Source organism: Rosa rugosa, chromosome 6, assembly GCF_958449725.1.
Source record: "Rosa rugosa chromosome 6, drRosRugo1.1, whole genome shotgun sequence".
Classification (NCBI taxonomy): domain Eukaryota; kingdom Viridiplantae; phylum Streptophyta; class Magnoliopsida; order Rosales; family Rosaceae; genus Rosa; species Rosa rugosa.
Window position 1 is genome coordinate 38,313,073 of NC_084825.1, and position 71,940 is coordinate 38,385,012.

Consider the following 71,940-nt stretch of genomic DNA (forward strand, 5'->3'; position numbering starts at 1 on the left):
TTCATTGCAGATCAAATGCCGGATTGGATAATTGCCGATTTCGCTACTCATTGGGTGGTCGAAATTGCCAAAGAGTATGGCGTTCCACTTGCCTACTTCTCAGTTTTCAGTGCTGCAACCACCTGTTTTCTTTGGCCCACCTGAATATCTCACTGGTGCAAACAGAAACTATGCTCTCGCATCACCACAAAGCTTGACATCTCCACGAGAATGGGTCACTTTTCCTTCTTTGGTGGCATTGAAGGAGCATGAAGCCATTTATGTGCCTCAAGGGTCTTTCGCAGCAAATAGTACAGGGATAAGCATAAGCTATACGTCACATCTTACCTTGAAGAATAGACTCGATGAATAATGCAATAACGCACATATCTGAAACTCTAATATATCGGGGATATATTACCTGTTATCGGGGATATATCGCAAATATCTAATATATCGGGGATATTTGACGATGTCGGAGAAATTTCGCAGAAACGGTAAAAGATAAGATATTTACCCCCCTAGATATATCGGTTCGTCTAAAAAAGGAGATATCGGAAATATTGCAGATATTTAAAACCTTGGTTCGGAAGAAACAATGAGCACTGGATTAAAAAAGAAGAAAAAGAAAAGTAGAGGATGAGTAATTTAAACATAAAATAAGCAAAAGGCTATTGTGACTGTTTTCATAAGAAAGGAGGCGAAAGGCTGAAAAATACCCATTATACATCTCCAAGCTCTCCCCTGTCATGCTCTTCTCCAAAGAGAAAAAAGGCAAAATCTTTTCGTTTCAGTATGTACATGGAGGACTTTCAGAATTGGAAGGATGTTACTCCCCACCTGTAAATCTGGAAGAAGAATGAATCAGAATAAATTGGACATAAAAAAAAATTCATAAGATTGAATGCAAAATCAAACAGACCATGCAACGAATATGATGCCATAGATAACCACATAAATAAATGACAATGAATTCAAATTCAAATGTTCAACAGCCGCTTCATTTACATAGTATTCACTTAACAACATCAGAGCTCCACAATAACAAACTGAAAACGGTAACAAAAATAAACTTTGTTAACTTCCCCATGAAAGCTAAAGAATTGCTGCTACCGAAACGAAAAGATGCCGAAGAAATGAACAGAATTTAAAAAACCATATCAGAATAGGAATTGCTGTTCGTTTGTAGACATAAGATGCTAACTCAAATCAGATCAATTAAAATTCAGTACACTATAATTTTCTTATCTAAAAATATGTATTCCAATTAATGTCTTGGAAAGAATTTGATATTTATAGTTGAACTGAAGTAAGTTTATTTAGTTGTGTAAGGTAATCCGATGCAATCAAGGGGTGGTAGACTATAGTTATTGCCAATTAGAAATGCACCAAATTCACATTCATTTGTTGTCATTGATTTATGTATTTACAGTACTTAATCATGACTACTCCTTTAACATTTTCCAAATTTGGAGTAAACTCCAGGCTTAAGAATTTGTTCTAGTAAAAACCATTTTGGGAAGTTTGATGCATGGAAATTTTCATAAATTAAGACTCAATTGAATTGAATTAGTAAAAGTTGCCTTATTGTTTTGGGACAGTGCATCAAAGTAAGTAGTACCGAGTGTATCTGCTTGCTGCAACAAAATCCAAGAGTGGTAAAAAAGTAATAGTAGACAATTGGTTCAGAGTTTAGATTTGCTCCATTGTAATTATTAATATACCTTTCTGTTCTCTGCCTCTTCTTCTGATAACTTGGAACCTACTCCAGAATTCAGTGAGAATAAACAGCTACGTCAAATCAATTGCCCTTTAACATAAAAATGCAGAGTATGTGCTTCACTTATTTCACTTCCAATTACTTGGTCATAATGCTCTTTAAAAGCTGTATATAGTGACATTAAGTTTAGTGGTATGCATACAGAAGTGCTAACAGAGTATTTCATTTAGAAAAAGAACATAAAGACAGTCCCTAGATATAAATATGAACAAAATTGTATATGAATTTTCAAAATTTATAACTGCATAGACCCCCTTTCATCAAACTGCCCTTAATCTACAAATTCCACAACAACAATATATTTTACTGTACTAATTGCCTGCAATCAACTTACACCTATAGTAGCTTGGCAGACTATAGATTATAATAGATAGTTCTCAACTCACAGAACATAGGATTATATAATCATGTTTATTATAAGGAAAAATTTCAGCTTACTACCATGTGGTTTGCACTCAACATCATGTCAGTCCCTTCGCTTTTAATTTGATCAGCAACACCCCTGTTCTTTAAATCTCGATCAGCCGTGTCTAAATTTTACTGTGCCGTCCAATTTGAACGTTTACTTTGACGGAGGGGCCCACTTAAAGGGCTAAATTTGTCATTTCACACAATTTTCCCAAAAAAAAAAAAAAATCTAATCGAAGGACCAATACCGAATCCCAATCCCAACCCATCTCCAATTCCACTCTCTCCGACCTCCAAACCCTCTTCGCCGCCAAGTCCCTCTCCCTCTTCAATCTGGTCTGCCCGATCGCCGCTGCCATGAATTCTGGCCCGACCCATTTCACCCTCTCCGCCCCATCGCATCAGTCGCCCTCATTCTCCACTCTTGTCCTCTTCTTCCTTTTCTCCTTCATCGCAATCTCTTCATCCTCCTCCTCATCATCTATAATGGCCACCATTCCTGATTGCTTCACGACGAACATCTCGAGCTCACAGTCTCTTCATCAGGCCGCACTGCTGCCGAGCCCGACCTACCTGCTCCTCTACCTGTACATCGAGCATCGTCACGAGCCCGAACTGCAGCTCGGACCTCCGACTCAGACCTGTCCTTGTCGTTCAATCTCGCCACTTCGCCTTTTCCGTAGGGCTGCGACGGAGACGAAGATCGCTGCGTATATGGCCGGAGGAGCCATGACCGATCCAAATTGAGGTTAGGTCCGGCTACGGTACTCTATACTGGTTCAGAGATCTAAAACCAAGAACAAGAATTTGGTCACTGAGTCCTGTGTTCTGCTCGACGACGGCAAGAAGAAGCTCTATGATTTGGCAAATTGGGTAATTGCCAAATGAATTGGCATTGCTTTTGCTAGTCTTCACTACTGCTTCCCATGAAGCATCTGACGTTTTTGGGGGACAGAAGATTCATGCTCTTGCAATCAAATCAGCGAGCTTTTTCGATGTGTTTGTTGGGAGTTCTTTACTTGATATGTACTGCAAAATGGGTCTTGTGGGGGATGCACGTAAGGTGTTTGATAGAATGCCTCAGAGGAATTCAGTTTCATGGGCTATTATGATTTCTGGGTATGCAATGCAACGCCTGGCTGGAGATGCATTGGAGCTTGTCGGGTTGATGCGTAGAGGTGAGGAGAGTGAGGGAGAGAATGAGTTTATTTTCACTAGTGTTGTGAGTGCTTTGACTGTTCCTGAGTTTGTTGATACGGGGAAGCAAGACTTGAGGCGAGGCCAAGGTGTTGATCTGAGGGTTGAGGGAGAGGAGGTGGGTGGAGATGGAGGAATGGGGTTTTCAATTAGTTTTTTTTTTTTTAGGAAAATTGTGTGAAATGACAAATTTACCCCTTTAAGTGGGCCCCTCCGTCAAAGTAATCGTTCAAATTAGACGGCACAGTAAAATTTGGACACGGCTGATCGAAATTGAAAGCACAGGGGTGTTGCTGATCAAATTGAAAAGGGAGGGACTGACATGATGTTGAGTGCAAACCAGAGGGTAGTAAACTGAAATTTTTCCTTATTATAATGAGAGAAAAATTCAGCTACCGTCCCCAAACTATGCTGCCAAGACCAATTTGATACCCGAACTCTCAAAAGTATCAATGTGATACCCAAACACATATTTTGACGTGTTGTCTGTCCATTTCTGAGCTCCGATTCAAGTTTCAGTTTCTGGGTTTTTGTTCTTTCCTCTGCTTTAATTACCAATCGTGTTTTTAACTTATCCTGGGCTGCACATGACACTACTAGAATTTTTGCCTTTAACATCGGCCAGAAACCGATGTTAAAAAAAAATGTACCGATGTCTTAGTGGGTGATGTTAAAGATCGGAAATCCCAGACATCGGAAATCCCAGACATCGGTTTTTAGCCGATGTTAAAAATGACTGTAGACATCAGTTTCTTATAAGCTCCCGATGTATAAAATGACTCTAGACATCGTTTGATTTATAAAAAACTGATTTTGTTTCCTACTAAGACATCGTTTTACATAAGAAACTAATTTATATGTCAATATTAGACATATGTTCTATAGATAGAACTGATGTCCTGAGTCATTTATAACATCAGTTTGTTATTTCAAATTGTTGTGTCTTCATTCTTTTTGCTTCAATTTATAGTTTAGAAGTGATTACTAAATCAGTTTCTTCACTAGATAAGTATCACAATGAGAATACTAGTGGTAAGCAAAAGAAAATTCTCATTAATATTATTGATAAAAAACAGTACAAAGAGTAGGGAAAATGGGACATATGGCCTAAACTTCTCCATATACAATAGCAAAAGAAAAGAACAAGATTGAAGTCTCCTAAATAAACCATATGAAGACAAATACAGAGGATCTTGTTGCCAAATAAGAGTCAAGAAGAGCAGCAAGCTTGTTGCCAAAGACACCTACAACCTTATTTTGCAGCAGTCCAATGGTGTCAGACACTGACTCCAACAGGTTGGAAGACAAGTTAAGCTCTTGTAGCTTCTCCAATCCAATGAATCATACCTCTATTTAAGAACCAGAAAGAAAAAAGGAACCAAATCTGGAGCATGGGTTAGAAACAAATATCTATAGTATCACAAGCACTTTCCTTAAGGAAACTTGACCAAAATTTCACATATAGAAACTGCACTTTCAAATCTTCCCCTATTAATCAAATTATCATAAACAACAACCAACAATTATCCCATCATATGCTAAACTCCAGCGTGCCCTCTGAGAAATCGATGCTAAAGACCATAAAAAGAAAAGAGTATAAGTCACTTTTTACCATTAACAAAAACAGCAAGAGGTGGATGTTCCATAAGATAAGATGGCGGAGTTACATCATCCAGACTTTCATCATTAACACTATTTGCTGGAAAACCAACTGCTGGTAGTGGGACCCAACGATGTGAATCCAAGACCAACTAGAATAAAGCAAAACGTCAAGTCAAAACTCATTACCAAAAACTCGAAAAAGTTATAAAGGCAACATGTTGGTTGATGCAAACTGAAATTCGCAGACTAATGCAATTCAAATTCATCACTTTTCAGGTGAATGTTTTCAACTGCTGTACTCATATTTTTTGCGAACAAGTTGAGAACTGCCCTGAAAAGCAACCAAGTTCAATATTCAGAATATGTATGTTACTCATTTAAGATAAATAGTCATCAAGAAAAAGGGGTTGAAGATCTTTACTCTTCAAAAAGTGATGGTAGCAGTCCCCGGAAATCTAGCCCAACCCAACCAAGCCCCATAGCACAATACTGTCGACAACAAAAAAAGTAAAAAGGTTAGAATAAATTAGCAGAGCTTCTAGTATTCCTCTTAATTTTGAATGATGCAAGCAAGAGTAGCATTATCTAATTTCAAGAAAATTATATTCCTGGATGAAAAAAATAAAATAAAATAATTGGGATATCTTTTGCAGCATAAACATAAGTTAATCATGCAATTGCAGGCTTTGGTTCAATATACAATATGTAATTTAAGGAAGAAGTTGACTGAGTGACGATATTTTTGCAAATCATGGACCATTAAAAAACCAACTATATCCTAGTATGTATTTCCTTTAATTGCTTTACATTCCCAAATGCAAAAATATAACAAAAGAAACTCACCATGGATTGATCCAAAATGTTCGACAGTGAATGTTATAGTAAATTCTACAATCCATGTAATAGACAAACCACATTACATAGCTGGTTGTGCATTATAATTACACAATACCTGAATGTTTGAGCGAAGTTTCTGAAGAAGCAGAGAAAGAAGAGATTGGGTGGTCTGCCTGACTTTTGCAGCCAGAGCTTGTATAACGGGCAACCTTATAGAATAAAGGGGAAAAACAAAAAGACCAAAAGAACAAAGAAAGCTCAATTCATGGCCTTTCACAAAGTTGACAGTTCAAATTACTATAAGTTGGTAGAAGAATATGGGCGCGGCAAGACTCACTTGGGGTGCATGGTTGAAAGCTTGCAAACAAACGTCTCTAAGTCAAGAGCTTCATTGTAATAACCTAGTTTTTTTTAATCAAACAATTTGGTGGCAAACACCGGTTCCGTGATTTAAGGTTAGTGGACAATTGCATAATTTGAAGGCCGGTGCTTTAACATGATTATGCATGAGTGGAAGAACGAATCAATTAAGCTAAGAAACGAATTCTCTCTCTCTCACGTCCGAAACCACCCAAAACAGAGCAAAACTTCTCCAAACTCTCTCTCACTCCACCGGCCACCAATCAAGACCAGAACACTTCCTATAGCTTCGCCTCGACCTTGCGCAGCTGCAGGTGGCAGCCTTGAACCACGACACGGCCACCAGCGGCGGCGGGAAGCTCCGCCCGGTTTGAGCTCGTTTTGGTTCCAAGCTTGATATCTCAAGCTACCGGCCAACAATCCTCACCAAACTTCACCCACGAGCTCGCCTCAACGTCCTGAAGCTCCCAGAAGTGGCCTTGCACGGCGGCGCTACTCGTGGTGGCGGCTGGAAGCCAGACCCGATCAAATCGAAAAACCGAAGCTTCGATCGGTATATCTCGAGCTGTAGTGCATCGTTTTGATTGATTCTTTTTCCAGTGGGTTCCCCTTGATGTTGTTAACAACTCTCTAGAAGGCATCGAGGCCTGAAATTGAAGTTTTTACGTCGATCGGAGCCCTCGCCGGATTCTGCAAAATTCTGCAAATTTTCCGACCACCGAAGCTTTCGATCGGTATATCTCGAGCTACAGACCATATTTTTCTGTGATTCTTGAACCAATGCGTTCGTCTTGAGTTTCTTAACAACTCTCTAGAAGGAATCGAAGCCTGAAATTGAAGTTTTGACGTCGAAATCAAGCCTTGCCGGATTCTGCAAATTTCGCCGGATTCTGGAAATTTTCCGGCCACCTCGACTGTTCTAGGTAATTTCCGACCACTTCCTTTCGTTTTCAGACTTCATGCTAGTTATGAAAGTGGATCAACTCGTCATTTTGAACAAGTTTGTAGTTGACGACTTTTGCATCGGAGGTGGTTGACAGCCGCGTTGACCGCCGTTGACCGCCCACTGACCGCCGCTTGTGGCGGCGTATTCGACCATATTTTGAGTTTTTATTATCTAGGTGATGATCTACGCATCCTTACGAGCGTTTTGATATATAACATGGTCATGTTAGAAAAAGTTGATAAATAGTGGATTTACGTTTTTACGTTACTATTTACGGTTTTTTTACGTTTTATCTTCGGTTTACGATCTGTGAAGATCAGACCATCGGTTTTACTTCAAATTTTAGTATGTTGATCGTATGACTGTCCCGATGACTTTGTGAGGTCACGGGCGAAGATCCGACCGTTGGATCTTCGTATAATTGAGAAATAGTTATTCGGAAGGCGATTCGTGAGAATCCGACCGTCGGATTTTCATATAATTTTGTGGAGATGTTAGTAAGGGCGATTCAGGAAGATCTGACCGTTGGATCTTCGTGATAATTTTGGAGGATGATCCTAAGGGCGATCCGTGAGGATCCGACCGTTGGATCATCATTAAATTCAGATCCGACCGTTGGATCATCATTATATTCAGATCTGACCGTTGGATCGTCGTTTAATTACATTTATGAGTTGTTGGCTAAGTTAAGATCATTATTGGATTAGGTTATCGACGGATTGATTTGGTGGACGATTCGGATTGATGTATTTGGCTTTTTAGAAGACGCAGCTGGATTAGAGGTGAGTAAACCTCACGTGGTTCATATTACGAACCGAATAAATTTAATTACCTTATTTTGTCGTAATTGCGTGAAAATATTTATGGAATAAATATTTGTTTTAAAATCATATGGACTTGATCAACTACGGTCCATGGGTAAGTAAAATGATTTTTACTATACAAATGAATTTCTCAGTTTTATTGCATGTGAACTATAGTTGGTATTAGTGATTATCCCTGAGCGGATAATTACGTATATATATATTTACGTGATTATATGTGAATGGTGTGACATTGAAGAGTGTGGAATTGGGATGATTAAATTATTATGAATTGACATGTGACTTACCATATTTTTATGTGATGAACATGATTGATGAGTTCTTGTTAATATTCAAGATTTACATTGGAGGATGTATAGAGTTGGAGAAAGTAGGATTCTGAGGACGAGGTGTCCGAAGTTCGACGGTTAAGGATAACCGGAGTGTTTGTGTACTGAGGACGGGGATGTCCAAGGTGCGACGGTTTATTATTAACCGAAGTTGTGTACTGAGGACGGGGATGTCCAAGGTGCGACGGTTTATTATTAACCGAAGTTGTGTACTGAGGACGGGGATGTCCAAGGTGCGACGGTTTATTATTAACCGAAGTATATGGTGCTGAGGACGGGGATGTCCAAAGCGCGACGGTTATAGTGTTAACCGAAGTATTTTTGCCGTTGCTTGACCCTAGGCCAAGGTGTCAGAGGTAACGAGGCAGTTAGAGCTCTAACGTGTTATGGGATGGGACCAAAGTGGTGATAGTGTTGTGAGATAGGACCAAAGTGGTGATATTGAATTGGTTTGACGTTTGCGTCGTGGATGTTGAGATTGTTGGTTGTGTTGTCGAGTTATAAGAATTGTAATTTAAAATCAACAGTTCTTTCTTGTTTACTCATACGAGCTTTAAAGATTTCTTTAAAGCTTACCGGGTTTTGTGTTGTTGCCAATTCCCGGTGCACTATTAAATTCAAATGGTGTAGCGGGAAATCCTACAGGTCAGGAAGATCAAGGCGGAGATCGTGCGGGTTAGAGTTTTTGTTTCAGTTTACAGCTTTGTAAATTGTGAGATGTATTATTAAGAGGTGTGAAGTGTGGTTGTTGTGAGAAAAAAATTCAGGACGTTTATTCTATTAAGTTGTATAATTCATGTTTCGGATTTTAATTGTATTTAAAATTCGGGGCGTGACATTCATCATAATTTCCATTCCTCACACATCTGCATAAACAGGGGAATGAATGAGGCTGGTCCTATACATTAATCAGTTGCCGTTAAAAAAATACAACATTTGAACTTAATAACCACGCTCCTATCACAATCGAAACCCTTCAGTTCGGCTCTAAACAATTCACCACTAGTGATTATGAATTTTGAAGTCAGGGAAACCAAAAACCAACTCACTAGAATGAGCAAAGGAGATTCTAAGCCATAACAGGAACTCTATCCAAGTTCACTAAGATTATGAATGCATCAACAACTTTTCAGTTGGGCAAAGTAAATCCAAATCATGCAAATTGATAATGCCTAGCAAGGATTTCTACTATCTAGAGTAGTGAAACAAAATTCGTAAATTTCATTTGAAGCACATACGTATCCATAAGCTGCGGAATTTCAAGTAAGTCGAGCAATGTACTGTGATTCGCTAGCAACGTCTGGTTCATCTTCCTCTTAAAATCTCTTCCGCCGATTCAACAAACTCAGTGCATCCACTCATCAACTTTGGGATCTCCCATATCTACAAAACTCAAATCCACACCAAAATCCATCAAAAAACTCAAAAATCCAATCAAAAAACCTAAACAAACCAGAAAGATAGTGAGAATCATTACCAGAGATTCAAGATGCTTGTCAATGGAGGACACTTCGTCTCGAATCACCAGCAACGCGTCCGAAGCGGCGATGAACGCTCGGTAATTCCCCACCGCCACCTCTTGCATTGGGCCCGGGCTACCCGCGTCGGCTGGACTGTGTGGCTGGGCCTACTTTAGAATATTCTGTCGCCAAGAAGAAGAAGCGATTCAGAGAATGAATAAGAATTTGGTGCCGAATGGCCCCCTTTATAAACCTAGGAAGAGAGAAAAGCACATACGAAAGAGAGAGGGAGGAGACAGAAAGTGGATCTAGAGGACTCTCTCCTCCGTCACCGATCTCCGACCACCGGGGTGGGCTCACCGTGGCCACCATATTCTTCGCCTTCCTCTGATGAGTCAACGCCAGGTTGCACCTCGGAGATGAGCCACAAAGTGATCTCTGGGAATTCGTTTTCTGGGGCTTTGAGGTTTTCGTTCGATTAGGACGGGGGAGAGAGAGCGATAGGGTTTGGGGGAAAAGCCGGAGAAGGGTCGGGTTCTGGTCGGAGGCGGAGAAGGAAGAAGAGGACGGTTCGGTTCGGAGATGGAGGAGGAGAGGAGGTTGGGTGCTGAACAGAAAGGAAAGTGGGAGGAGAGGGATAGGGCTTCGGGGAAGGGCGAGAGAGTGAGTGAAGTAAAGTGGGAAAATTTTGTTCCCCGCGTGTACCAAAGTTTTTAGACATCGGTCAACAGTAAAAATCGATGTCAGTAATATGCATAGAAATCGGTATTTGAGGAATCAATGTTAATGACATTTTTTTACATCGCGTGAATTCCTCACCGATGTAATTTTCGTGATGTCTAAGGCCAAAATTCTAGTAGTGTGAACGTGAAGAAGAAGACCACCACACACCAACTACAATATTCTTCAGACTTGGTCTTTTGACAGCAAGACCACAATAATGCAATTAAACAATGCATACTTAAAAAGCATGTCTACCACAATTGCATTTAACAATTGTTTATGCTTTAAACAATTCTTCAACTCTTCTTTTCGAATTCATGCTTAGAAAGCAACAACACCATACATGCATTAAACAATTCTGAACATGTAGTTAAATAATTTCTCTTGGTCTTCACATGGGTAGTTTTGTGGTTTGGAATGACAACAATTTTTATACTAACAATTATTTGCTCATTAAAGCCTTGAAATTTGAGTCAAAGATTCATGCTTCCTGGGTTTCATGTAGGAATATCTTCCCCATGAATCAAAGATTCAACCCTGTTCTTGCCACTGGTGTCTACATCCGATATACTCAATTTCAAAATATTTTAAACCACATCAAGCTCAACCTTTGCTACAGAACTATGTGAATACCCAGAAAAATCAATGTCATCATCATCAATCAATTTGTCAAAGGAATCCTCGTCGGTCTGAACAAAATTTTCCGCAGGTGCAGTAAAAGCATAAATTTACATGAATAAAATATTTTTGCAATTAAAAAGAAAAAGAAAGGGAAAAACTTGCATCGTAATGGTGGAGGTCTCTGTCTGCAACCTGCACCAGGAAGTGATTGGCTCTGACATGAATTTTCTTAACGACCGTCCCGAACCCCGGCCTCTGCGGAAACCTCACCGCCTTCGACGACGCCGGCAGCACAACAGCCACGGCCGATTGGAGGACTCCAGATTGGATGAGGCTGGGGCAGAAGACGACGAGCTTGTGGAGGGAGGACCACCTCTTCATGGGCATAAGAGGAGCTGGGGAGGCTTAAGCATCATCGACTCTCTTGATGATGATGATTCCAAGTTTTCTGGGAAAGTCCCAGATCATCTGAGAAGAAGAAGAATAAGAAGATGAAGAAGAAGGAAAAAGAAAAGGAAGAAAAAAAAAACAATTAACAAAAGAAAAGGGCAAATTGGTCTTTTTCTTTGTTTTTGGTCTTCACATGCTTGCTACGTCAGCAAAGAAACGGCGCCGTCAGAAATTTTGGACGGAAGTATCACATTGGTGTCAAAATATGTGTTTGGGTATCACATTGATACTTTGGAGAGTTCGGGTATCAAATTGGCCTTGACAGCATAGTTTGGGGACGGTAGCTGAATTTTTCTCTTATAATGATGAAGGGTTGGATCACAAACATGATTAAAATAGATAGTTCTTAACTCACAGAGCAATAAAAAAAGGGAGAACAGTAGAAAAAGACTACCTTTATTTGAATTTTGTAATAAAATTTCAACTTGCAATGCAAAAATCATCACACTAACCAACAAAGATGTATGAAAGTGACGGTGAAACAAACCTATTTTCGGCACTATGTATCATTAATTCATTATTTCAAGGGATGATTAGGGAATGAGTGAAGCTTTGGTCACCGTATAATATTGTACTTCTATGTCTATGAAAATAATTCAGATCTTGTGCTTTCCTCCCCTCCCTTGAATCAAATACAATTTTTTCTCACTATTGCAGTTAATGGAATTTTGGTAGAGTTAATTCTTCTTGGTAGAGTTTGATTCTTTGTTCTCATACGTAAATTTAACCAAAATCAAATGTCATTTTCACAAATAATCTTGCCTGCATATAAGTTGTAGGGACATGCAATATTATTTTTCCCCTTTGATATTCAATCCATCACATCTTTCCTTAAAGAACAGTTTCAATCAATAATGCAATAACGCACAGCTAAAGTAGTTACGTTCCATCCTATATATACACATTATCTTATTGCATGAGAAAACTAATTCCATCTAGACATATCAAAAATGGGAAAAGAGCTTCAAGTTGTGATGCTTCCATGGTCAGGCTTTGGCCATTTGATGCCCTTCTTTCAACTCTCCATAGCCTTGGCCAAAGCCAAAGTTCATGTCTCCTACATATCCACCCCAAGAAATATTCAAAGGCTCCCCAAAATCTCACCTGATTTACAACCTTTCATACACTTGGTCCCCATTCCATTTCCTCGTTTGGATCCTGACTTCTTGCCGGAAGGAGCTGAGGCCGGTATCGAGGTGCCCTCCGAAAAATCTGAAAACTTACACATCGCATATGATCTTCTTCAAACTCCCATCAAGCATTTCATTGCAGATCAGATGCCAGATTGGATAATTGCCGATTTTGCTGCCCATTGGGCGGTTGAAATTGCCAAAGAGTATGGTATTCTACTTGCCTACTTCATAATTTCCAGTGCTGCAGCCAGTGTTTTTTTTGGCCCACCTGAATATCTCACTAGTGCAAACAGAAACTATGCTCTCCCATCACCACAAAGCTTGACATCTCCACGAGAATGGATCACTTTTCCTTCTTTGGTGGCATTCAAGGAGCATGAAGCCACTAATGTCCTTCAATGGGCATTCGCAGCAAATAGTATAGGGATAAGTTTTACGTCAAGGATTGCCAAGATCATATCAACAAGTCAAGTTTTGGCGATTCGTACTTGCAATGAGATTGAAGGAGACTACTTGGAAGTGTACAAGAAAATTACTGGAAAGCCAGTGATTCCCACTGGTGTGCTCCCTCCGGATCAACCTGGGAAAAGGGAAAAAGGGGAAATAAACTCCGATGGGGCTATGTTTGATTGGCTTGATAAGCAAAAACCCAGGTCAATTGTGTTTGTGGGGTTTGGGAGTGAGTGTAAGCTGAGCAAAGAACAAGTTCATGAGATAGCTCATGGGCTGGAGCTATCAGAATTGCCATTTATTTGGGGACTCAGAAAACCCATTTCAGCTAACACTGATGAAGTAGATGATTTTCTGCCTTCAGGTTTTGTTGACAGATCATCAGAGAAAGGGCTTGTTTGCTTTGGATGGGTGCCCCAAATGGAAATTTTGGGGCACCCATCAATTGGGGGCTCTTTGTTTCACTCTGGATGGGGTTCTGTGATTGAGACTCTGCAATTTGGGCATTGCCTTGTTGTGTTACCCTTCATGTATGGTCAGCCTTTGGAAGCAAGGCTTTTGGTAGAGAAGGGTCTGGCTGTCGAGGTGAAGCGCAACGAAGATGGGTCGCTTAGTAGAGATGAAATAGCAAAAGCACTGAGGCTAGCAATGGTGGAAGAGGAAGGAGAGCACTTGAGAAGCAATGCGAGGAAAGCTGCTGCAGTTTTTGGAGATCATAAGCTGCACCAAGACCACTACATCGGTGCATTTGTTGATTATCTTAAAAATAATGTTGCAAATTAAGAGGTGATCTATCGATCATCCCAGAATCATGGCATATGGATCGCCATTGAGTTAGGTAGTATCTCTTCTGTTTGCAACTTGGACACTGTTGTCTGAGTCATTTCCTGGTTAATTGTCTAGCTTTATCCTTTTGTGTTCATGTGAATCATGTCTTGTTTCAGTTTTCTACTTGTTGTTAATCAATCAAATAAGGGTTTGTTGCCAAATATCTCTACAATTAAAACATAAGTTACCATTCATTTGTCAGAGTGCAGAAGTCATAGCGCGTGAATTTAGTTTTAGTAATGTACCTGCACCGACAGATTTTGTGGTGGCTAATTAGTACCGATTCCATAATTTCATGTAAATCTAGCGTAATATGTTTTTTGTGCCTTTAGGCCAATAGTTACATCTGTAACGTCCCGAACCCAAATTCACCGGTTTACTAGTCATTTGGACAGTAAACGGTAATTTATTTTACTTTTACTCTTTTTCAGCAACTTTAGTGGCCCTAAAAGTTGACTTTTTGTTCGGGTCAAAATTTGGGAAAATGTTCTTCATGGAAGTCGTAGAGGACGTTAAACCGAGCGCGTGCATATGTGGTGCGTAAAAATCAGAGTTCGTATGCGAAAGTTACAAGCGAAATAGTAAAGTTACTGTTCATTGGTAGAAAGTATAAATTTGAAAATTTACTGTTGCTGGGTAATTTCTTTTCTCTCTCCCTTTCCCCGCGTTTTCTCTCTTCTCCCCGAACTGTCGCTCTTTCTCCCTCTCGCCTGCAACTCCGGCCTTCTTCCTCCTCCGGCCACCTGACGACGAAAAGCAAGTATCTTTGGACTCGTCTCCGCTCCCTCTAGGTGCCTGTGGTGGTGTTTTGCGGTGGCTCGGCCCAATGAGCTCGGATTTGAGCTGTGAAGTTCACTGTAGCAATCCGGAAGTTTCGTCGATTTCCGGCGATTCCGGCGATCTCCGGCCACCAAACCGGCGTCAAAGGAGTGGTTTTTCCCAAGGATCATGTTGCCCCTAGCCTTGAGCCACGATTTGCAGTGTGGAGGTCGAATCGAAGGTTTGAAATTCCGAGTTACTATTCACAATTCGGGTTCAAACTTCTCTTTAATTGTTGAGGTACTTCCGCTCATTTTCTAACTTGGTCACAGTTGAAAGAATTAATGGGTGTGTTGAGAAGGTGCTACTGCCAAATTTTGGTGGCCATCGGAGATGGTGGCGGTGGCGGCGGCGCCGCCACTGTGGGCGGCGGTAGCGGTGGCTAGGGTAGCTTTTTAATTTAAATTTTTGGCTAGTTAAATTCTATAATTATCATAGAGCTTGTATGTGAAGTTTGGTGAATTTTGGAGAAGCTTGGAATTAATTATGAATTTTTGAAGTTTAGGATTTCGATTATCGAATTACGAGAATCTGACCGTCGGATATCTCTCGGTTCTGCTTTGGAACCTTTAAATTAACGAATTGGTATTAGTGGTATAATTTGGGCTGAATCCGAGGAGAATGGGAGATGTAATTTATGAGGAATTGAGTTTAGGAATTATATTAAATTGTTGAATAATTATTCACGGAATATAATCGTGTACAGGATGTCGTACCGAGCCCTGGCTCGATGAAGGAACTCGTATAAGTGATAGTCGGAATAGTACTGTGAGTGGACTTTTGTTTTTAAGTAAATGATGCATGCACTTATTCTTTGATTATGCTCTAATTATTTATCATTTTACATTTCGAGCATGTGATTTGATTTCGGAGATGGATTTTGTTTTATCTCATATAATTACTTTCGATAATGATTCGTTTTCGAAGTTGCTTATGATTTATAATTTTATTTGTTGAATTATTTATTTTCGAGGTGATTTCCGGAATTTTACTTTTTAGTTATATTCCTATTCATGGATTTGTGATTTTTGGAAAGGTTTTCGAAATGGGATTTCGATGGAATTATTTTCTTGTTTATTTATTTGATCCTTGGTTTTGGCATTGGGAATGCCTTAGCAATAATGTCGGTTTGAGAAATTTGATTATTTGAAGATTTTATGGCGTGCGGGGTCACGTCATTGGAAATTCTTTTACGAGAGATGGGGAAGCTTTATGTACTTATGGATTTACTGGATTTTCGGTTATGTTTCCCTGTGCCATACTGAGGGGTGATTTTATCATGCTAGCATTGATTTTCCGCCTTTGTGGCGCGGTGATGGGATCACCGTAGCCCTTCCGCCTTTGTGGCGCAGGTTACTGTCTCTGTGACAGTAATTCTGTAGCCCAGTATCCTATCGCTACACTTAGTGGCGTAAAGGTATATTACGGGAGTTATGGGAGTATTTTAGCCTGGGAGGCTATCACCCGAGCCTGGGAGGCTCACTGGTATGGCTATTGCCTTCCCCTACTCACTTTACTACTTAAGCTAGCGGGGCTAGCTCGATTTTCGTTTAACCAGCGGGGCTGGTCTTATTTTCCTTGAGTATCAGAGTTCCAACTTTTTCTTTTAAATCGTATGTGACTAGCGGGGCTAGTCGGTTTTTATGAGTGGAACTCCTCTTGTTTTACTTTCGTTAATCCTTGCATGCATCGGGATTTTTAAAGAAATAAATGTGGGAAAGTATAAAATACATTTGGTTTTAAATTGTTTATTTTTGTCCACTCACGCTAACGTTTTTATGTACTTTCCCCTGGGCCCTTCGGTTTCAAATGCCCAGTGTGCAGGAGAAATTAGTTGAGGTCGGACGTACATGGAGTCGAGGCATAGTCAACAGTATGGCTTCCGCGATTGCCTTGAATTAGGTTTTCCTCATTTACCTTTCTATTAGAATTGCTCTGATTACCTGCGGAATTAAGGTTATTAAGTCGAGATTTGTGTGTTGTGAATTTGGTTGATGTTGTTTGGGGGAGCAGGGTGGCTCCAGGAGAATAAGGATGGGTGATTTAGAAGTGTAAATTCTCTTTCTACAGGTTTTGGGTTGTCCACTTTAGGGGAAGTTCTGCCTAATTTTTAGCAAAATTTCTTCTAAGGTGGGCCCCGCAGGTCCACTTCGGATTTCAGGGTGAAATTTGGGGCGGGTCCTGTCAACATCTATATGTCTTTAATAGACTCAATAGACACAAAAAAAGTGGTTGTGGCCATAGGCCTGATTTCTAATAGTGACTAGAGCCACAACCACACATATCTAATTTGATTTAGTGATTAATTCGAGAAAATTAAGTCAACCATCTAAGGTACATACGTGTATTTAAGAAAGCGAGTTATCTTGGTAACACTAGAAAAAGAACCCGCGCGATGCTGCGGGGTAAGAAGTTGCAGTACTTTTTGTTATTTTTTAAGAACTTTGTAGTTGAGTGTGGTTTGAATAATAAAAACAAATTTCCATCGATATAGGAAGAGGCCGGGGCGGCTAAATAAATTTGCATCATATTGGATAGAATGGGCTCTGTCATCCTTGATCATTTTAAAATGAAAGTAACTATATTCTGTCGCTGACTCTTAGCAATGACTTTCTTCTCATTATTTCAAGTGATGATTAGGGAATGAGTGAAGTTTTGGTTGCCGTATAGTATTGTATTTCTATGTCTATGAAAATAATTCAGATCTTGTGCCTTCCTCCCCTCCCTTGAATCAAATACAATTTTTCTCACTATTGCAGTTAATGGAATTTTGGTAGAGTTAATTCTTCTTGGTAGAGTTCGATTCTTTGTTCTCGTACGTAAATTTAACCAAAATCAAATGTCATTCTCACAAATAATCTCGATCGCCTGCATATAAGTTGTAGGGACATGCAACATTCTTTGTCGCCTTTGATATTCAATCCTTCACATCTTACCTTGAAGAACAGATTCGATAAATAATGCAATATAACGCACAGCAAAAACAGTTACCTTCCATCCTATACACATTATCTTATTGCATGAGAAAACTAATTCCATCCAGACATGTCAAAAATGGGAAACAAGCTTCGAGTTGGTTGATGCTTCCATGGTATGCAGTCTGCCTTTGGCCATTTGATGCCCTTCTTTCAACTCTCCATAGCCTTGGCCAAAGCAAAAGTACATGTCTCCTTCATATCAACCCTAAGAAACATTCACAGGCTCCCCAAAATCTCACTTGATTTACAACCTTTCATACACTTGGTCCCCATTCCATTTCCTCATTTGGATCCTGACTTCTTGCCGGAAGGAGCTGAGGGCCCGAGGTCAGTATCGACGTGCCCTTAGAAAAAACTGAAAACTTACAGATCGCATACGATCTTCTTCAAACACCCATCAAGCATTTCATTGCAGATCAAATGCCGGATTGGATAATTGCCGATTTCGCTGCTCATTGGGTGGTCGAAATTGCCAAAGAGTATGGCGTTCCACTTGCCTACTTCTCAGTTTTCAGTGCTGCAACCACTGTTTTCTTTGGCCCACCTGAATATCTCACTGGTGCAAACAGAAACTATGCTCTCGCATCACCACAAAGCTTGACATCTCCACGAGAATGGGTCACTTTTCCTTCTTTGGTGGCATTGAAGGACCATGAAGCCATTTATGTGCCTCAAGGGTCTTTCGCAGCAAATAGTACAGGGATAAGCATAAGCTATACTTCACATCTTACCTTGAAGAACAGACTCGATGAATAATGCAATAACGCACAACAAAAACAATTACCTTCCATCCTATACACATTGTCTTATTGCATATGAGAAACCAGTTTCGTCATGTTGTTAAGAGACCCGAAAACACGGGTTTCCACTTTCTGAGCTAAGGGCCCAAGGTGGTTTGGATTGCATGGTGTTTTCAAATCAATGCTAATCTTATATACTCAAAGGCCAAGCAAATTTGTATAAACCCTACCATTTTCTGCAAGTAGTCGACAGTTTGATCCGCATGAGAGTAGACTTGCGTGATATACATGAAAGTTACCTATAATAGAAGTGAAAAGATTGAAATACCATGATTAACTATCAATTACCAATAAAATGAGAAAAATGATTCGCTTATCATTACTCAAGCTTAATCATATACGCAAAAGTTTGTGTGACAGATACACTAGCTAAATAATCTAACGAAAGCTTATCTTGGAGAACTAAACTTATAAGAATCACCCAGTAACAGAATATTGATGCTTGGTTATTATGAAATCGAAATGTATGTCAGTTAAGCAATTTGTGAAATTGCATTAAATTGAGGCCTTTGTAGTTTGGGAGCTGAGAATAAGGAGGAGTTGAACATTTGCAATTTGGGAATCGAAATGTTGCTAATAATGTATTTAGCTAGTTATTCAATAACCTGTTTAGTTGAGGCTCAAGTCTAATTAGAGATTTCAACATTAGTATTCTAGTGCTTGAAGTTGGATTGACTATGAAATTCGGTCTCGCTGCAAGTGATTTCATTCTCTCGACAAATCTTTAGTTTGGAAGTTATTGGTTTAAGCTATACATGTATGTAGATATGCTATGAATGGCTATCAACCCCTATGGCTGAGGAAATTGGTCGGAGCTGACTATACCTTAATTACTGTATTCTTAGGGCTTGGCTACAATATGGTTTTCCAATATATTAGGGATGTTGATGATGTAGAATGTAGATTTTTTTTTAGAAATAGATAATTTCATTACTTATACATGGCCAGAAGGCACGTACATCATAGGTTGTCTCATACCAACAGAATTCGAATGGCACAAGCCGCCAAACATATGACAGGTGACCCTCATTGTAAACAGATGCGCACACTTATTAAAGTGCCTAGCTAAATGCTCAAAACCCAAACTATCCAAGTTCTTGCTATATCAATTGGTGTACGACTAGAGAAGCTAACTTACATAGCACCAGACTCTAAAACAAATGCTAGGCAACCAGAGAAAGATATAGGCAAAAGCCCCTTGGTTCACTAGAAAAAGCGAGACAAGAAAAGAAGGTCCAGCCCACATGACCACATGACTTAGCCCAAGGACAAAGCCCAAACACCAAACCCAGCCACCATGATCAGCCCAGAACCCTAACGACGAGCCAAGCACCAGCACCACGAGCCAAAACGCCGTCGAAGCCGCCCCTGATATCCACCGAAGTCATTGTCTCCATAGCACACCGAAAGACCGCTCGACCAGCACACCTCGACCCAGCCGAACCAGACGCATCCCGTCGCCATAACCAGTCCACACAGCCATCCCCTGCAGTTGAACCTATCCTCATCCAAATCAAGATCACACCAGATTGCATCCCTCAAGCTTCCTGCCATCGCCAAAAGCTTCAGATCCCCTCACCAGCCCGGTAACCAAATCGAAACGATTTGATCACCAATCCGGATTCAGGGCTCGATCACTCCTCCAGAGACATTCTAGAAGAAAAAACTAGTCCCGTCCGACCACACAGCACATACCTGCAAACCAGAGGCTCGCTCGGCATGGCGGCGCAGTCGGACGAGCTACAAGGCTGAGTGAAGAAGAGGGTAGCTTGCGGAGGCGCACTAGAGTTTGCGGCTAGAGTTTCGTATCGTCTATGATGTAGAATGTAGATTGAAACAAGAGTGTGTGATGTTAGGTGATGACCGTTTGCTAGAAATTGTTGTGCATGTGCTTGAGAGAGCCAGGACTTATTGATGGTTTGCTAATCATTAGGGTGGCCTATATGAGTAAATTATTCAGCAAGAATGTGGTGTTCAATTTCCTTTTACTTTGTTGATTTGAGTCACGTCAGATATATTGTCAAGGTTCCCATCACAGCTTCTTTGTACAGTACCAAATCTATCCTCACACAGATTTGCATTTAGACTTTTAGAGAATTACTTCTCACCCAAAATCGCCTTGAGAGTATTTCTCCTCACCTAGATTCACCTTGAGATGATTTTTTTTCCTCACCTAGATTCGCCTTGAGGGGATTTTCTACTCACCTAGATTCACCTTGAGGGGATTTCTCCTCACTCAGATTTGCCTGCACTCAGATTTCTCCTCACTCGATTAATTTTTTTTTTATAGGAAAATTGTGTGAAATGACAAATTTACCCCTTTAAGTGGGCCCCTCCGTCAAAGTAAGCGTTCAAATTAGACGGCACAGTAGATTGAAACAAGAGTGTGTGATGTTAGGTAATGACCGTTTGCTAGAAATTGTTGTGCATGTGCTTGAGAGAGCCAGGACTTATTGATGGTTTGCTAATCATTAGGGTGGCCTATGTGAGTAAATTATTCAGCAAGAATGTGGTGTTCAATTTCCTTTTACTTTGTTGATTTGAGTCACGTCAGATATATTGTCAAGGTTCTCATCAGAGCTTCTTTGTATTACATGTGATTCCGTTGATATATGCTAATACGTCCTTTTTGTTATGTATAGGGACGATAATCACATTCATATATCATTAATTCATTATTTCAAGGGATGATTAGGGAATGAGTGAAGCTTTGGTCGCCGTATAGTATTGTACTTCTATGTCTATGAAAATAATTCAGATCTTGTGCTTTCCTCCCCTCCCTTGAATAATTGAACCTTTATAACTTTATCTTCTTTCTATTATTCAACTACAGAGTTACAGACATAGTCACAGACTACACAGTACCAAATCTCTCCTCACACAGATTTGCATTTAGACTTTTAGAGAATTACTTCTCACCTAAAATCGCCTTGAGGGTATTTCTCCTCACCTAGATTCGCCTTGAGGGGATTTTCTACTCACCTAGATTCACCTTAAGGAGATTTCTCCTCACTCAGATTTACCTTCGCTCAGATTTCTCCTCACCCGATTATTATTATTTTTTTTAAGGAAAATTGTGTGAAATGACAAATTTACCTCTTTAAGTGGGCCCCTCCGTCAAAGTAAATGTTCAAATTAGACGGCACAGTAAAATTTGGACACTGCTGATCGAAATTGAAAGCACAGGAGTGTTGCTGATCAAATTGCAAAGGGAGGGGCTGACATGATGTTGAGTGCAAACCACAGGGTAGTAAACTGAAATTTGTCATTATTATAATGATGAAGGGTTGGATCACAAACATGATTAAAATAGATAGTTCTTAACTCACAGAGAAATAAAAAAGGGAGAACAGTAGAAACAGACTGCATTTATTTGAATTTTGTGCTAAAATTTCAACTTGCAATGCAAAAATCATCACACTAACCAACAAAGATGTATGAAAGTGACGGTGAAACAAACCTATTTGGGAGAAATCTAACTAACCAATAACTTTTTCAAGAGAAAAGACCAAAATAGCTGGTTGCTAGGACATAGAATCCAGCAATAAGAGAAAGCTGCCCAAGTTCATATTTTCTATATGCTAATATCTAATACTGGAGTATATGAACATTTAATTCTTTAAAACTATTTTGATCCTTCATGAGATCAGAAATTTAGAATACATAGTACTATATATTATGCCTACAGTTCATCTGGGTTTCTAAATTCAGAATGCATGTATGTAAATGTAATAGAAACCTTGGCCCCAACATCCCCCAGGAATAATATCACTCCTTGATTTTGTTTGGTTGGCAGGGAAAGTATTTCCAAAAAAAATATAATCAGTTAGGGTTCAGCTTTAATGAAAATCTGCTAACTCCATTGCAACAGAGAAGTTAAGAAATTCATTGCTAACTCTCCCAGTGATCTTTAGGCTGTCAAGCACTCAGTCTTGCATGGCTTGCGGAGACTATGTAGATCATGAAGCCTTATCTCAAAATTAAACCTCCAAACATCCCAAACAGATAAAACCCATATGCAAGTAATGACCATTTGACTGTTTTTGAATCCCACAGTTTATCTTGGTTATTACTTGTAACTTTAATGAAATTCTTATGAACAACTCACTTTATGGTTGAATGACATGACCTAAAAACTTTGACAAATAGATTTCACCATTTTCCTAAAGTCGTAGTGCCTTGAGATCTCTTTCCAAAGTCTCTCTTCACCTCCCTATTATTTCAAACCACTATAATTTCTCCAGAACTACCCAAAACCATAACACTATCTTTTTGTCCTCGCTAAACACCTCTTTCCATTACTAAAGTTGCTACCATCTAAGGCTTAGCACAATTATGGGGCAGTAACCCACCTTGTGCGGTCCTGCATCATGCTTGTTATCTCAAAAGTCACAGAAAACTCACCATTATTACTCTCATACATTGCAACCTAGTGCTGTTCCCAGATGGACTTAAACCATCCATAACATTGTTCTACGAACCAGTACAACCTTTAAGTAGAAAACCAGAATATGATTGCAACCTCCCCCTCTTGCTTTTGAAAATGTACAGTAAGAGTAAACTCCAATACACTCAAAATATTATAAGATCTGAAAACAGAAAGTAAATAACAGCTTCAAAACAGCATATATCATGAACTTTTCAGTCCCTTCTATCGGATTAACAAACACTGGGAGCCTCAACAGCATCATCATGAAAAAAAAACAAACACATGGAGGCCTATTCTGTTTGATAAAGTTTGCCATGACTCATTAATTAACGAATATGAACATGAAGAAGGAAAATGCATTTAACATGAAGTGGAGCAGCTAACACTCAAAAAAGGCTTCATCAATCTATTTACCCTAAACAACAATAAACAAAAGGTTCTTCTGACTTCATCAAATAAAATAGATGTCTTACATACAACATTGTCAAAAGGTAAGCCACCAAATTAAAGAGCACTAATAGAACTAAACTACAACATGATTATCAGAATAATCTTGCCTACACTAACCAATTCACTTATCATCCAGTTATGCTTTATTTGTTTGCAATTGTCAAACTAAACTACAACATAATTATAAACATGCAAACACGGGGCCATCAGGAAGAAGCAAGGAGCATACCAGAGGCAGCAGCTCCGCAAACTCCCCATACCAATGGAGGCTAAGTAACAGGCTTGGTCAGCTGAAGACAAATACAGGAACCTGAATTAACTACACATAAGAAATCCCAGAAAGAAGTTCAATCAGAAAAATTGAGACAAAAACCACATCAGATTCCCACAAATACCAACCGATCAAAGAAAACCCAGAGAGCTTTTCGTCTCCTTCTTCTTCTTCTTCTTCTTCTTCTTCTTCTTCTTTCTCTTATTTCCTGTTCTCTTCTCTCTCTCTCTCTTTTTACTCTCGCCTCCTCTTTGTCGGGGGAACAAGAAAACCCATAAGAACAACCAAAATCCAACAAAACCCATCATCCAAATTCATAATAAAAACTAAGGACGAAGAACAGAAATTTGGCGAAGAATAAATCCTAGCATAAAAGGAATTACCCGTAAATCGGTTGCACTGGAGGAGCTGATGTTGCCAAGAGTCCTCAGATGCGGGTAAAACAGCGATTGTGCAATTCTCAGCCAGCGGCTAATCAGAGGAACACAGCTGAGAACATGGAGGACAAAAGGAACGGCGTAGCAGGGAAGGTGGAATCGGAGTTGTAGATGCTAACGAACAACACCACTCACTCTCTTCGCTCTCAAGAGACAGGAGCAGTGGCAAAATCGTCTTTTCACAATGTCGGGCTCGGCTTGAGCCGGTACTGTTACTAAGCCGATGAACATTGAACCCACAAATAGTAAATTTGAGGAAAACTTGCCTGACACTCTGATGTTTCACATCTACCTAATATCGTACTGGTAGGTAGGTTATTGATTCGGGATGAATGTCATTTTTAAGTAATACCTCGTTGGTCCATACGATTATGGATCTCATCTCCATGAATATTGATGAGCCATAGTATGGGTAGTTCCAAGTTCCAACCAAGCATGAATCGCCATGTTGAAGGAGGAGTCGTTCGCATGCAGGGCCATGAATGCGACTCCTTACCAACCATGAATACAGAGGTAAGCTAGGACAGTACGTGCAGTGGTGCACACAAATGTTGCCATCACTATTTTGGAGATCGCCGTTGCCTGCGGGATCAAATTGAACAACAAAAATTATCTTGGAAATTATTCTATGCACCGACAGTGGAAGTGACTCAACACTTATAAGATGATCTTCACTCTTGATATTTATAATCAATCTTAATAAACAAAAAATGTGTTTAATGTAATCCAGCCGTCTATTCATGTTAGTGCAAATGTACGTCGGTGCTCTATAACCTCTCCCAATACAAATTTAATTCAGTGCAGCCGATGACACATTATCATTTGGAATCGTCATTTCAAAACATGGCTGGCCAATATATATATAGACCATGTGATACTCGTGCTAAAATACAGATTAGCTCGTCGCAGCGGCAAACCAGGCTCTTTTGGTGAGTAGCTGAGATCCTAATGCAATTTTTTTTTTTAAACCCCACCTCTCCCCATTCTTAATGGGGCTGGAACTCATGACCTCCTAAATAAAAAGTTATTGTCTTACCACCACACTAAACACACGCACCGAGAATCCTAATGTAATTTTGACGGAGGTGTGGATCTCAGTTAAATCAGATTGACTCGCCCATTCCAAATTCACCAAAATCAACATTTTTCAACCCATTAGCTGATTTTCATCATAAGGTATTCTCTTTATAGGAAAAAGAGAATATTGCATTAGTTTCTGCTAGATTACTTATCTTCCATGTTGATTCGTCTTCTGAATCATTCGGGTAAATGTCAATGGTAATCTTTTCTAATTACCTAATGATGAACATTTTCATGACCAACTCTTTCATCAAAATAATGAAATTATATGCCAATTATATTTGCTCTCGGAGTCTCCGTAATCAAGTATTACTACAAAATAAGCTTTTGGCTGCAACAACTTTTTTTTATAAGTTGAAATACTACACAGCTGCATATTGTTCAAGCACAAAAACGAACAATCTCATAAAAAAAATTAGAAAAAAACCTAAAAAATGAAGCTCCTATTAAAAAAATCTATTCCTATATTTTCTTTTAATCTACACTCATTAACATAATTAAACCTTTCTTATAGGTTTTAAGTCTATAATTAAGTTTTTTCACATTTTTTTAGTTTGACTATTTTACCCTTCTGATTGAATAAGGAAAATATTCCTCAAATATAGCTGTTTTTTTTTTTTTGAATTTAAATATGGCATCAGTTATAAACACAAATTAGAATTTAATACAATCAATTTATTTTCCCTTATTTAAAAACGATTAATTGCCTTAATTATTGTATATCTCTTCCTTTATGATTTGATCTATATATTTGCCATTTTTTAGTAGATATGTTTGTGTAGATATTTCTATTATTAGATATCTCAACGTGATTAATTGCCTTAATTATAGTATATAACTGATGCCATATTTTAGGAGATATGTTTGTGTAGATATTCCTTATTTAAAAATATTAATTGCCTTAATTATTGTATATCTCTTCCTTTCAGATTTGATCTATATATTTGCTATTTTTTAGTAGATATGTTTGTGTAGATATTCCTATTAGATTTCGTAGATTTCTCAACGTGATTAAACATCCTTTTGTGGAGATATTCCTATTATTAGATAGCACATAAACTCTAGGTGGGAGTATTCTTTAGCCATCAAGAACTTGTAGAATCTATTGAGAAACAATAAGAGGAAAAAGAAACATGCAATCAAGAACTTGTAGAGTCTATTATACCTATTCAATAGCATAAACCCTGAAAAATCACAAAACAAATACCTCTTCGTCTAGAAGACGCACAGCTATTGAATAGGTAGCAAACACAATGCTCATCAACCGTGCCAATCGGATTAAAGGGATATGCAGTTGAACAAAGGCAACCCACCAACCTCTGATTGTGCAATCCATTTATATCACAATCACAATTTGAAATCAAAAACATAATCGCATAATTGTGGAGAAGGTCGCACATAAACTCTAGGTGGGAGTATTCTTTAGCCATCAAGAACTTGTAGAATCTATTGAGAAACAATAAGAGGAAAAAGAAACATGCAATCAAGAACTTGTAGAGTCTATTATACCTATTTAATAGCATAAACCCTGAAAAATCACAAAACAAATACCTCTTCGTCAAGAAGACACACAGCTATTGAATAGGTAGCAAACATAATACTCATCAACCGTGCCAATCAGATTAAAGGGATATGCAGTTGAACAAAGGCAACCCACCAACCTCTGATTGTGCGATCCATTTATATCACAATCACAATTTGAAATCAAAAACATAATCGCATGATTGTGGAGATATTGATACCGGCTTTGAATGTAGAGATTAGTCTTTTGAATGTGGAGATTACATAACCTCCAACCCATAAGAGAGTTTTCAATTGTTGGAATCAAGGTCTATGGGCAGTCATTTCATGACGTCCATCGGCAGCAAGACTGGATTTTTCTATTGAAACCTCCAAATTTACTCACTTGACCTCTATGCTTTTTACACCTCTTATCAAATTTTCAAATACTAAATTTACTCACTAAACCTCACTAAACTTCCTCAAATAACCTCACTCATATATTATTATCTTTAAAATAAAAAATTTACTCATTTCAATGATTTAATCACTCTATAAATCTTAACTAAAATTTCTTAATCAAACTTGAGTTTCAAAAATTAATGTCTAATCAATAAGAAAATGCCATGAACTATTATGTTGTTTTTTTTTTAATTTTTTTTTTCTATTTTAGCTGTGCAAAAAAAAAAAAAATCATTTGTTTTTTTTATGTTTTTTTTTTTAGGGAAATGATGGAAAAGGTCACATTAGAGTGTGAAATGATAAAAAGGTCACCTAGTTTCCCACTTGATAAAAAGATTCATTATAAATTGTTAGTAATATTAATTTAGTCCTTATGAATAATGAGGTAATGTTAAAAAAGGTCAGTTTTTAATTTTTTTGATTCCCATTCTGCCCTTAGAACCTAATACACGTTTATAACCGTGTATTCAAAATCTCAGAGCTCAAATTTTCTCTCTCTCTTTTGATCAGATCGATTTGATCGGAGATTCTCTCTCCAAGTTTCTCTCTCCGACGCCAGCTTCCGATTGCTCTTGGTCTCTCTACGACGATCCCGTCCTCCAAGTCTCCCTTCAAATCGAACAGTTGCCGATCACCGCCGCGCTCTCCAAGTTCTTCTCCGACGTCCTCCTCAGAACCTTGCCGTCGACGTCGCAGACTTCGAGGCTCCAAAACGGCGTAGTTTCTGTTCCGGAAGCAGTGCGGTTCGGGTTTCAGAGGTAATTCGCTGTATCAGAGTAGAGATTTGGCTTATCAGATTAGAAATTTGGCGATTGTTCATAGCGGCTTTGATTTTGGAATTGAGCTTTGGATGAAACGATTATAGGACTGTTTATGCTATTTTCATTAATTCTGGATTTGATCCAGAATTATCAAACTCGTGATTTCGATCTAGAACTGTCATGAATTTCTCAAGTATAAATTATAGGTTTATCTATCCACGGTTTTGATCTGTGATTAATTTTGATGTTGAATTTGATAGAAGTTTAGGAATTATGAAACAGGTTAGTTTTTCTTTTCTTCAATTGATGTACTTTATAGAAATTGTTGTTATTCTTTTGATTGATATAATTAGACGATAGATATAGTTCCTTGATTATGTTGATTTAGTTGCTACTGAACATTGGAAAAGAATGGGATTGAGATACTATCAAAACAATAATGGAATGTAGAAAGTAGGGAGAATTGAATTTGAGGAGAGATGCAATAGGTATTGTAATCCTTTGTTTTCCATTTTTTGTTAACCTAGTTGTGAAATGAGCCTAAGGGCCTTCTCAGGTCTCAGGTCTTAAGTTCACTGGTTAGTGAACCAGTGAGAGAAGCCATTCTCCAGGTTGAACTCAATACTTCTGCAAAAACTGAGATTTACTTGTGTAACTTAAAAAATGAGGTCATGTTATGTTGTCAAGGTCCTTTGATAGATTCTCAAATTGTTGTATGTATGCTTGCAGTTCTACTTTCAAAATGGTCGTCCACCACCTAATGGACTTAAGAAACAATATCTTTCCAGAATTGATGAGCTTTTCAGCAGTCATATGGATGGATTGCAAATGCAGGGTAAGATGTGTATCTGATTTGTTATTATGCAGATAAAAGAAACAAAACCTCTCTTTCTATTCTTTGCCAATGCACTTTCCAGATATTAAGGAATATAAGTTCGTTTTTAGCAAGGGGTTTATATTACTTTTTTTTGCTTATGCAGAATTTAAGACGGTTACAAAGGAAGTATGCAAGCTACCAACATTTTTATCTTCTGCTCTCTTTAGAGAGATAGATACTGGCTGCAGTGGGATAGTGGCCAGGTATGCAGTTGATGTAATTTAGCATACTAGATACAGGACCTAGTTATTGGGGGATCTGAACTTTGTAAATTGAGAAAAAATAAATATCTATGAAATGATTGTTCTCATGTGTTTCATATGTGGTCATTATGTACTGCAATGTTGTATGTCTGTGTCTATATATATATATATATATATATATATATATATATATATATATATAGCACTATCTACCCTATCTGAATATAACATTATGTTTTATAGTATAAAATCAAGAAGATCATCTATTACTAGATAGCCTATTTTCTGCTAACTTTAAATTGGTTCAGTGCTAAATATTATGTTGCAACAAAGACATGAGATCATTGCAATGCTCTCTAAACAATATCAGACTAGGTGAGCAAGAAGGTAAAACCTCTATAACATCTTGTAATATATTTGAGTAGACTCCGACTATAATACAGTTAAGTGTTGATGACTGAACAACTTTGCTTCTTTCACTTTGTATTATTGTCTTTCAAGAAACTGTTGGTGTTGACATGTTTTCCTAAGTAATTGACAACATACGTCTCATATCCATTACATTTACCAGCCTTAAAAGCAAGGATGCAGACAGACTTAGAGATTTCTTTGAGCTGTACTGCACTAGAAATGCAATACAATTATTCTTTTGAACTTATATAGAAACCTCTTGTTTACATATATAATTTGTTTCATTGATCGTCACACACATGCAAATAATTGTTTGTTTCAAATTATGGTATGTGGCTCTTTTACCACATTTCTGTGATAGAAATGTAGATTGTACGCACTAGCCTTGTACTTGATCAAGGTTTGGAAAATTAAAAGTTGATAATCATAATACACTATAGTTTTAGGAAAGGCATTATACTCCAGCTTTGTAGCTCTTTTTGGTTCTTCGTAGTTTTGCTGCTGTGGCTGACTAAGCTGGAGAATGAAAAGATGTTTACTCCGACCTAGGTGCATATGTGCAATATTTATATCATTTGCAGTCCTTCTGCCTTTTGTTGTATTCCCTTTGTTCAATAACAGATGTAGCTCTGCTACTTATAGAGTCAGGACCCTCATAATACTCCAATATGTTCACAGTTAATTAATGTTTTTTATTCATGTCATCATACAAGTTTGCTTTAGCTGATGGTCATTCACTGTTTGATTTGACAGGTCAAGTCTCTGATTGATGATGCATCGTCATGTATTTCTATTGGTGCCCAAGGGAACTCTCTTAGTGCAAATGCCGTTGGGATCAACTCACTACCTTCCATGTTTCAGGCTGGTAGTACACCCCCACTTCCACCGCGAAGTTCCTCCAGCTCTCCACGCTTTTCAACGCCGAAAACCGGCCCATCTTCACTAGGCTCTCTTTTTATTTACCTTTGTTATCCATCAGCATTGTGAAACATTTTTTACATGGTTCTTGTAAGACTGAGAATTTCACCTTTTTTTATTCTTCTAGCTTCGAATTTCTTCATAAATCTCATTTATCATCACTCAAGTCTGTGTGTCGATCTAGGAACGATTTATTCATGTTTGATTAATCTATGCTTCTATATATTTCATGCTATTTAATTTACTCTATTGATCCCATGTCCAATGTTGATCACAAGTCCATAAAAGTCACTGGCAGGTCACTATTAACTTCAAGTTATTGGCCAAGTCACTGGTTTCAATGGTAGAATCGGTATAAAAAATGTCAAGTCACTGGCTAGGTCACTGTTAACATGATCAATAACTTAGTCAGTGACATATTTATGACTATGACATGGCCAATGACATAGCTAGTGACTTTGCCGGTGACTTGGCTAGAGATTGACAGTGACATGTTCATGACTGTGACATGACCAATAACTTAGCCAGTGACTTGAGGTCAACAGTGACTTGGTCAGTGATCTCATTAAGTAAGAACTTGGCCATGGATTGACAGTAACATGTTCATAACTGTGACATGGCCAGTAATTTGGTCAGTTACTTTGCCAGTGATTGACAGTGACTTGAGGTTAACAATGACTTTGCCAGGAATTAATTGTGACATGGTCAGTGACATGTTCATGACTGTGACATAGTCAGTAACTTGGCCAATGACAAAGCTAGTGACTTGAGATTAACAATGACTTGGCTAGTGACCTCATTAACTAGGGACTTGGTCTGGCCAATGACTTCACTGGCCAGTGACTTGGTCAATGACGTGTATAACAATGACATCGTGACATGCAATATGACTTAACCAGTGACTTAGCAAATGACATATGATTGATAGTGACTTTGACAGTTACATGATCAGTGACATGATCATGACTGTGACATGACCAGTAATTTGAGGTTAACTATATAACATGTGCGACTTCACTTGGCCAGTTACATGTACAGTTACTTGGCCAGCTACATGTATAGTGACTTGGACAGCTACATGGACAGTTACACAGAGATTCAGTGACATTCAGTTCCTCTGTAACTTGGCCAGTAACTTTAGAAGGTACCTAAGCACATAAATTTCTTTCAAAAGATCATTGCAAAGAAAATTATATATAGTAAAGCAATCTAAAAACTATATAACATTTACTGAAGAAGCTCTCCAAAAACTATATAACATGTGCGACTTCACTTGGCCAGGTACATGTACAGTTACTTGGCCAGCTACATGTATAGTGACTTAGACAGCTACATGGACAGTTACACAGATATTCAGTGACCAGTAACTTTAGAAGGTACCTAAGCACATAAATTTCTTTCAAAAGATCATTGCAAAGAAAATTATATATAGTAAAGCAATCCAAAAACTATATAACATTTACTGAAGAAACTCTCCAAAAACTATATGACATGTGCGACTTCACTTGGCCAGGTACATGTACAGTACTTGGCCAGCTACTTCACTTGGCCAGCTACATGTACAGTGACTTGGACAGCTACATGGACAGTGACCCAAATCTTCACCCATTACACATACAGTGGGATCCCTAGCCATCTCTTCTTCTAATCCTTCTCATAAGTCTTCAAAAAGAAGTTCATGCCTAGAAAAACAATGCATAACTTATTAGTTTTATCCTCAGTGAATACAATACATATCTCAAAGTATAAAGTCAACTTGAAAATTATCAATACAATACATGTATATAGCTATATATCTCATTACACAACTTAAAAATATTATGAGCTTAGCATACGGAGCAGTATATTAAATAGGAAATACAACTACAATGTGATATCAGCTTACATATGGTAGTATTTTACTAATAGAGTTACCATTTGTCCTCTAATACCTGATTCTCACTATCAATTCACTTTGATTAAGCATCATGGTACCCCCAACTTAAGCTCTTAATTCAATAAATTTTACACGGAAGTTTGAGACACTACATTTAAAATAGCAATCAAGTGCAAACTCTATCTCAATGCTACGCCAGAAATCATACAACTATAGATCACATAGATACTATCATCTCGAAATCACAGTTCAACTTCTTTGTTAGAATATGCAGCTCCAACCAAAAAAAAAACTATTTACAACAGTTGCATAAATGTAAATGAAATTATGTATACATGTTACAGCAATATAGAAAATCATAATGAGCATTTGAATAACTGTAAATGGAATTTTGTATCCAATTGACGTCGGGCCTGAAATTACTACATCAAGCTTAAGAGACCTAAAATAACCATGATCAAAATTAAATCAGATATAGAAAATTAAAGGTAAAATTAAAATGAGAGTATCATTACTACACAAATGAGGAATAATGCATTGCACCTCCAAAATTGAAAAACAATCTGTAAATACAGGTGAAAGGAGGAAACTCCAAGACCAAATGTAAACAAAAAATGTTCACCACAGATTTCACATGCACAAAAATATTATAGAGTATGAAGTTCTAAAAACTTCTTGTCCAAATTAACACTTACTGGAGAGCTTTCCTTGTCCGTGAATCATTGTGGAAACTACTCCATTGTTAACTTAAAAGACAACTGTTGTCAAGTCAATATTTGCATAGCAAGAAGACCTATGGCACATTTATTATACATTGAACAAGTAGTTGCAGGATAGCATATGCTTTGTGTATCGAACATGGAAAAGGCCTGCATCTCACACATTATTCAGATAATGCACAGATCCTATCTAATCATTCCACATGCACAAATGATGCTAAAGATTCTTATAATCACCGTAATGAATAAAAAATTAACGGAACCTCGAAACTATCCAAGTATCCATATGATCATTTCCATTAAGACGTAAATTAGTGATAAGAAATTCACAGACTGAAAATCAATTTGAGCATTCGCAACTGAAATGCAAAAGAACCCTAACAAACCAACACCGAAGTAAACAAAAAGCAAAACGCAACTTCATCCTTTCAAAACGGTAAAAACTAATTCTTACGGCAAAGTACAAATTCAAAACGAAAGAATCGAACTGTTCGTCCGAATGTACAAACACTAATTAACACGATCAAACCAGTTTCCGGCCACAATTACAGTTTAATTTTTGCTCCAACAATAAAACTTGGACTTACCTTGATGGTGAGGTCGAGAAGGAGAGCCCAGGCGATGGAGTTGTGCTTGGAGGCTAGTCGTCTCGCCAAGCTTTTACCGGCCTCGAGGAGCAGCGATCCCAACTGCAGGGCGCGATTGATGAGCTTGATCTGATCGGCGTCGGAGTCGAGGATCCGCTCGAAGGAGAGATCGATGGCGAAGGGCAGCGACTCGGAAAAGTCGAGGAGGTTGAGATGGTAAGGGTTTTGGGGGGGGGGGGGGGGAGACTGACTGAAATTTTGGTAAAGGAATGAATCTGGTTATAACGGAAGGGAGGGAGGGAGAGCCGGCAGTGGCAGTTGTTGTAATTAAGTTTAACTCTAGTGGTAGGTTGTTAATAAGTGACCTTAATTATCATGGAGACATTTGTGGTGTCTAGATTATCATAAAGCACTTGAAAATGACCTCTTTTATCATTGTCCCTTTTTTTTTCTATATTTTTTGTACCACATGATTGATTATTTAAATATATTTTTTTCAAATATAATGAATTGACTTAGATTTAGGTCATAAATCATAAGAGGAATTATTTTGTTTTCCCTCACCAATATGAGTTCAACATATATATCATACATTTTTATGTCACATAATCTTAATACATTTTTATATATTTAATTCTTATTAAATATATATGAATGCTTTAATGAGTTTGTAGTGAAATTGGAAAATGAAAATAGATAAGGAAAATAATAAGGAATACAATCTAATATTATTGAATTGGAAAGTCTACATAAAATAAATGTAATATTTTTTTGGTATAATTATTGTCCTTAATAGTCATTTTATAGTAGGTTATATATGTAATTTAATAATTCATAATAGAGTGAGGTCAAGTGAGCAGATTTGGAGGTCCCAATAGAAACTCTCTTTTCTAAATTGATCAGTTTTTTTTTTTTGGTGGTCAGAATATCATTTTTCTAAATTAATCAGTCGCATATTAAGAGATTATCAACTATGGAAACACATATCGATCCTGGATACAGTTCTAGTTCGGTTTGTTTTTGCTCATTTGACTTTGTTCGTACAAAAATGGAAAAGTTATTCATTTCCTTGTGCACACCAGACATAGGAAAGGAATAAATTTCATTTTTCAAATCTTAAATTCTGTGAATCAAACGACGCTTAAGTGGAAAGCTTGTCAATATATATATGTATGTATATATACATCGTATGTATATAGAATTATTCCCTTTTAGAACAATGAAATTGAGACTTTTCAATAGATGAGATAATAGAAACGATCATAGATGAAAAGTAACTAATTAACCTTAGCTGAACATCATTCTTCACCATACCTAGTCCTATGGTTACAGAAAAGAATGGCGGCGCAGCTGACCCAACTTAAGTAGCTAATTAAGCAACCTCTAAAACCAAAACTGAATAAGAAACTATGCAATGCTATCTTTGTTCAATTTTATAGACCGTCTTTTGGTAAGTAAACAATATACTAACTAATTAGGACTTGACGAGGACGACTTTTTTTTTTTGGCAAATGACGAGGACGACTTGACTCCCGAGAAGTTAATTGGATGTGTCTGGCATGGATCAGAGAAGTTAATTGGATGTGTCTGGCATGGATCAGAGAAGTTAATTAGATGTGTCCGGCATGAGTCAGAGAAGTTAATGTGATCTTCTCTGTTTACTCAATTGACGAAGGAGAAATTTTTCTATCCTACGGTAGTTCCATGTAGGACTGCCATATGGTATGCCTCTCCAATTAAAACTCCCCACGTGGATTTTTTTTTTCCAAACTCATATCAGGCTAAATTATCCCTGCATTTAACCAATAGTAAACCAAACCAACGTGAAAAAAAAAAGTTATGCCTTCCGTTAGCTATTGCCGTTAAAGAAACCCTAAGGAATAAAATTCTAATACTATCGTTTATTTGTTTTTCTCATCACCCAAAGTATTCACTGCTTATTTGTCCAACAATGAATGGAGATGGAGCCAAAGATCATAATCAAGGTAAACAAAGTCTTCAGTTAAGTAATTTTAAGTCTGATATGAGTTGATCGATCATGTGTGTACTTAGATTAATTAGAATTCTAGAATAGCCTCGTTTCAGTATTTTATAAGTTGAGAAAGCTAAGTGCTTCTGGGAAATTGAAGAACGAGAAGATTAAGGGTGGGTTTGAAGAGAGTGCTGGGGTGAGGAGAGTGACCAAGGTTGTGAAACGGGGGAAGCAATTGGATTGTAGCGTCATAGTGGTGGTGGGTCACGAGAGGTTTAGTGGGTGTAGGTTATTGATGGGATTCAAAAGGTCAAAAGGCTGCTATGAATGCTAGGAAATTTACCGATTCATATATTTATTGGCTTCTTATACGTAATCATACATATCATGCATGTACTTAGTTCTTATATGTAATCATACACATCATGCATGTACCTAAGTACTCATACATAATCATACATAGTCATGCAAGTTTAATATTTCGTGAACTGGCTTGTTATATTTACAGTATTCTTTTATACAATTTTTTGGTTCTATTACTACAACTACCTATTACAGTTAATTTATTCGCTAACATGCCAACAATAATTGACGTACAAGATGATCAAGAACACAGCAAGACAATTGATTTGGGAAAAGATTCAATGACTGTGAATCGTCAAGCTAGTAATAATGACGACTTGTATGGAGTAATTGTGAATAGTGAGGAAGAAGCATACAACCTCTACTGTGAGTATGGTGCTAGAATGGGGTTTAGTGTTCGGATAATGCAGAGGAGGAAAAGCAACAACGTTGTGAGACAAGTTAATTATGCCTGTTCAAAAGAAGGTTTTAAACTAGATAGTGATCCTTCAGAAGTGAAAAAGGCTGATAGGTTGGACACTAGATCTGGCTGCACAGCAAAAATTCGATTTGGATTGCAAGATAATAATGTATGGAAAGCAACTCTCTTTGTTCCTGAACACAACCACAAGCTTGCAGAGCCAGAAGAAAGACCATTTTTGCGCTCCAATCAAAAAGTGTTAGAAGCTCATAAGGGGGTGATTAGATCAATGAAAAACGCAGGTATGAGTACCATAAATACATATTCATATTTAGCAGAAGAAGTTGGGGGATCTCAAAATGTTGGATTTACAAAGACTAATTGTTACAATTTTGTAAGCAGAGAGAGAATGATTATGCTAGAAGCAGGGGATGCTCAAAGCTTGATCAATTTATTTAAGAAAAAGCAAATTGAAGATCCTATGTTTTTCTACACCGTGCAAGTGGATCAAGAAAATTGAATGACAAATTTTTTCTGGAGAGATGGAAAGTCAAAAACCGACTTTGAATGCTTTGGGGACGTTATAGTATTTGATACTACTTACCGGACCAATAAATATAACATGATTTGTGCTCCTTTCGTTGGGGTTAACCAGCATTGTAAAAATGTGTTGTTTGGTTGTGCATTTTTGCTAGATGAGACGACTGCTTCATTTGTTTGGTTATTTGAGACATTCTTAGAAGCGATGGAAGGTAAAAAACCAAAGATTATCTTTACTGATCGATGTCAGGCAATGGCAAATGCTATTGAGAAGGTTTTTCCTGAGACACGCCATCGGTTATGTTTGTGGCACATATCAAAGAATGCGGTACAAAACTTGAATTGGCTTTATAGAAATCCTGATTTCAGTGAGCTTTTCAAGAAGTTTCTTTTTGGACGTGTGACAGAAGATGAATTTGAGTCTACTTGATGACGATGAACCCTTCTTAATATAATAAAACCAGATGGTATTGAATATATGGTTGTAGATCTGGAACCCTTCTTAATCTGAAGATAGCTAGCAAAGGTTGAATGTTCCAACAATAACTCTAACACCAATAACTCAATTCAAACTAGCTGCACCTGTAACACCAATAACTCAATTCAAAAATGAAGTACACATTCATCTTCAGTCTTTACACTATATATGTTGACAGCGAAATAACATAACCACAGCATACTTGGGGTATGGTGCTAGCCATTTATCTGGCTTCTTGAACTCAATGTTTGTTGGACTGCAGGCTAATGCTTCTTCTAGACTCTCAGCTTCAAAATTTTCTGACAACACTCAGTCCAATCTCAGCTTCATAAACCTGCACACAATACAACATGAACAGATTCAGAGAGATGATTGTGGTTCATAAGGAGCCATAGCAGTTATTCCTTACAAGGATCACAACTTCCATAATTCTACTTATACCATCAATCTTTTAGCATTCAAAACAGTGAAACATGCACTTAGAATCGTTTAGAATGTGATATCACCAAAACTACGGTGTTAGCTTGATATATAATGTCATCCACTCCCTAACAGCTTAACTTTCCTGTATTACGGTTGTCTAACAAGGTATTGGCGATAACAAAAGAAGACAGTGCCCCATCTGTAACATATTAAGCATTCACACCAAAGTTTGTCCAACAATAGGTTATATGACAGTGAACAAGTCTAGCTTAGCATCAACTTCTCATACATAAAAGTGGACAATAATGTTGATTCTGCTATCTAGATCTTAGCCAGTAGCAATATCAATTTCTTAAACATAACAGCATTGGACAATGACACTAGCACATACAATTGAATCACAAATAAAACATGTAGCTTGCAAAATTGATATGACTGAAAACGCAAATCGGAAAGAAGTAAGTAATTGCAAGTGATAGTGAAGTAGAGAAATTATGTAGGCGAAGATCGAGGCAGGCCGATTCCGAAATCGGGACGAAGATCGAGGACGATGGCGCCCATAGGCCCTCCCAGCGTCGACGGGGTCTCTGCAAGATTCTCAGCTCTGCGGGAGTAGGTTTTGCAATTGGGGATGAAGATGAAGATGAAGATGACGAGAGGATGAATTTCTCGTTCAGTTAACGGGGGGTTGAAGAGTTTTTTTTTTTTTTTTTTTTTTTTTCACGTTGGTTTGGTTTACTGTTGGTTAAATGCAGGGATAATTTAGCCTGATATGAGTTTGGAAAAAAAAAATCCACGTGGGGAGTTTTAATTGGAGAGGCATACCATGTGGCAGTCCTACATGGAACTACCATAGGATAGAAAAATTTCTCCGAACCTTGTGTGTGTTCGGCACAAGGATTAAAATATATGTATCTGTATATCTATCGGAATTAAAAAAAAAAAGGAGATATCGGAAATATCGGAGAAAATATATCGTTTTTGAAAGAATCAATTTATTTCAATTACATATAACTACATAAATATATATATATATATATATATATATATATATATATATATATATATTGTAGAAGAAAGCCAAAATAATTTTTGAGGTAGAAAACCAAAATTATTTAGAGTCATTAGATTTTGTAAGGATAAGATGGTCTTTTTCTCAAGAATTACATGGCATGATTTGACAAATAGGTGATGTGTGTATGTGACATGGCATGACACATAAGATTGAGACCACAAATCTTAGGCCTCATTGAGGCCACAAATCATTTTCCTTAATGGAATTTTGGTAGAGTTAATTCTTCTTGGTAGAGTTTGATTCGTTGTTCTCATACGTAAATTTAACCAAAATCAAATGTCATTCTCACAAATAATCTCGCCTGCATATAAGTTGTAGGGACATGCAACATTCTTTGTAGCCTTTGATATTCAATCCATCACATCTTACCTTGAAGAACAGATTCGATAAATAATGCAATAACGCACAGCAAAAACAATTACCTTCCATCCTATACACATTATCTTATTGCATGAGAAAACTAATTCCATCCAGACATATCAAAAATGGGAAACAAGCTTCGAGTTGTGATGCTTCCATGGTCTGCCTTTGGCCATTTGATGCCCTTCTTTCAACTCTCCATAGCCTTGGCCAAAGCTAAAGTTCATGTCTCCTTCATATCAACCCCAAGAAACATTCACAGGCTCCCCAAAATCTCACTTGATTTACAACCTTTCATACACCTGGTCCCCATTCCATTTCCTTATTTGGATCCTGTCTTCTTGCCGGAAGGAGCCGAGGCCAGTATCGACGTGCCCTTTGAAAAAACCGAAAACTTACAGATCGCATACGATCTTCTTCAAACACCCATCAAGCATTTCATTGCAGATCAAATGCCGGATTGGATAATTGCCGATTTCGCTGCTCATTGGGTGGTCGAAATTGCCAAAGAGTATGGTGTTCCACTTGCGTACTTCTCAGTTTTCAGTGCTGCAACCAGTGTTTTCTTTGGCCCACCTGAATATCTCACTGGTGCAAACAGAAACTATGCTCTCCCATCACCACAAAGCTTGACATCTCCACGAGAATGGGTCACTTTTCCTTCTTTGGTGGCATTGAAGGAGCATGAAGCCATTTATGTACCTCAAGGGTCTTTCGCAGCAAATAGTACAGGGATAAGCTATACGTCAAGGTTTGCCAAGATCATATCAGCAAGTCAAGTTTTGGCGATTCGTACTTGCAGTGAGATTGAAGGAGACTACTTGGAAGTGTACAAGAAAATTACTGGAAAGCCAGTGATTCCCATTGGTGTACTTGCTCCAGATCAACCTAGGAAAAGGGACAAGGTGGAAATAAACTCCGATGGGGCTATGTTTGATTGGCTTGATAAGCAAAAACCCAGGTCAATTGTGTTTGTGGGGTTTGGGAGTGAGTGTAAGCTGAGCAAAGAACAAGTTCATGAGATAGCTCATGGGCTGGAGCTTTCAGAATTGCCATTTATTTGGGGACTCAGAAAACCCATTTCAGCTAACAGTGATGTAGATGATTTTCTGCCTTTAGGTTTTGCTGACAGAACATCAGAGAAAGGGCTTGTTTGCTTTGGATGGGTACCCCAAATGGAAATTTTGGGGCACCCATCAATTGGGGGCTCTTTGTTTCATTCTGGATGGGGTTATGTGATTGAGACTCTGCAATTTGGGCATTGCCTTGTTGTATTACCCCTCATTTATGATCAGCCTTTGAATGCAAGGCTTTTAGTAGAGAAGGGTCTGGCTGCTGAAGTGAAGTGCAACGAAGACGGGTCGCTTAGTAGACAAGAAATAGCAAAAACGTTGAGGCTAGCGATGGTGGAAGGGGAAGGAGAGCACTTGAGAAGCAATGCGAGGAAAGCTGCTGCAGTTTTTGGAGATCATAAGCTGCACCAAGACCACTACATCGGTGCATTTGTTGATTATCTTAAAAATAATGTTGCAAATTAAGAGGTGATCTATCGATCATCCCAGAATCATGGCATGGATCGCCATTGAGTTAGGTAGTTGCTCTTCTGTTTGCAACTTGGACACTGTTGTCTGAGTCATTTCCTGGTTAATTGTCTAGCTTTATCCTTTTGTGTTCATGTGAATCATGTCTTGTTTCAGTTTTCTACTTGCTATTAATCAATCAATCAAGTAAGGGTTTGTTGCCAAATATCTCTACAATTAAAACATAAGTTACCATTCATTTGTCAGAGTGCAGAAGTCATAGCGCGTGAATTTAGTTTTAGTAATGTACCCGCACCGACAGATTTTGTGGCGGCTAATTAGTACCGATTCTATAATTTCATGTAAATCTAGCGTAATATGTTTTTTGTGCCTTTAGGCCAATAGCTACATCTATATATGTCTTTAATAGACCCAATAGACACAAAAAACGTGGTTGTGGCCATAGGCCTGATTTCTAATAGTGACTAGAGCTACAACCACACATATCTAATTTGATTTAGTGATTAATTCGAGAAAATTAAGTCACTCATCTAAGGTACATACGTGTATTTAAGAAAGCGAGTTATCTCGGTAACATTTAAGGAAAACTTGCCTGACACTTGACGTTTCACATCTACCTAAAATCGTACTAGTAGGTTGGTTATTGATTCGGGCATCATCCAACTTTAAATGTCATTTTTAAGTAATACCTCGCTGGTCCATACGATTATGGATTTCATCTCCATGAATATTGATGAGCCATACCATGGGTAGTTCCAACCAAGCATGAAGCGTCATGTTGAAGGAGGAGTCATTCGCATGCAGGGCCATGAATGCGACTCCTTACCGACTATGAATAAAGAGGTAAGCTAGGACAGTGCAGTGGTGCACAAAAATGTTGCCATCACTATTTTGGAGATCGCCATTGCTTGCGGGATTAAATTGAACAACAAAAATTATCTTGGAAATTATTTTATGTACCGACGGTGCGAGTGACTCTACACTTATAAAATTATCTTAACTCTTGATATTTATAATCAACCTTAATAAACAAAAAATGTGTTTAATATAATCCAACCGTCTATTCATATTAGTGCAAATGTACGTCAGTGCTCTGTAACCTCTCCCAATACAAATTTAATTCAGTGCAGCCGATGACACATTATCATTTGGAATCGTCATTTCAAAACATGGCTGGCCAATATATATATAGAACATGTGATACTCATGCTAAAATACAGATTTGCTAGTTGCAGCGGCAAACCAGGCTCTTTCGGTGAGTAGCTGAGATCCTAATGCAATTTTTTTTTAAACCCCACCTCTTCCCATTCTTGATGGGGCTGGAACTCATGACCTCCCAAATAAAAAGTCATTGTCTTACCACCACACCAAACACACGTACCCAGAATCCTAATGTAATTTTGACGGAGGTGTGGATCTCAGTTAAATCAGATTGACTCGCCCATTTCCAAATTCACCAAAATCAACATTTTTCAACCCATTAGCTGATTTTCATCATAAGGTATTCTCTTTATGATTTTCATCATAAGTTCTTGGCGTCGGTGAAAAGTTGGACCGTAAGTTTTCTGTTTGCTTCTAAAGGGAAGGTTTTGGCTTCTGTGTAAGTGATAAAATAGCTCCCAAATTTGAATTTTGTAGAGGTCAGCCAAATGTCTAATCGTTTAACATCAAAGTCTCGTGCATATGCAAATAAGGCGAGAAACTTGGATCAAAAGGTTAGTGTTACAGATTAGTCTAATTTGATTTGTATATGATACAAAGTAGTCTATACCAATTTCCTTGGTGACATCAAAATTATAGATTGGAATTGCTCTGGATTGTTATGTTTAATTAATATGATTCCCATGGTACTTGTATGAACAATGTTCCATGCAAGCTCTCCAGTACTATACTGTTTGTTTCAAGGAAAATACTTCAGTACATTAATGTACCGATACATCAAGTAGACTAAGTTCAATACAGATGTAGACTAGCTCAGTATAAGGGTAGACTAACTCCATGCATGTCTACCCATGTACTGAGCTAGTCTACATCTGTATTGAACATAATCTACTTGATGTATCGATACATTAATGTACCGTAGACGATCCCTTGTTTCAATACCAAATCACTTGTACGGTTTTAGTGTTTTATGGTGGCATACTGGTAGATGAGGCATTACATGACAGTGGCATTTTCTTTATCTACTGAAACAACCTTCTGTGCTTGTGGGGGTTCACAATATTTCTCACTTGTGCCTGATGTGGTGAAGTATGCTTTTGCTATTGCTAAACTTATTTAGGGTTGTCTTTATTTTTTATTGCTTCTTCTTTAATCTCTGCAGCTTTCTTGTCTTTTGTACAATTTAGTCTCTTTCATAGCTGTATTTGTTTCAATGAGGAAAATTTCTCCAATCTGCTATAAGCACTTTAGAGTGAGATGTTTTTGTCAAGCATTTGGGTCATATGTATAGTTCATATGGAGTAGTATGTGTGGCTAAAATTTAATTCATCTTCACATCTTAAATGCAGGCTCTGATCCGTAAGTGGTCTCTTGTTACCATGCTCTGCAGGTGCTAAAGCTCTCTACAAAATCTCTACAAGAGAACTTTCATCTCTAGTGACGAGTTCCAAGTGCAAGGGAAGAAGAGATTCCAAGATTTAGGGAAGTGATTAGGAGGTTGCCAAAAACAAAATTGAGGAGGATCCCTAAACTCTTTTGAATTAGTATATAGTATTGATATAACTACTTTGAATTAGTACTTATTGTAAGGGAATACTTTGAGTTATTACTTTTATTTTTAATATATATTTCTTTTGCCTACTCATCTTTATTATCTACATTATTATTCCTCGCCATAACCAAACAATTGCAATAAAAATGAATTTTCTCATTATGGACAAGAGAACCTACAATGACAAAAGTAAAGTTCCTCGTCATTGAGTACAATTAGGGAGGAATGGTTTCCTCGTTATAAGCATACACAGTATGAGGGAAATAAAATTTCCTCGTTGAAGATAGCTTATAGCGAGGAAAAACTTCCTCACCCAAAGCTATCTATCTATAACGACGAAAATATTTTCGTCCCAAAAAGTGTATTTAAATTTTTTATTATTTATAATTTCTAAACTATTACTTATCATTAGCGAGGAAATAACAGTTTAGCGATGCAATCTATTTCATCGGGGAATATATTTAACGACTACTATTTGGCCCTCAAAATTTTTCAGTTAGGAAAAAGTATGAGTTTTGGCGAGAAAAAAAGTTCTAGCTAAAGAATAATGGCGAGAAAAAAGTATTTTCATTGAGAAAAGAGTTTGGCGAGGAAATAGTATTTTCCTCGTAGAAACTTTTCTTGATGAGCCTACTACGAGGAACTGACAACCAAAATATTTTCCAACCCAAAACACTATGGCGAGGAAATTTCAATCTTCAGCGAGGAAATTGTTCCTCGCAAATTAGCTTTTCTGTTGTAGTGTATTGTCGGTGGTTGGAATGTCTAACCAAAGAGCTTGATGATGAAAACCCTTTCTTTAACAAATATTCATTCACTACTCGATTTTAGTGACAGCCCTGACTCAACAGATAGAAGATAACTCTGAGGTTAGTCGAATTGTGGATGATTGTAAAGATTACCTACAAGTCTTTGATTGGATTACAATTCGACATGTTTTTCGTGAAGCAAATAATGTAGCGCATAGGTTGGATCACTTTGCTAGTCCAGATCATGTACTGGATCTTTCTTTAGATGAGGCCCCTGCTCACTACAAGAGAAAGTAGCAAAAGCGAGGAATTTCATTGTGACAACCCAAAATTAGTCGCAAAAGCTTGGCAAATACGAGGAAATTTCAGTTGTCGCACATGATCCTATCGGTGACAACCAATTTGTCGCATAAAGTAGAAAATTTGCAAGAAATTGACAGTTGTCGCCCATATGACATTATGCGACACCCAATTCCTCGCAAAATATTAATTAGGCGACAATTTCTACCAATTGTCGGTTAATGTTTCTGTGACAACTTTAACTTTCTCGCAAAAGATTAATTAGGCGACGACTTCTGTGAGTTGTTGCTTAATGTTTATGTGACAACTAGATTTCTGTCACTGAAAACTAATTTAGTGACCACTTATGTGAGTTGTCGGTTAATAATTATGTGACAACCTTACCTTCCTCGCTGAAAATGAATTTGGCCACAACTTTATCGGGTTGTCGCTTAATGTTTATGTGACAATTTGAATTTCCTCGCTGAAAATCAATTTGGCGACAACTTTATCGAGTTGTCGTTTAATGTTTATGTGACAATTTCAATTTCCTCACGAAAAAGACGACTTCTACTAGTTGTCGTTTAATGTTTATGTGACAACTTCAATTTCCTTGTAAAAGACCAATTAAGCGACGACTTTTACAGGTTGTCGCTTGATGAATATGTGACAACCTGAACTACCTCATTGAAAACCAATTAGGCGACAACTTCTACGAGTTGTCGGTTAATGTTAATATGACAACTTTAATTTTCTCGCAAAAGGCCAATTAGGCGACGAGCTCAACGGGTTGTCGCTTAATGTTTATGTGACAATTTGAAATTCATCGCTAAAACCCAATTAGGCGACGACTTCTATCAGTGGTCGATTAATGTTATGTGACATGATGTGGAAGATTATGAAGCTAGTACATCTTTGTGCAGACATGATGTGGAACCTGAAACTATTATCGTCAACAACACAAATAAAGAAAAGAATGCAGCAGATGACGGTGATTTTATTGACGATGATTCTACGGATGATGATCTTATGTTGGAGCATACTAGAGCTCTTGGTGAAGAAGAATTACTGGGTGATCATAGTGACACAAATAATGACTAGATTTATGATCCGAGTTATTTGAATTTTTTTGAGGCTTTCCATTATTATTATTTTTTTTTTTTAAAGAATGTGGCTTTCCATATTAGTAGACAAGATGAAAAAAGATATTGTTTAGTATTTTTCTTAATAACTTGCTGTTTTTTTTCTTTAAATAAAATCGTGTCCAGTTTTATATATTGTTACGTAGATATATATAGAAATTAATTATACTTGTTATTCCATAATTATGAAGATATCAATCTAATTATTGTTATGATTTCAATAACTACGGTTTTGGTTATATGTATTTACTTTTTTGTCAAATCATTCTTATCCTTCAAAAGAACTTGATAACATACATTCTAGAGTTGAATTTCTTCCCGTTCTTCTCTCATACAACAGTCGCCGTCCGCTCACAGAAATCTTCATCACGCTATCCTTCCTGTTCTTCTCTCTCAAACAAGCGGAAAAATTAGGCGGGATTTTGAGAGAAAAGAGAGGAGTCCTATTTAGGATTCTTCTCAACCCAAAAGAGATGGACAACAATATAAACTCATCAGAACATCAACTTCTCTGTTCAATCTTCATCTCGAAGGGTATGTTGCAAACTATCAAGTTTTTTTCTTTCTTTCTGGGTTTTGGTTTGTATTGTTTCTGACTTTCTCTCTCTTTGTTTTCAGTTCTTTCTCCTTAACTGACGTTGCTGGTAACATGTTTCTCTTTCTCTTTCTGTAATCTTGAATTTCTTTTGTTTCTTGATTTTGATTTTTGATTCTTTCTTTTCTGTGGAACTGCAGATTGAAGGTGTTTCAAACACATCCACCAAAACGGTACATTTTCTCTTATTGTCTTATTTGGATCTACCCAAGTCTCTTATTGTTCAAAATTAGTGCCATTTTGACTCACTCGATCTCCACCCACATGCATGTCCTTTTGTTTGTCTGATCTGGATTATCACAAGCAAATCTTCTTTTCTTTGTTTTATGAAATTCACTTATGATACTAAAGCTCAAGTTCTCGATCATTAAATAGAATATGTTTTTTATTGCTTGTTGTTGTACTGTAGTCTCAGTTTTAGTTTTAGTTTTAGTTCTAATGCTTTCTAGGTTTTCTTGGTGCAATTCAATGGTTATGTTATTTTGCTAATATTAAAAAATATCTCATTTCTCTTTCCTGTTCTCACTGATCTCGTCTAAGCAAAACTTTCAAAATTAAGGTATGCTTTAGGCCTTGATTTTATGCAGGTGAGTTACCGAATAGGTTTAATTATGAGTCCATTATACAATTGCTCAAGGTTTGGTCTGTTATGAATTTTTAGTTCCAAATTTTGGTGGTTCTCATTGTTTCTGATCATATTCTTGCATCAATCAGCATACTCAATAAGTTCGTTTTTTTTTTTTTTTTTTTTTGCTTTCTGATCTTATTCTTGCATCAATCAACATACTAGAAAAGTGTTGCGTACCACCAGGGTAAGTATCCCCTTTTTCAAGTTTCATTTTCATTTTTATGAGTGTTCTTCCCCTTTAATGTCTTTCTTGTTATGTAATGTAGATGACATTTCAAGCTCTACAAGTCAAGGCTTCCTCTACCCCTGCTGAATTGAAAAGAAAGCGTGGAAAAACTATTGGAAAATGTATAATTCAAATGATTGCTAGGAATGGCAACGAGAAGATGAAGATAATATTTGACCGGATGCATTGGGTCCCTATTACTGAATACATGTATAGTAAGTTCACTACCTCTATAGGAATTCAGGTTCGAAGTCAAGCTCCGGTATGTTACTGTGGGTGGAATAAGATTCCAACAGATATTAAGAAGACATTGAGAGAGGGATTAACAGTAAGTTAATTATTTTTTTCAACAAATATTTAGTCTTGCATTTTGTATTTTCGACAACTATGCTGATTTGACATATCTTTATAAAGATATTGGCGACAATTCAGAGTTGTCTTAAAAATGTTAAATTTCTCGCTTAATTAAATATGCGACGACTTTGGATTGTCGCAACCAGTTGTCGCCTTATGTGTTTTACTGATTGTCAAAAGCAACGAAGTTACATGGTTGTCGTTTTTTCAGTATGCGACGCAATTATAGGAGACAAACAAGAAGCCTCGCATATAGTTTTCTACAACAAATACATATGTGTCACATATTAATATATGCAACAAAAATAAACCTCGCAGTTATGTTTTGCAACAAAAAAAAGTCTCGCATATAAATTTTTGATCAAACATATAAACCTCGCAGACGGAATATGCAATGTAGACGAGGTCTCGTATATTATAAATTGTAACAAACATAAAGTCTCGCTTATAGCATTCTGTAACGCACTCACTTCCCTCACAAGATGTCATATGCGAGGAACGAATTGCGTCGCTTATTGAAAATGCAACAAACATCCAAGCCCTACATATGGAATATGTGACATAAACGAAGCATCATATATTTAAAATAGTAACAAATATAAAGTCTCGCATATAGTTTTTTGTAACACATTTGTGAGTGTCACAATTTGTGATATGCGAGGAATCAATTGCGTCGCATATTGGAAAAGCGACAACCGTGTAATTTCGTCGCTTTTGACAATCAGTAAAACACATAAGGCGACAACTGGTTGCGACAACCCAAAGTCGTCGCATTTTCAATTCAACGAGAAATTTTGACTTTTTACGACAACTTTGGGTTGTCGCCGATGACATTTTCTCTTGTAGTGGCTTTCTTGCAAGATGTTCCCTATGTGGATATTTGTAACGCAACTATGCTTCCTCTCCCCCTCCCCCCCCCCCCCCCCCCCCCCGCGGTGGTTGTAGCAAACTAATTTATATAGTAATATGAGCGTGGGGCTGAGCCTCCCAGCATGACTGGATTTCAAACCCCGTTTCAGAAAGAAGAAAAAAAATGATTCAAAGTAGTATAGATTGCAACAGAGTCACACAATACCAAAACAGTTAATTTTTATTATAGTACTTGTTATGCCTTCTAACCATCGTATTGGAATGGACTTTGTCATCCTCGAACATTTTCATGCATCGGATTCAAAGAACATGTTTATTTGAAAGAAGAAGAACAGACAGGTGACATCTAAAAATTATGTAATCAACTAACATTGTCTATCAGTAGACTAAGGGGGATGAAGTCGCAACCATCGCGCGGTTATATACATAGAGCCAGCATTCATTCCATGCAAATCGATCCATTAGTGCAATCAATGATCTAGAATAATCCTTGCGCGCGTCATCAGTATCATTCTTCAAAGTTACATGTAAGAGCTTTAGGTGGTAGAATGTACACTTTAAAATGACCCTAACTATATCATAGCAATGGCTTAATTTCTTCACTTATTATTTCAAGTGATGATTAGGGAAGGAGTGAAACTTTGGTTGCGGTGTCACCTTGGATATTCTCAAGAAAAAAAACAAAATACACACACACACACAGAGCCGTTCAGAAGAGGACGTCCGCACAGATGCAAAAGTGTGGACGACCCTCCTCAGGCCTCAATCAGGCGGCGCTGCGGTTGCCAGTGCAGAACCAGGCCTCAATGTCGAGCCTCTGCTTGTCGTTGGAGTCGTTGATGAAGAGTTCGAAGTCGACCTAGCTTGATGGGCTTCCATGGTTTCAGGCGAGCTTGCGGCACACCTTCGATTCCGATCAGCTGAGCCTAGCCTTCGCCTTGATGGTGACGTAGTCTGGGATGTCCAGAGTGTTCGTCCGGCAATTGCAGTGCTTGATACCGCCGCCTGATCGAGGAGGGACATCCGCACTTTTGCATCTGTGCGGACGTCCGCTTTTGATCCGACCTATATATATATATATATATATATATCTCTCTGGGAATGAGAAAATAGTCAAATTACCCCCTGATTTATCCCATGATTGTCGATTTACCCCCTGACATTTTAATTTTGATTATTTACATCCCCACTTTTTCAATTGTTGCCGATTTACCCCTTACCGTTAATTTTTGGACTTTTCATCTAATTTCTCCGTTAGCTTGGTTAGCATGTCAGGAGTATTTTCGTCTTTCCGATTGTCTAGCGAAAAAAAAAAATCAAACCAACAATCAATGTTAGATTTTAGGAGAGAGGGATCTGGAGAGAGACATGCCACCGATCGATGAACCCAATGATGAAAGGATGGTGTCAATACATGAGCATTCTGGCATCTGGATCTGGCGAGAGAGACCATGTCAGAGAGAGAGAGAGATTTGCTCTGACCAAAAGTACAAGGACATGAGTACAGAAGACCTAATGGCAATGGTCCATTTTTATTGTTTTTTTAATCCTCTCTGCTCTCTTCTCTTCTCGACGTTTAAGTTCTCTTCGATGTGGAACTTCTTCACTTGTTGGAGCCAATGAATTTGGCAAAGCCAGCATTATGTATGTGGGTGTGATCTTTGCTTAGTTGTTTAATTAAGTTAAAATCTGGAAAAAGAATTGTTGTTGTTGTTGTTTTTTTTTTTTTTTTTTTTTGCAATCAAAAAAATTTATTAAACAAAAAAAAATTATTAAATAAAAAAGATAGTGCCTAAGGGGGGACATGAAGCCAAAACCCCTTAGAAGAAATAACAAAATCAAAAGGCAACCAAAACATAAGCAAGAAAATCAGAGCCGATTGCATCAAAGATCAAGACGCACAATAGGCGTCCGATTACAGGCAGGGTAAGGTCTCGTGAATCTTTTTTCGTCTTCAATTTTTTCTTTTGAGACTTTGGAAGAGACTTGAGAAGATTCTCATCTTCCAGAGTTGCTTCGCCCTCATCAAACCTGGAACTCAAAGAACTCATCCTCTTAGCATGGGCATATGTATGATGACCAAGGGGTTCTTCATTTTCCAAATCACCCCAACATAACTTAGGTTGATGAACACTAGTTTCTACCAAAGCAGAATCTCTATTATTAGTGTTAACCAAAGTGTCATTGCGCTCTCCAACTGTCTCTTGCTGATCATATGTAACAATGTTCTCGCCTTGCTGCATTTAAGCAAGAATCTCAAAACTATTACCAGTGGAAATATTAACATTAACATTACCTGGAGGGCTTGTTGGAACTATTAGAATTTCATTGCATATTGCTTGTATTTTCTTGTTAAACGTGAAAATTTTCTTTCCTAGTTGAATTATTTTACTTAGACTAGTTTGATTAGGTAATATATTCCTTATTGGATTATGATTCTAATCCTATTCAAGTTTAGGGGAAATGTCTAAAATCTTATTGAGGATGGATAACGAGTACAAAATCATCATTTTCTTGTATAAATGAAATCAATCGATCAAATAAATAGGTATGGGGTAAGGATTAAAATATTTGCAGAATCTCCGATATATTCTTTTTTGGAGGGACCAATATATCGTAGAGGGAAAATATCTTATCTTCCACCGTTTCTGTGAAATTACTCTGATATTGTCAAATATCTTCAATATATTAGATATTTGGGTATATTCCGATAAAATGAAGAAATATCTGTAAAATGTGAGAAGAGAAAAAAAATTAAAAAGTTACTCGATTATTCATAGAGAAACATACATTAAGGAATATAGAGGCTATGTGGGGGTGTAAAATTTAAGAAAGGTTTATAGTCAGGAAATGGCGTAATAGAGAAGCAACGCAATCTGTTTGAGCAAAATGCCTCAAGGTGAAATCTCTCAAGGCGGATTTGGGTGAAGCGAAATTACCTCAAGGTGAATCTATGTAAGGAGAAATCAACTCAAGACGAATATGGGTGAGGAGTAATCCCCTCAAGAGGAATTTGGGTGAAGAGTAATCCTCTCGAGAAGAATCCGGGTAAGGAGAAATCCTCTCAAGGAGAATCTAAGTGAGGAGTAATCCTCTTGAGAGAAATCGGACTAAGGAGAAATCCCCTCAATTATATGAATTCCGGCAAGAAAATCCGGTAAAACCTATCCAAGCTAAAGCAAACTAATTAAAATCACTGGGAAGCTCACATTTAAGCAAGTCTATCCAACCATGAGAAAGCTTCGCCTCCTACAGAAAGAAATCATTCAACTAGCCATCACTTGCCAGTCATGCAATTGTAGTACAAGCAAGAAACTAGAAATGTCATAGAAGACTCATAGAAACCTAATCACACTCACACAAGCTTAAGACCTGAATCAAAGCAATTAAACAATAGACAGCTCATTCCCTTGCGAGTTGGAGCTGATATTCGCACCTGCATTTTTACCTTCATCTTTCTCAGTGCCCGAAGTACGCTTAGTCCTTCGTCTAAAAGGACGACCTTTTTTCTTTGGAGTTGTCCCCATAGAAACCGGAACCTCCACCAACTCACCAAGCTAAAATTCTGGAGATAAAAATGCCAAATTAGGCTTAAAGCTCTTCTATCTCACACCCAAGGTTGGATGCTTTCTGAACTTGGCCTAGCAGCAAAGCCCTCATTATTGGCCCCATCAGCATTGAAGCCCAACCCAAAACCATGCAGACCCGGCCCAGTTCCGGAACCAGTTCTGCACGTCTCTCAACCGCCGAACCCGATCCCACCTCCAACGTTCCAGCCACTTCCAGCGCCCCAGAAACGTCCGGCGCTCCAAGACCCGTCGACACTATCGACGCCATCAACTCCAGCCCCACAACCATCCCACGAATCGGTAATTTTGACGCCGTCAACCCCTCTCGGTCCGTCTCCAACTCATAGCCCGACACCGCCAATGCCAGCACGTCTGCCTCCAGTTTCGATCACATATTCCCCCTCCGTGACCAAAAAAACCACAGGCAGAACACAAGTCATGACAATTTTCGTACTAGAGCTTCACCATCACTGAAACAACTGGCGAGAATTCGAAAGTCCGCCACGCCCAAATCCTCCGGCAGACGTCCTGCACCACACAAATCCTTCCACTGCACCTCCCCCTGATCAACCCAAATGAAGGTCCCCAACGCTCATCCGATTAGAGTTAAAGCCTTCTCATTGTGCATAGCAATGCACAACCCCTTCACTACCACCCAAACCTCCAGAAGATGCAGCGGAGCCGCCTCAAGAGCTGATACGCTGTCATAATTTGCCAGCAACAACATAGAGTTGTTGTAGAACCATGGACCTCCTAAGAGAATCCGATTCTTCACCTCCCTATCCTTGAATTGGAAGACGAAGATGTCTTCCTCCTCTTGCTGGATCAGAACTCTCCCCCTTAGTCCCCAAAAGTTGGAGATAGCAGCCGAGAACGACGGGATCACCACCGTCTTCTCGGACAGAAGCCGGCCACAGAGGTAGAAAAACGAATCATGGATTGCATCCTCTCCTCCAACAAGGCTCACAATAGCCTCCACAGAAAGTGCAGAGGAGTCACCGTGCTCTCCTCCGCCATCACGTCATAGACTCGATCAATTGGACGGCTAGGGCAGAGAAACCCTAGCAGAGCAAAGTCGACTGGCAAGAAAAATATTAATCTTTATTCCTCTCCTCTTGGTGTTGTTTCTCCTTAAACGTTTAAAAGTTACCAACTCTATGGTACAGAACTGCATGCAATTAACTAATAGCTAACTAATATATAGATGAACTGCTTGAACTAACTTCTATTTCGATGTCGAATAATTATGACATATATGCTTATAATCTTCTCTCTAGCTAGTATATATTTCTTTTTACTTAATGATTATTGTATTCTCGGTTCTCTCTCTCTCGAAGACACCCTAAGAGGCAGCGGCGGCGGCTTCACCTAAGAGCTTGCTCTCGTCCTGCGGCGGCTCTGGCATTCGGGCGGGCCTGTTGGCCTCACCAATGACGCGTGATCTGCTGCCGGACGGGACTTGATGATAGCGTTCCAAAGGCTCGGGGTGTGGGTGTTGCTCGAAAGTTTTTGCAGGTGGTTTTTGGCTCCAGGTCGACGGACATCTCTGGGATGGGTGCAGTTATGGTGGGTCTTGATGCAGATCGACGGCGTTGCATATTGAGGGCGCTGGGCGTGGTGGTTTCGACCTCAGCGGCTACTTTTGGACCGTGGAGCGTTGGGTCGTGGCGGTTTCGACTTCGGCGGCAGCGTAGGATCGTGGTGCGCTGGGTCGTGGTGGGGTTCCGTGGCGGTGTTTGCGTCGTGATGGCAGGAATTCTGCCGGAGCGGGCGTGGGCACGGTGGCGGCTGAGGCGGGTTTGGAGATGGAAGTTGGTCTGGGCCAATCTCGGCCTGTTGGGCTTTGGGTGAGCCTGCTTTTGGAGCTCCTTGGGACGAAAATTGATGGGCTAGGGTTTTGCTCTCAGCCTGTCTCTATGTTTTTAGTTTGTCTAATTACAATAAAGTTCCTTGCATTAGGAACACTCTATGTGCTTCTAGGAGCAAATTTAAGTTTTGTTTTGTGACTTAGCCTATTTACTATACCTTTGTGTAGTTTATAGGCTCACTTGGAATGAGTGAGCATTGATCTGTAATAGTGAGTGGTGCTAGCATATCGCTCGTCTTACTTGCCTATGTGCAGTGACTGATATGTATCCGTGCCGTTCTGGCTTTAGTGAATGAAAATCCTATTATTTGATTCAAAAAAAAAAGGTAGTATATATTTCTCGCAGTTCTATATGTTTTACAATATTTAGGTCATTAGGTGTAATAAAACAGTTAGGTATTATTGAATAAAAAGTTTCATAAAGAATGTACATTAATGATAGATTAATACTAGAAGATTCCTTAATACATGAGAAACTGACTGAAGATTCATTAATGATAGATTACCTCCAAAGATCCTCTAGAATCTTAAGAGTGGCCTCTAACCTATATTAGAGATGCAAACTCAGGAGCCTATTGAAGTTTAACATGCACGATAATTTTTGTTTGCTAATACCAATTCTTGAACATTAATGCATACCTTTCCTTCCCCATATGATGAATTCTACTTCAGTAGTCAGTAAATTAGAAACCAGTTAACATGAGAATTTCTAGATTCTTATTCTACTAGTAGTAAAAGTTAAAACAGCCAATAGATCCTTTTCTGGAAATTCCGCTACGGCTGATTCTATACTAAAAAATGTCTAACTAAAATGTGTATAAATCATACTAAATGTCCATTGTTCTTCTAGTTTTGTTTTCATCTGAAGGTGTCCCCTCTAGTATTAAAAAAGTGTATTCTTATTGTTCTGCTGGTCATGTAATTACAAGGAAAAGTTTGGCCATGGGGATGTTGATCGAGCGCGATTTCATATCACCTATAGATGAAACAAACTCAAGATTGCTCATCTTCAATTAGAAAATAAGTATACCACTAATCTTTCTACTCTTGCCTCTCAATATAAAGGATGTCTTGTTTAGATGCGCACCCTTTCTTTAGCTACCTAGCACCATCTGCGAGCCCTTGCGCCCCTAGCACCATCCATTTTAGCCACACAAGGTTCTTCTCCCGCGTTCGGCACCATCCTAGGGCACGAGCCTAACCCAGCGACACGAGTCATCTCTATTCTCTCGTGGCGCACGTTGTCGTCCTCAATTATAGCGACGCGAGTCATCCCAGCGGCGTCCTCGTTTCAATTTCAGTGGTGCAGTTGTCGTTCCAAGCAGGATTTAGTCTTCGATCAGTGACAATCATTGTTCTCAGTGGTTTTTAGTCATTTCCAGTGCGAAGTTGGTGTTTGAAGTTCAACCTCGTTGTCAATCACAGCAGTGGTGTTCTAGGCTCATCGGACATCGGCTTGCAGATTTCGTCGTCGGCGATGTCCTACTAGGGAGGAAGACCTCCCGACGAGATTATGGTACTTATGGGCTACTTCTCCTTTTCCTATCTCTGGGCTTGGGATTTTGGCTTTGCTCTAGAAATGGATTACGAGGAGATTGTGGGCTCTTTGACCTGGTTGCTAGCTGAGCCTATATGAAGAGTGTCTTGACACCCTCATCCATTACTTAGCAGCTTGGCAATTAGGGGTAGAGGTCCCTCTAATCCTTCGTGCCAATCCAATGGCCGGACCTTGGTCTTTGTCTGCTTAATTATTAATTTCTCTAGTTGTACACCAATTGAGATCTCTAGGCGTCTAGTTTAACTTTTTGAGTGAGTTAGGTTGAGAGGGTTTGGTCCTTTGTTTAGGCTCGAATAAGTGAGCTCATTTTGTTTATAATGAGGATACCTATCAGATTGTTTGGCGGCTGTTAATGCTCAAAGTTCGGCGGTAGCCGAGCTTTCGTTTAACGCGGGTCCGGTGGGCGGACCGCTACTCTGGTGACTTGATGATCTTTGCTAGCTGTCAAATGAAAGACAGGGTGTCAGAGGGAGACCGCGTTGGGCGGTCTTCACTTCTCCGATGCCTAAGTCAGTCGATACGTATAGACAGTATAACAATAAATGAGTAATAAAATGCGTAATTAATGAGGAGAGAGGAGAAAACCTTTTATAGGTGAGGAGAAGGTTGTTCTTCTCCTTGTTTTCGATGTGAGACTGATGTGCTTCAATTCCCAGCGTCTGGAGCTTCTGATGCTATCTTGGCATGGCGCGTGGCGGCGCGTCAGCGGTGATCTGGGGGCGATCCGGAGCTCAGGCGGCAGCCCGCCTGACTGTGTTTCCGTAGGTTACTCCCTTGGTGGGAGTTGGTACCTCTGGCGGTACAATGAGCATGGCTCATAATAGCTAATTATGCTTGCAAATGCACATGTAGGTACAGCGGCTTGTGCCATTTATGATTTTAGTACAAGACAACAATTGATGTACGTACCTTCTGGCCATGGATAAGTAATGAAATGATCTATTCTTATAAGAAAAAATAATAATGAAAAAAACAAAAAAAAAACAAATTATAATTATATCTAAACCAGTGTGTATCACCTATACTATATCTTAGTGTATCACCTATACTATATCTTATGTCTTATGCTCCACTGATTCTATATTTGGACACAAGATATAAAGAAACGAGCGCTCTTTGAAATATCTAGCAACAATCCCTGCCTAGTTCGTAGGACATCCTCTAGTATTTAACTTAAGCATCGATTTTACTTTCTCGCTCCTTTCTCATGTTGTTGTTATATATTCTCAATTGACATTTTATAGCTATTCCATATCATACGTTGAAATCTATTTGCTCAATAGTCAGTAGTTAAGTTCAAACAAGCGAGTTTTAATAAAACTAGGGTCGCTAGTACTACGGTCTTGGAATTTTGACCAAAAAACTGTCCTAGACATTTATTCGGGCATGAAAAGAACCAGTGCCAAGGTAATTTATGAGCTACTATGATATTTATGTCCATATGTAGTATACTCTTTTTAAATTAGCCCCTACACGAGCTTAGGGTTTCCAATAAGGATTTTTTTTTTAAGGGATTTGGAACCCATTCTCTGAGAGGCTCAAACCCACGCCTGAATATTATTAATAATAAAATGATGACTGTACATAGAGGGGAATATAAAACCTTTACCTCAAGTACTAGTACAAGAGTGCATCCAAAATAAAACACGCAACTGATATAACAAAATACAAGCTGGAAGCCCATAAAGGAATCCAAAATAAGACTAAGAAAATCTGTAATTAGGACGAGCTGAAAAATCATGACCAAAAGTGGATAGGCAGAAACAATGGTAGAAAATCCCACCAAATATAATTGTCTATGGTGGCACCATAGTTAGCTGGTTTATCTGCAACCGAGTTACCCTCTCTAAATATGTGCGAAATAGGGATATTCATTTGATGCGCACAGTATGCATGCAATTGCCCGAAGCTGTACGTAAATGCCAAGGAATAGACAATGGTATCCTGAAATATCTTAATAAAATTGATTAAATTCAGTTTACCCCCCGAGAGGTTTGGAGGTAATTTCATGTTAGTCCATTGTCTTCTCAATTTAATCAGTTTACCCCCGTTCTTGTCAATTTTCCTCAACCGTGTCCAATTTCTCAGATTCTGTCCCATTTTCAGGGCTAAAAGAGTCATTTCAAAAAAAATCTCAATACCATATTCGACCCCCTTCTTTCTCCGCCCCCCCCCCCCCACACTTCTTCTTCTTCCTCTTCTTCTTCTTCTGCTTCAAATAACCCCATTAGCCCTCAATCAACACTTGAGCACTAAGGCTAGTCTCCAACTTTAGATCTAAAACCCATTCTAAAACAAAAATGAACGAAACCAAATCAAGTCACCAACAAAGACCCATTTGATTCCTCACAATTCACAAGTGGAAAAAAAAAAACCAGAATTGCTTTTGCTTAAATTTCACTTGTAAAAACAAACAATATTTGCAATACCCAGATCACAAAATCATCAGAGAAATCCGAAACCAATTAGAATACTTGATCAGATAACCAATTAAGCCAAAAAATGAGAGAATCCACCCAGAACAGAACACAATTACATGCTTAAGATACTTGTTCAATTTTACATTATGATCACAATAGATTGAGACCCAATAACTCAGAGATGAAGATTACATATCAAAGAAACCCACGATTGCATAAAACCCATCTGCACCAGTCAATAATTCCAAAGAATACAACGTTTTTCTTAGACAAAAAAAAAAAAACTAGCTCAAATTTGGCTGCTGTGTTATCCTATATAGATTCCCTCCCCTTTTCCCACACTTTCAACCATAGTGTTCACGGAAAAGGCTCATCACAATCGGAAAAACCCACAACAAGAAACCAGAAGTTTTTGCACAAATCATGAAAACAAAAACCCACCAAAACACAAACAGACTCACCTCAAACTTGTAATCTGCACACATCAAAATCGAAATACGATTTGGAGTTGGGATAGTGGCGCCAGTGCTGACGGCTTCATCGTTTTGACAAGAAGAGGAAGGCTTCGCGATATAAGTAGGAGGAGATAGCCAGCTCCGACGTCGATGCCAATGAAGACCCACTTGGCGGTGACAACGGCAGAGGAGGAGGAGAAGAAGAAGGTGGAGATGGAGGAGAGATTGGATATTGTTATCCAATTGGGTAAATTGCAACCGATGGAAACCCGAGACCATCAAGAAATCCAACATGCTGGATTGCAGCAGCCGAAGGCCCAACCCTGCTCGGTCCTTGAAGTACAGCTCGAACGTCCCCGGATCTGTTCCAGGCCTCCATCACTGTGGTCTAAGATGGTTTCAAGACGACCCGATTGGAGTACTTGAAATGGGTCGATTTGGGTAGTAAGAGTAGAGGCCGTGGCTTTTTTGGAGTCCATCGGAGCTTCGCCACCTGGTAGAGGTCGTGGAAGGGTTTTTGGTGAGCGGTGAGAATGGATATAGAGAGAGAGGAGGGAGAGGAAGAAGATGAATATTTTGTTGTGGTTTTTTTTTTTTCCATTTTTGTCTTTAAAATGGTTATTTTAGCCTTGAAAATAGGCCCCATCATCAGGCTTCACATTCGATTTAGACGAAATTTGAGAAATTAGACACGGTTGAGGAAAATTGACAAGCTCGGGAGATAAACTGATTAAATTGAGAGAACAGGGACTAACATAAAATTACCCCCAAACCTCAAGGGGGTAAACTGAATTTAATCCTAATAAAATCAACGAGTCCACCTCCAACCATAGATTATACCATTGTTTTGTACAAGCTATGCGCACTGCCTCAATGACGCCTAACATCTCTGCATCTGAAGCAGTAGGCACTTGAACATTTGCAGAGTAAGCACCCAGACACGATGCATTACAGTTTCTAAAAATGCCACCATAATCTGTATGTGCCTGATCACGAAAAGATCCATTAATGTTCGCTTTCACCCAATGAACATGAGGAGGCCGGATGCCATAACACTTGCACAACACTGACAACAGTAAGGGCTGTAGGCCACAACGGTGAAATACCCAACAATTCAAAAATTGGAAAAGATTGAGGATTAGAAGAAGAGGTAAAAATCAAACAAGCTGATTCCTTAAGAGAAAAGATCAGCTTCTGTTAAAAGTAACCTCATCAAAATCACCCTTCATTCTTTAATCAATTACACTCCATCCATAAACTCCAGGGTAAATTGTAAATCGAAATAGACCAAAGAAGCTTGGAAGAAATAGAGAGGCTAGAGATATAATTATCACCAAAGAGATGATTAGTGCTTTCAATATTGTCTCTGCATAACTGGCATCGATCTTGAACATAGAATGGAGCCATAGCGTTGGAGGAGTTCATTAGTGGGTATTCTGTTCATCAAAAAATTCAAAGTAACCAAACTCTTTCGAGGTTGCTGGATGGCACCCACTACTAGCAAAACAACAATTACCCACGGATTTTAATCTGTGGGTAATAAGACTATCTCACACTGATTTCAGTGTGTGATAGCTTTTACACACAGTGCACGCACAGATTGGTGTTACCGTGCGGTTTGGAGGGGGGGTAATGCTCATCTCACACGGATTATGTTGTCCGTGCGAAATACTAACGTGGGCCCCACTATAATTCCATAAATATAAATTACCAGAATGGAACGAAATCCGTGTGAACAACTCTATTTCACACGGATTTCTGTAGCAAATGTTTACCTATCTCACACGGATTTCTGTGTCAAATATGTACTCATCTCACACGGATTATGTTGTCTGTGTGAAATACTTACGTGGGCCCCACTATAATTCCATAAATATAAATTACCGCAATGGAACGCAATCCGTGTGAACAACTCTATTTCACACGGATTTCTGTGCTAAATGTATAAACTGTATTTCACACGGATTTCTGTTACCAACTCTATTTCACACGGATTTCTGTGTCAAAACCTATAACCTTATTGACACAGATTTCTGTGTGAGATCTATGTACCCTAATTCTCACTGATTTCTGTGTGTAATAGTGACAGCATTTTAAAAAAAAATATTTCTGCTAATTAATTTGCAACCCAAACATAATAATAGTTTTGATTTCTGTACAATAAATTCACTTCAAATATTTACAATCAAGTGAACAAATCCACAACTCAATCGAACATGAATAAACTTTACATTCATAGCAAGATGTTCTTTACATTCCTAGTATACATTGTTGTTCAAGGTGGAATATCACTAAGATTACAACATAATCCTTGTCCAAGAATGAGCATACATCAAGTTCCCTGTCAAGCAAGAGTCATTTGAATCCACACATGAGTTTCACTTTCTAAAGAAACAAACCAACTCCAACACACATTACTAAACTTTGAACATAACCAGAAATACAACAAGATATTGCCTATTTAGTTTCTGAGACTGACCCACAAGATCTCAATCCAAAATTTTGTATCACCTGAAGTACAAAATGCAGTCTTCAGGGTAAATATATGTTTCTGAAAAAATATAGTTAACTGACCTATATCATAGGCAGCATCATATTGGCCCCTTCCAATCATTGCTAGCCTCCGCAGGAAATAATGGTTGCAGAACGAACCTGGAAAATATATAGATAAATGTTAACCAGAAGATGGAGTATAAACATTATGATCTTATCTGGAAGTGTACTTACAGCAAATGTGAAATGTGGCTGGATAAGATATGAACAACAAAGATGCTATAATCTTGATCGATTGAAAGCATTCTTAAGGAAAATATAATCTTCACGTTGGCAATCAAAAATGCGGTAACCATATGCTGAATTTACCCAATGGAAATGAACATAGGAAAAGCAAAGTGGGCAAACATATAAGGAAAACCAACATGATCAACTAGTAGGTCCTCCTACGATCAGACTATACTGATGATATTATATATGTCTAGATTATATATATTAAATACGTGTCATTATATATGTCAAGATCATATATATTAAATATGTGCCTTTGAGCTTTGACATGCATTGAAGTGGCTGCATGATATTGATAAATGTAAGCCACTTTGAGCTTTGACACGAAGGACAGTAATTTACCATACCCTTGTAAATGCCTTTTGCTCCCGTCTTTGCAGTAGAACATCAATAGGTTCCAAAATGAGACCTGCAAAAATCACTAGACTTGTCAACTGTAAATAACACACCGCAAGAAATAAAACGAAACACAAATTTGGTTCTACCTCCAGATTGGGATTGTCCTATTCCATCCAATCTCTGCGGACGCTCCTCCATATCCACCCTAGAAATCTTAGCATAAACCCTGTCGCCCAAACCCAGCGCCGTCACCGAAATGAAATCACAAGGACATATCGAAAACCAAGTCATACTGATGCAATCAAAGCTCAGCCATACTGAAGATAGAATTAAACCTTGTATTAGCTATATCAAGCTAAAAAAGCTCAGCCATTCAATTCATGCATATACTGAGTCATACTGCAATCAAATTAAAGAAAATTGTAGTGGACAATATCAACACTCCAGTGGACAATATCAACACCAACCGACACCATGGGATCACCTCCAGGTTTCTGTAACAAAAAAAATCACATAATTGATTTAGCACTTAGATCTATAATCCCATACTTCACAGCAACTACAAAATCAACTCAAACTATTCAGTTACTCGGAGATCCATCATTACCTGAGCCCAAAGACGGCGACTGGCTTCGCACAGACGAGGAGGGCCTTCTCATCCTTGGCCTTGAGCACATGGTGCTTCTAGAAGAGGCAGATTCAAGATAGGGAGTTCGACACTTCGCCCCAGAAGAATCGGATCGAAATCGAAAGTGGATTTATGATTGAGGAAGAAAGGAACTGAAGTCTGAATGTCTGATTGATGATCGGGTGGGGGAGGGGGCAGTGGGTGGAGGAGATGAGAGAGAGAGGGAGACATGAGAGATCAATTCGGAGGAGGCTTTAGATTTTGGTTAAGTGTTTTCTGGTTTTAAGCAGCATTATGCACGGAAATCTGTGTGTTTATAGTATTTCACACGAAAATCCGTGTGAAATACATTTGCATTTACTACAGATATCCGTGTGAATTTACCACGGTAACCCAATAACTATCATTCGATTGCAATTTGTTGGGTATAAGCGGAATTTCCACGCAAATCCCTGTGAAATACATTTACCTTTGCTACGGATATCCGTGTGTATGTACCTCAGAAATCCACGGAAATTCGTGTGTAATACTACTAGGGGAGGGAAATTGAATTTGTTCCAAAAAATTGAGCGGGAATAAATTTATCACGAAAATCCGTGTGAGATACATATATATTTACCACTGATTTTCGTGTGTATTTATCTCGGTAATATATAACTGTCATGTTAATTATTGTTTACACGGAATTCTGTCTCTATTCTATTTTTTTCACACGGAATTTAGTAGCTAATTTTTCTTTTCACACAGATATTCGTGTGTTGCTCATTTCACAGATAATTTTGTATTAAAAACTTATTGTAACGGAATTCTGTAGCAATAGAGTTTTTCACACGGAATTCTGTAGCTAATATAGTTATTCACACCGAATTCTGTAGCTAATGGTTCTTTTCAGACGGATTTCCGTGTTAACATTTCACACAGATATCCGTGTGTGTTACTCATTTCACACAGATGTCTGTACCAAAAACCGGTCAACCCTTTAAACGCTTCTACTTCCCTAAGGGGAGCCGACCCTTGAGGAGATAAAATTTCAGAAATTTTTACATTAGTTGATATAACTTCTACCCATGAGAGCATGAGAGTTTACAGATCAAAAAAATAAGTTACGAGTGAGCGGTTATGAGCATATTAGTTTTGTGTAGTATTTAAGGTTTAGGGTTGACCTACTAGATCGAAACCCAAACGACGACGAAAATAGCTGAAATTTTGAACACAACCATTTATTCTTATCATGATAACATCCTACGGTCGATTTTGATAAAGTCTATTTCCTACGCATTGTTGCTTATGGAAGGTATACTTTTCATTATAACTAATAAATTAGTTATACCACATTAGTAGACATATAAGAATTTTGTGCGAACCAAAAAATAAAAATTGAAAATTGATAAATTTGACATTACCCATCTATTTATAGCGTATTAATAGGTATTGTGTAAAAAAATTAACTCAATCCGCCGTTCCTTCAATATCAAATAAAGTGGTTAACCTTATATACACATATACTTGCCTAAGAGGAGTAAAACCACGAGGAGATAAACTTTTCAAAATTTTTACATTATTTGGTATACCTCATATTCATGAGAGTATGAGAGCTGACAGATCGAAAAAATAAGTTGCGAATGAGCGGTTATGAGCATATTAGTTTTATGTGGTATTTAGGGTTCAGGGTTGATCTAGTAGATCGAGACCTAAACGATAACAAAAATAGCTGAAATTTTGACCATAACTATTTATTCTAATCATGACAACATCCAACGGTCGATTTTGATAAAGTCTATTTCCTCCACATTGTTGCTCATGGAAGGTATACTTTTCTTTACTAAAAACTTATTGTAACGGAATTCTGTAGCTAATAGAGTTATTCACACGGAATTCTGTAGCTAATGGTTCTTTTCACACGGATTTCCGTGTTAACATTTCACACAGATATCCGTGTGTGTTACTCATTTCACACAGATGTCTGTACCAAAAACCGGTCAACCCTTTTAACGCTTCTACTTCCCAAAGGGGAGCCGATCCTTGAGGAGATAAAATTTCAGAAATTTTTACATTAGTTGATATAGCTTCTACCCCTGAGAGCATGAGAGTTTACAGATCAAAAAAATAAGTTACGAGTGAGCGGTTATGAGCATATTAGTTTTATGTAGTATTTAAAGTTTAGGGTTGACCTACTAGATCGAAACCCAAACGACGACGAAAATAGCTGAAATTTTGAACACAACCATTTATTCTTATCATGATAACATCCTACGGTCGATTTTGATAAAGTCTATTTCCTACGCATTGTTGCTCATGGAAGGTATACTTTTATTTACAACTAATAAACTAGTTATACCACATTAGTAGACATATAAGAATTTTGTGCGAACCAAAAAATAAAAATTGAAAATCAATAAATTTGACATTACCTATCAATTTATAGTGTATTAATAGGTATTGTGTAAAAAAATTAACTCAATCCGCCGTTATTTCGATATCAAATAAGTGGTCAACCTTATATACACCTATACTTTTTCACACGGAATTTTGTAGCTAATTGTTCTTTTCACACGGATATCCGTGTGAAAAGGTTTTAGTTTTTACACAGACATCCATTACTGATATTTATTTCACACAGTAATCTGTACCAAAAACTTATTGTAACAGAAATCCGTCCCTCCATAAATCACATAACATAAAAAAATTAACGATTTCTAAATAAACTAATTTATAATACGTACAAAAATCTGTCTGAAATACATTTTTAGCAAATGTAAGATGTCCGTGTGTTATCCTTTTTTTTCTTTTTTTACAACAGTATCCACAGTAATCTGTGGGAATATTCAAATATTGAGCGGGAATAAATTGATAAGCCCGCCCTTATTTTTTGAAAATAAATAATTAGTCATTAGCTTTTATTTTTATTGATAATAATTTTCTTCGGAATTATTTTGCCACAGAAATCCGTGTGAAATACTTATATGAGAACAATGGCCAAATTTGATCAATCTGCTAATTATAAGCAGAATAACCACGGAAATCTGTGTGAAATACTTACACATTTACAACTGATTTCCGTGTGTATTTACCTCGGTAACCACTAACTGTCATTCTAATTGTCAGTCGATTATTTACACGGAATTCTGTGTGTAGTCTCATTATTCACACGGAATTCTGTGTGTAGTCTCCTTTTCACACGTAATTCTGTAGCCAATTTTTCTTTTCACACGGATATCTGTGTCAATTTTTTCACACGGAAATCTGTGTGTATTACTCATTTCACACAGAAATCTGTATCAAATACTTATTATAACGGAAATCTGTCCCTCCTTAATTCACATAACAAAAAAAAATTAATTGTTTCGAAATAAACTAATTTCTAATACATACAGAAATCAGTGTGAATTGATCTTCACACAGATATCCGTGTAAAAATATTTTACCGTTTACACAGACATCTGTTACTTTTGTTTATTCACACGGATATCCGTCGATATTGTTATTATATAAATTACTGTGAGCCTAATTATGCTTTTTTCACACGGATATCTGTGTTACTCATTTCACACGGAAATCTGTGTGTATTACTCATTTCACACAGAAATCTGTATCAAATACTTATTGTAACGGAAATCCGTCTCTCCATAATTCACATAACATAAAAATTAATGATTTCGAAATAAACTAATTTATAATACGTACAGAAATCAGTGTGAATTGATTTTCACACAGATATCCGTGTGAAAATGTTTTAGTTTTTACACAGATATCTGTGACTATTGTCTATGCACACGGATTTCCGTTGATATTGTTATTGTATAAATTATTGTGGGCCCGATTATGCTCATTTCACACGGATTTCTGTTACTATTTCTATTTCACACGGATATCTGTGGCTTTTAACTACAGTAAATCCGTGTGTGTTGTTATTTTGCTAGTAGTGACCATACCATATTCTGCGCCCCCAAGCCACCACTGGCAGCTGCTCCACTAGCAAGCAGGCGGACTAGGCAGTGGGCTGCATGACTTCTCCAATGCCTATACAGGTTGGTCTGACATGTCAAAAGCTAGTAAAGGAATAGAAGAAATAGCATCAACTGCCTCCAACCACTGCAAGTGGCCTAGTGGTTCTTGCCTAGTTGGGTGTGCTCCCCAACCTAGGTTCGAACCCCGAAGTTGTCAAAGTGGCCAGGCACTGTGCTGCAATGCATAGTTGGAGCATTTCACATGCGCCGAAGGGGTTTATCTTGGGCCTAGGAAGCCTTTGGGTTCCCCTTGACAAAGTCAAAAAAAAAAAAAAGCATCAACTGCCTCCTTGTGTGCCCGTTTGAAACTCCAAGGAATTTTTCATGCCTTGTTGTGAATGAAACTATAAACCTTGTCATCAAGAAAATGGGGGATTTGAGGAGCACAATTGATAGAGCTTACAAGCGCTTCACCGAACCAATTATCTTTCCAAAAATGTATCAATTTACCATCACCCGCAATCCATTGTAGATTAGCATGAAATCGCGGCCACAACTTCTTGAGCCCCAACCAAATCGATGACTTCTTGTAGGAATTGAAAGGAAGGAAACCTGAAGTTAAGAAACGGTCATGAAGTAGGGTAGTAGAAGGGGTGGCTTTTGTGACTACATCCCAACAACGTTTCAAGAACATCGACTTATTTAGTGGAAAGAGATCCTTCGAGCCCAAACCCCCTTGATCTTTAGGGTTTCCAATAAGGATGCTTCGGTAAGAATTCTGAAACAACTAGGCTTTTGATAATAAATTTGCTGAATAGGGAGTATAAAGAGAGTTGGATACAAATTAAGAAAGAAGACCGGAGTGCAAAACCTATATGTATAGATATACAAAAATCTTGATGATTTGCAATATGCCTGCATTTACTTTAAAATCTTACAACATTACACAGTTAAAATGTATGAAAATTTAGTTTAATATACCGAAAGGTCTTGAGCATCGTGGATTTCACCTTGAGCCTTTCAATTCTCATTTTAAAAAAAAAAAATCTCCCAATTCTCAAGGCTGCGATGAACATACCTCAACAATGTTAGTTAATTGCTTACGAATTAAACTAAGCAGAGCAACACTGCTTATGGAGCTTCATCTCGACTGATGCACTCCAAGATTAATCTTTGTCAAAAAAAAAAAAGAAGACAAAATTACACAAATATATCCACATATTAACTGGAAACTCTACAATCAAACAACACGTACATAATTTACTTAAAGATGTAACCTAACTTTACAAATAAACAAAATCCAAAAATAAAAGTTTCACAGTTTAAACCGATAATTTGATCAAAGTCGAGAATTTCCATCCATCTATCCTAATTCTGTGAAAAAGCAGCTGGTTGTAAGTTACAGGTGGAATTACGCATCAACTAAAATTACAATAAACCCTAATTCTGCAACCGCTCATAGGCAAGGGACTTGTTGCTTCTGCTTGTTCTTTAATAAGAGGTAGGTTTTTGCACTTTTCCTTTACGAAAAAACACGATAGATCGAGCAAAAGCACTAGTAGTTGTATACAAGCTTTTTTATTTTTATTTTGAGATAAGTATTTGTATACAAGTCAATTTTCCTTTCTTGGGCTTTTATGAGGGTTTTCGTGTGGTTTTTGCATTTTTCCTTTACGTAAACAACACGATATATAGAGCAAAACTACTATTGTGTACAACTAGGTTTTGTATTCAATTTGTCTTTCTTGGACTTTTATGAGGGTTTTCGTGTTTTTCATGACCTAAAAAGAAAAGATTCATTAGATATATAAAAGCAAACCCTAAACCTAGACACAGTCACAATTCACCACCATCATCATCAAGGTACAACTATGGGAAGCAAACAAATGCGTCATCGGACCAAAAGGAGAAGCGTAATGGCAAAATGCTCAATCAAATTCTATTTTTATTTCGACTTCACTTAAACTCCATTTACCTTGGACATGGTGGTTCGTTCTCAAATATAGATGGTCCGGAAATTGGAATATACAACCTTACTAATTTCAAGAGATTTTGTAACCCTGAGTGAATGCGGATCCTATTTGATTGCAGAGATCAGGTAGATGAACTAAGAATTAGCTATTATCAACAACCTGTTTTGATTGTTCCTACTCTATACTAAAATTGCTCTTACTATTTACATCTAGTAGACAAGATCAGTTTTCTGATAATTTTAATTATTTTTGGAAAATTTTTTTACCCTTTAGTAGTAGGGTTATGTCAAACTAGTTGTTCTATACTGATCACGAGTAGAATTCTCGAAAGAAAAAAAAAACTGTAATTGATGAGTAGTCTCCATTGCTTGCAGTTTTGATAAGCTCTTCTTGAAGTTGATTATTGTTCACAAATCATACAAACTCGTTTAAACTAATTAAACACCTCTTTTTTGAGTAAAATAGAGCAATGTTTTTATTAAATTAGGATAAATGGTTATAATCAAATTGTAAAGCATCCAAAACAAATGTTGGAGCTTGATTTATCCATATTCGATTGGTATTGGATTTGAGATTTAAGGCAGCTAGCCTATCTTTGCTAGGAGCACCAAGGAAAGCTAGACAAAATTCCAAGTGCCAAAACGGTATAGACATAAAATCCCTATAGGATTCATGGTATCATTCACTATTACATTGAAACTCAAAATTCCAAGAGCCTACATACCTATGTGATGTAGAGCGAATGGCGATAAGAATTGAAGAACAGCTCGATCGTGGAAAATGATGAAAACCCGGTTTGCTGCAACTTTGACATTCGGTGTCCGAATCGCGATTGCTATAGCTTTCCGGAAAGGGAACGACGCCAGGAACAAAACTCGTCGCTTTGCCACAACGTGTGGGCTTTTTCGAGCTTTCGGGGTCGTTTAGGGCCTCAAAACTACAATTTACTATTTTTTAGAATTTTCAGTTTTCTAGTTTGTTTTGGATTTGTTTTGTTTTTACCCGTGGGCTTTAGGGTTTCATTGTTAGTCGCCCTAGGGTTTCTTTTCTCATATATAAGCAACCTTAAACGGCTGCAGATCCTATCTTTTATCATATTATCAATCAAATTGAGAGTTTTCTCTTTTATCTCTGGTGAACTCTAGAATCTTTATTTTAGGTTTATTGCTTGTAAACCTAGAGTTATTTTCCGACTGCGTCACTATGTAAGGTCATGTCACACAAAATAAAGTAGCTTGAATCCTCTTTCGCTAATGCATGCATTTGTGGTGCTCCAGAAGACATATACCTGGTGCAGATCCAACCCCATGGTATGCATGCTAGTATCACCTATGTCAAAAATAAGCGTAGTTATTTGGAGCAATCCTCCGGGACACCAAATATGACACCCTATAGAATCCAAGCCCATCTTTTGGTCCACTCTTGGCCCTAATCCAAGTAGCATCCCTAAATGTTTTGGATACCTAAATTTCACCCACTGATTTGGGCCTCCAAATGGACCTGGGCCACCCAATAGATCTGGGCACCCAACTTGAGCGATGCTCTCTTCTCATGCCTCATCAGTGATTGCAGCCATGTCCACCGCCTTCAGTCGTTGTGCGCCGCCCTTCACCGTCATCTCGGAAGATTGGAGCACGAAACCAATCGCTGCCTTCCTCCGAGCACCAACAGTCGCTGCCAAACTTTCAGTTTCGCCATCCCTATTAACCAAGAGCGTGCATGTAATACCCCGAAAAATCCAAATTAATTTCCGTGGATTTTTAGAAATGATTTCACAATAGTGGGAGCGAGTACGAGGCTCTGAGAAGTTGTGGAATTAGTTCGAACGATTAATTTTCGAAAACGTACGTTATTTAGGGGCACGCGAAAATCGACTTTTTATACGTATGGAATTTGGGAAAACTTCCTTCATGAAAGTTGTAGAGCTCGTCGACACGATCGCGTGCATATATGGAACGCAAAAATCGGAGCTCGTATGAATTAGTTATGTTTTTTTGAAAACGTTTCCAGTTTAATATAAAAGCTTCCTTTTTTGTTAATTTTTCCAAAAATACATTAAGTTTCCAAAATTGGAAACTGAACATTCTCTCTCTTCCTCACGCGTCCGAAACCGACGGAAACTGGGCAATCCTTCGCCGGCGTCTATCTTCCAATTCCGGCCACCTCTGGACGAGCAACCACGTCCATCAGCTTCGCCTCACTCCTCCGAAGCCATCTGTGGCAACCTTGCACGGCGGCACGGCCCCTAGCGGCGGCGGCGGCCCGGTTTCGATTTAAGCTCGATTTTGGTCAACGCCGGTTTTCTCCTAGCTCCGGCCACCAAAACTTCCGATCCTTGGCTCCATGAACTCCCCTCAACCTGCTGATCATCATACTAGGAGGATTGCACCTAGAGTGACCGGTTTCACGTTCGTCGGAGCTCGGTAAGTTTTCAATCCGAAACGAAAATCTTTCGATCGGTATATCTCGAGCTGTAGTGCATCGTTTTGATTGATTCTTTTTCCAGTGGGTTCCCCTTGATGTTATTAACAACTCTCTAGAAGGCATCGAGGCCTGAAATTGAAGCTTTGACGTCGAAATCGAGCCTTGCCGGATTCTGCAAAATTCTGGAATTTTTCCGACCACCGAAGCTTTCGATCGGTATATCTCGAGCTACAGACCATATTTTTCTGTGATTCTTGAACCAGTGAGTTCTTCTTGAGTTTCTTAACAACTCTTCAGAAGGAATCGAAGCCTTAAATTGACGTTTTTACGTCGAATTGGAGCTCGCCGTTTTCTGCAGTTTCTCGCCGGTTTCTGGAAAATTCCGGCCACCTTCATACTGTTCAAGGTAATTTTCGACCCCTTCCGGTCATTTTCAGACTTCGTGCTAGTTATGAAAGTTGTTAAGCATGATGAGAGGAAGAAGAGCAGCCCGGCCCCGACACCATTGGCGGTGGTCGGCGGCGGCTCTGCCACTAACTCCGGCGGCCCTTTCCGGCCACCTCCGGGGATCAAAAATATGGTTTCTGTACATTTTCAGATTCTATATTTCAATACGATCATTTTGATATATTATGCGCAATTTTTGGATATCGTATGATGAAGTTATGAATTTTTAAGTTTCGATCGATTTCGATCGTTAGATTTGTGATATGTGAAGTTAGGACCGTCAGATGGACTTGTAGTTTTGATATGATGATCTTATGACTGTCCCAGTGGCTTTGTGTGGTCATGGGCGAAGATCCCACCGTTGGATCTTCGTATAATTGAGAAATGGTGATTCGGAAGGCGATTCGTGAGAATCCGACCGTCAGATTTTCATATAATTTTGTGGAGATGTTTGTAAGGATGATTCGAGAAGATCTGACCGTTGGATCTTCATTATAATTTTGGAGGATGATCCTAAGGGCGATCCGTGAGGATCTGACCGTTGGATCATCATTAAATTAAGATTCGACCGTCGGATCATCATATAATTAGAATCCGACCGTTGGATTTCAGTATATGTGTGGTTTATGAGTAATTTACTAAGTCAAGATAGTATCTGATTAGGTGATTGACGAATCGAGTTGGTGGACGATTCAGATGGATATGTGGCTTTTAGAAGACGCAGCTGGAATTGGAGGTGAGTAAACCTCACGTGGTTCATATTACGAACCCAATATATTTAATTGCTTTATTTTGCAATCATATGAACTATTGTTGGTGTATTAGACATTCCTGTGTGAATGTCTGTATATATATTATTACGTGAAATAATATGTATTGTTGGAGTTGTGTTGAGTTTATTGTTGAGAAACAATATATTGTGAGGGGTATTGAGTTTATTGTTGAGAAACAATATATTGTGAGGGGTATTGAGTTTATTGTTGAGAAACAATATATTGTGAGGGGTATTGAGTTTATTGTTGTGAAACAATATATTGAGAGAGATGTTGAGTTTTATTGTTGAGGAACAATAAATTGTTGTGATCTGTGGAAGATCAATAGGTCACGGGGTGACCATGGCATACTATCAGCGAACCACGCTCTCGCGCCGGGTAGGTGGAACTGAATAGTATTAAATCGTGAACCACGCTCTCGCGCCGGGTAGGTGGAAACGATCAGTTAGAGCTCTAGTCTGTCTGCCAAATATTGAGTGACCTTATGGGGGAAATTGAGAGTAACTCATAAGTGTCTATATATATATATATGAGAGTGAGAAA

At 38.2% G+C, this 71,940-nt stretch overlaps 4 protein-coding genes and 6 long non-coding RNA genes across 16 annotated transcripts in view; 8 read left to right on the forward strand and 2 right to left on the reverse strand.

The window, feature by feature from the left end:
- The first annotated feature begins 6,369 nt into the window (after positions 1-6,369).
- Positions 6,370-9,104, forward strand: LOC133718768 (uncharacterized). The gene is made up of 3 exons (XR_009850564.1): positions 6,370-7,086; positions 7,817-7,891; positions 8,893-9,104. It is a non-coding gene; the product is annotated as an uncharacterized LOC133718768 (long non-coding RNA).
- A 3,329-nt stretch (positions 9,105-12,433) lies between these two features.
- LOC133717439 (putative UDP-rhamnose:rhamnosyltransferase 1) lies at positions 12,434-14,042 on the forward strand. Its single transcript, XM_062144159.1, has one exon. It carries the CDS (start codon positions 12,467-12,469, stop codon positions 13,880-13,882), a length of 1,416 nt encoding a protein of 471 aa, XP_062000143.1. The 5' UTR covers positions 12,434-12,466; the 3' UTR covers positions 13,883-14,042.
- A 543-nt stretch (positions 14,043-14,585) lies between these two features.
- On the forward strand, positions 14,586-17,400 carry LOC133718855 (uncharacterized). The gene is made up of 3 exons (XR_009850625.1): positions 14,586-14,986; positions 15,453-15,514; positions 16,564-17,400. It is a non-coding gene; the product is annotated as an uncharacterized LOC133718855 (long non-coding RNA).
- Positions 17,401-23,379: 5,979 nt separating this feature from the next.
- Positions 23,380-24,275, reverse strand: LOC133715729 (uncharacterized). The gene is made up of 3 exons (XR_009849192.1): positions 24,058-24,275; positions 23,803-23,923; positions 23,380-23,693 (listed from the first exon to the last, which is right to left on the reverse strand). It is a non-coding gene; the product is annotated as an uncharacterized LOC133715729 (long non-coding RNA).
- Positions 24,276-27,658: 3,383 nt separating this feature from the next.
- Positions 27,659-30,484, forward strand: LOC133718172 (uncharacterized). The gene is made up of 4 exons (XR_009850124.1): positions 27,659-27,911; positions 28,644-28,749; positions 28,895-28,994; positions 30,159-30,484. It is a non-coding gene; the product is annotated as an uncharacterized LOC133718172 (long non-coding RNA).
- Positions 30,485-36,052: 5,568 nt separating this feature from the next.
- Positions 36,053-36,760, forward strand: LOC133716738 (protein FAR1-RELATED SEQUENCE 5-like). The gene has a single exon (XM_062143407.1). The coding sequence runs from the start codon at positions 36,053-36,055 to the stop codon at positions 36,758-36,760; it is 708 nt and encodes a 235-aa protein (XP_061999391.1).
- Positions 36,761-39,078: 2,318 nt separating this feature from the next.
- On the forward strand, positions 39,079-40,812 carry LOC133715924 (putative UDP-rhamnose:rhamnosyltransferase 1). The gene has a single exon (XM_062142624.1). The coding sequence runs from the start codon at positions 39,242-39,244 to the stop codon at positions 40,652-40,654; it is 1,413 nt and encodes a 470-aa protein (XP_061998608.1). The 5' UTR covers positions 39,079-39,241; the 3' UTR covers positions 40,655-40,812.
- A 5,012-nt stretch (positions 40,813-45,824) lies between these two features.
- Positions 45,825-47,504, forward strand: LOC133718652 (uncharacterized). Its single transcript, XR_009850453.1, has 4 exons — positions 45,825-46,074; positions 46,159-46,184; positions 46,276-46,308; positions 47,030-47,504. It is a non-coding gene; the product is annotated as an uncharacterized LOC133718652 (long non-coding RNA).
- Positions 47,505-60,215: 12,711 nt separating this feature from the next.
- On the reverse strand, positions 60,216-62,126 carry LOC133718921 (uncharacterized). Of its 7 annotated transcripts, none has more exons than XR_009850663.1 (6): positions 61,813-62,122; positions 61,606-61,699; positions 61,352-61,522; positions 61,214-61,275; positions 60,657-60,734; positions 60,216-60,423 (listed from the first exon to the last, which is right to left on the reverse strand). XR_009850663.1 is itself a non-coding variant. In XM_062145796.1 (5 exons), exons 1-4 carry the CDS (start codon positions 61,880-61,882, stop codon positions 60,674-60,676), a joined length of 369 nt encoding a protein of 122 aa, XP_062001780.1. In that variant the 5' UTR covers positions 61,883-62,126; the 3' UTR covers positions 60,216-60,423; positions 60,657-60,673. The 7 variants fall into 7 exon arrangements, 2 of the variants coding, with proteins under 2 accessions (XP_062001780.1, XP_062001781.1); XR_009850664.1 differs by having other exon boundaries at positions 61,352-61,431; positions 61,541-61,699; positions 61,813-62,121; XR_009850662.1 differs by having other exon boundaries at positions 60,810-61,275; positions 61,352-61,699; positions 61,813-62,124.
- A 7,671-nt stretch (positions 62,127-69,797) lies between these two features.
- The window catches only part of LOC133718571 (uncharacterized), a 2,492-nt gene continuing 349 nt past the window's right edge, over positions 69,798-71,940 (forward strand). Inside the window, exons 1-3 of the long non-coding RNA XR_009850380.1 lie at positions 69,798-70,176; positions 70,260-70,583; positions 71,288-71,360. This is a non-coding gene — a long non-coding RNA (uncharacterized LOC133718571). The remainder of the gene's footprint in view (positions 70,177-70,259; positions 70,584-71,287; positions 71,361-71,940) is intronic.

Excerpts from the sequence above, each read along its gene's own strand:
- LOC133717439 (XM_062144159.1), top strand. The coding sequence starts at position 12,467 with ATGGGAAAAGAGCTTCAAGTTGTGATGCTTCCATGGTCAGGCTTTGGC.
- LOC133716738 (XM_062143407.1), top strand. The coding sequence starts at position 36,053 with ATGCCAACAATAATTGACGTACAAGATGATCAAGAACACAGCAAGACA.
- LOC133715924 (XM_062142624.1), top strand. The coding sequence starts at position 39,242 with ATGGGAAACAAGCTTCGAGTTGTGATGCTTCCATGGTCTGCCTTTGGC.
- LOC133718921 (XM_062145796.1), bottom strand. The coding sequence starts at position 61,882 with ATGTGCTCAAGGCCAAGGATGAGAAGGCCCTCCTCGTCTGTGCGAAGC. Across the intron at positions 61,523-61,812 it reads GTCGCCGTCTTTGGGCTCAG|TATGGCTGAGCTTTGATTGC; the intron begins GTAATGATGGAT and ends TTCTATCTTCAG. Across the intron at positions 60,735-61,208 it reads AAGGCATTTACAAGGGTATG|GTTCGTTCTGCAACCATTAT; the intron begins GTAAATTACTGT and ends TATATTTTCCAG.